Raw genomic sequence first — 72089 nt, forward strand, 5'->3', positions numbered from 1 at the left:
CCTAGTTTGTGCCACATTTATGTTTTTGTGTAATTTACTTTCGCTCTTTGTATATATTTTCGGAGAGTGCTTCTGATATGTTTTAGGCTTCCACCTCTAATTGATAGAACTTGCAGGCTCTCGGTTTTAACACTGCAGTTAAAAATAGGAGCAGCTCGGTTTTTTTATCTCTTCCTTCCAATAGTATGTTGTCATAACCGATATCAATCAATCACTGGTTTATCATTTGCGTTTTCAATTGTGTTAAAATCTGATAATTTTTCTAGGTGAATTTTCTATTGGCAAAAGGTGATCCAGCTAAACGTAGGTAAGCATCCCATAGGTAAAAATTCCATCCTGATAAATATCAGAGGCAAACATACACTTGGTTTGCTCAATGGTTGTTAAATCATAATGAAAAAAAAAATTCCCCAAACTTTTCGAAACATCCCAAAAAGGGCTTCAAAAGATCACCATGCGCAAAGCATAGACATTGATTTTGAAATGTTATTATATTTAGACCAATTTAGGTTGATTCAAATGCAGTTTAAACCCAGAATTGGATTCCTTGACCCCTTTAGTGGGATATATTTATTTACACTTAATAAAGTAACCAGAATTACATGTATAAACAAAAACGTCTGTTTGGTCACTTTGCTTCAGCATAAAATCACCATCTAGTGGTGAATATTTGAAACTGTTTTATCTTCTGTATTTTTGCTTTTATAAATATAATGAAATGACTTCCCAGATAAAATTTCTCTAGTAAATATTTCCCTTAGCAACAAAAACTATTTAGTGAGGTATATTCACCATGTTCTTGGATTTGTTTGGTACAAACAAAAACATGATTTGTCACCATGTTTTTGTTAGGTAGATGTTTTTGGATGGATTTTGAAAGTTGATAATCAATTCATCAAGCCTCTACAAGTATGCAAAACTGCCAAAATAGGAGCAGCTCGGTTTTTTTATCTCTTCCTTCCAATAGTATGTTGTCATAACCGATATCAATCAATCACTGGTTTATCATTTGCGTTTTCAATTGTGTTAAAATCTGATAATTTTTCTAGGTGAATTTTCTATTGGCAAAAGGTGATCCAGCTAAACGTAGGTAAGCATCCCATAGGTAAAAATTCCATCCTGATAAATATCAGAGGCAGCAAGAAGCTTTCCCAGTCCGAGGATAAATATAATCAAACATGTTTAAGATTGATATTTTTTATGTTTAGAAAAAGTATTTTCTAGTTTGTAGACTTATTGATAAGCTTATGAAGAAAATATTTTCTTCCTTTTTTTTTACAGAGTTAGGAATTGAAGTGCACAATTAGCCGACACTGTTCTATTTGCATGTTTTTACTAAAGAATTGTGTTAATTTTTGAAGATGACCAATATTAAAGTTGGAATTATTGGTGGTACTGGTATGAACAATATTGAATTGTTTACTGTCAGTGAGATCAAAGAAGTAATGACTCCATTTGGAAAGCCTTCGAGTTCATTGATTTGTGGAAAACTTAAAGGCGTCAGTTGTGTATTGTTATCACGCCACGGTGCTGGTCATGGCGTTGCGCCGACTGATGTGAACTATCGGGCAAACATGCTTGCACTAAAATTAGAGGGATGCACGCATGTTATAGCCACTACTGCCTGTGGTTCGTTGAAAGAAGATGTCAAACCAGGAGAATTTGTTATTATTGATCAATTTATTGACCGAACAACCAAGAGGACTTCTACGTTTTATGATAGAACTGCAAAAGGTTTTGAAGGAATATGTCATATTCCAATGAAAACTCCTTTTAATAGTAAACTAAGAACAATATTGAAAAGTGCTTGCAAACAAAGTGATGTCACTTGCCACAATGAGGGTACCACCATCACTATAGAAGGTCCAAGATTTTCATCTTTTGCTGAAAGCAATTTGTTTCGTTCATGGGGTGCAACTGTAGTCAACATGACAACGGTTCCAGAAGTGGTTCTTGCAAGTGAACTTGGTCTTCTCTATGCTTCTTTTGCCATGGTTACCGATTACGACTGCTGGAAGAATAGTGAGAGTGTGGATGTACAAAGTGTTATGAAAGTAATGAAACAGAATGCAGAAGCGGCATTGAGTGTAATTACCAGGTCTATTAGTTTAATTGCAGATGCTGTATGGGAATCTGAAATCTCTAATGCTCGAGATATTGCAGCTGGTTCAATAATTTTATAAGGCATGAACACTGAACAGCATTGCAAAATCACTAGTTTGTAATCTTTCAATCACTGCATTAGGTCATTAATTGGAGGTGCTAGTTTGCTCCCTGTCAGTAATTTATTTTTTCTGATTGTTTTGTACCAAAAATACCAATAATCTTATATCATATTGACGACTTTTATCGTCACACTAATATATACTTCAGAGATTGCTTACCCAAGTTGCAACAAGTATATTAGCCAACGCCAGTCTGTTAGATTAATCTTTTAAATCCTCGTGAGTAAATCAACAATAACATATCATGCCCAATCATGTATTCCTGAATCAGCATTTTTTATTTTTGTGTCATAATTATCTTCAGATTCGCAATTAAGTAATATTTTTAGCAATATGAATTTTTCTAATGTTAAATTTGGTGATTTATTAACTACATGTAATTTTTTAGTCAATCTCGTACAACAGCCATATTGCATAAACTGCAGTTTTGTTGTCACGAAGTGCCAAAGTAATTTGAATCAGACTGACGTTTTGCTACAGTGGATCTTTGGCATTGTTGGCAGCTCCGTTTCTTCCCAACCGTTCATCAAAACATCGTTGTTTCTCTCTGGGCGCTACTGTTTCGCAATCATTTTCAAAAATAATTGTTTGAAAGAGAAAAAATCAGTTCACTAAATACCGTGTACGTATAAAAACTGCGTCACCAGTTTGTGCTGTTGAAATAAAATATGCAAATGGACCGTTCTTACCAATCCTAATAAAACAGGGCAAGATTTGTACAAGTTAGCACAAGCACCGTAGCCTACAGTAATTTGGATAGACAACTTTATGCCGCAGTTCGAATGACGTGATCCATAGGCCGCAAGACACGAATGACGCGAGATTTGATTATTTGGTACTGAAACTAATTGTTCTTTTGAATACGGCAGTAATTTCATTCGACGCGGTAGCAATTTTCATTTTTTATACAAACAAAAATATAAAAATTGGTTTTTGTTAGCTATTTTTTACTAAAACCTTTTTTTTTTATACGGTAGTAGTTTCATCGGCATAGTAGAAGTAGTAAATAGTAGTAGCGGTAGAACTATGGCTTTCTCGCATTTGAATTTTTTTTATCAGCGCCAATGTTTTAACTGTTTCTGAATCAATTTTTTTGGTTGAATTAAAAAATGTAATCAGTCTTTTTTAATCAGGTAAGTTGTTTCTCCATAACATTTTTAATTATGCTACCTTTGATCGTCATGGTGCACAATGTTGTTGTGATGTCATCAAAACTTAATTCAACTGCTGAATTGTTTTTATGACGTCACAATTTTCAATCGCCTTGAAGTAGTCAAAAAGTTTAAATGCAACTTGCCAAAAGTCTAGACCTGATGCAAGAAAGCGGATAACATTTTTGGATTCAACATTGAAAAAAACACCAGAAACCGTCTACAGTTTAGCAACCTTAACATTTACGCAGCACAGCGTTATTTTTGGTAACTTCGTGCATGACTGGAAACTGTTTTATGTCTATCGGAAACTTTGATTCTGGCAAATGCCGTCCGTCTTGGTCAAAAAATGTTGGTAAAACAGTGCTTGTTGGTTAATAGTGTCATTTCCATCCCGATAGCTCACTTAGTTCTTGACTCTGTGCACGAAAAAAACTCAAGATCAAGCAGCGCTGGTTCGACTCTCGGGGTGTGCGCTTGAGCAACGCATTTCAAAAACAGTTCTCCATTCAGCGGCACCTGGCAGATGGAATAGATCACACACACCTTTAACTATCGTAAACTTCACTCTGTCAATCTGGGTAACAGGGCCTGCGTCAGTGGTATCAAGCCTCTTCAAGCAAGCTTATACGAAACTGCCAAGAGTAACCTACCAGAGGCCCTTTCGGTCTGGGAATAAAGTTTTAAAACCAATCTAACCTCATTATCATCTAGCCTAGCCAAACTTTATTGGTAAAGTTCAGCTTCCACGATTTCTGTATACGCGCTTACGAATGTCTCATAGCAAAGTGATAGCCTGGCAGAAAGTAACCAAGCGTCTGTGTACATTCGTTATAGTATTAAGCTGACGCAGTGCAGGCCAGTGGCGTAGCTAGGGGGGGGCGGACCGCCCCGGGCGGCACGTCTGGGGGGCGGCACTTTCAGACAGGACTTTTTATTTTTTTGTTGATAATGCAAAAGTACACGGAAAATAAAAGCAAACAGAATGGCAACGTTCAAAACAGTGGCGTAGCCAAGGGGAAGGAGGGGTTTGGGGGTTACAACCCACCCCTTTGGCACGCATGTGACGTCACAATATTGAGAATGATGCTTTCAGTCTCTATGCCTCTAAAACAAAGTTTGCCTAATTTTAAACGAAACTCCATTAAAAGAGCGAGTTTTGCCAATACCAAACATTCAAATATCTCAGCCAGGAATTAGCAACAAGAAAACATAGAGACTTAGCTTTATTAAGTTACCGAAAAATTCCCAAGAAAACATGATCTTATCCTTTTGCTATGCCACCGGACAGCACCATTTTACAGGAATATTTATACTAGGGGATTTATACCCACATTTTTGTTGAAAATGCTCTCAGAATGCACCAAATCCAAAGTAATTTTTCAAAATTTTCTGGGGGAGGCCCCCCAGACCCCCCGCCGCTGGGTGTCGTCTTTGGCGAGGACGCCGTCGGGCTTCGCCTGTCGGCCCTTAAAACCCCCCCTTTCAAAATTACTGACTACGCTACTGGTTCAAAACATACAATAATTCCACTTTTAGTCAATTAAAAAAAACGCATTTCATTTTCACATGCTTTTTCTTGAAGGGGCGGCAAATTCTGAATCCGCCCCGGGCGGCACATTCCCTAGCTACGCCACTGGTGCAGGCTATCCACAAATTGAATTTGTGCGGGAATTCACTGAGTCTCGCATAGGCTACATAATAGCCTAAACCAAATTCGTTCTTTGTGAAGTAGGCCTACTTTTTGTTTCGGCAGCCTATCTGTTTTATCACGGAATTTTAACACAGTAGGTGTGCCAAATTGTTTATCTTGTTATCCTAATTCGTTTCTAACCACGTCAACACTTCCGTTTCGTCGCTTCTACTCTTTCTAGACCACTGCTATGCTGTCATGCACGGGTATTGTTTTAGATCTTTATAAAATTAAAATCAGTAAAACAAAACATTAAAAATCTTGGGACTTCTAATTAAGTCCCAAAACCAAACTACACTCAATAGTAGGCTCAGCGGCATGTAGGTTACAAAAATGAAAGCAACGTCCGATGATTTCAAATCAATTTAAATTACATATTAAAAATATTGATACCGTACATCCTGTAGGTTACATCATCATATTAGACCCTGTACACCATCTATTTTTGTCTTTAGCATTTGTCTGTTGGACAAACAAACGGCCACTTCCCACTTGCACTTCAGGTTACACAGCGCAGGATGTTTTGAAAGTCCAATAATAACATTGTCTCCGTGACGCAAATGGCCCTGTCGTACACATTTGGCTACCCAGCATATTCAGGACAAAAGATGAATGAAAAGGCTCAACATGCAGTAACAACGTACCGCATGAAAGAACGCATTTAGGCCCAAATGTCAACTTAAAGGTAGAAAACTAATTTCGTAAGAATTACCAATTGCGAATCTTCCTATTTCAATTTTAGGCCGAATATTTAGTATTTTTTCCGATATCATCCACATATGTTGGAGGTACATAGATATTTCATGGGAATCCGGGAGACCAACCGATATTGCCCGATCCCTAGATGCAGATTCGCTACTTTCAATCAGGTATCTACAATAAACCTTGTGATTAGCATACAATAAAAATGAATAAAAATATAACTAATTCTAACAACGAAAATAGTTTAAGCTAGGTTAGTTAGGCTACAGTTTGTTTTAAGCTAGTTAGAATAGTCTTAGTTAGTAGGCTACAGTATAGTGCATCACAAAAAAAATGAAGATGACCAGATGAGTTAGAAACCCACTGATGTAATATAATTTCCCACAAACGTTTAGAATGATTTTGATTTGAACGCTATTACCTAGGGGTCGGCAAACTTTTGGTAAGTAGGCTATGTGTCAGCTTGAAAACTTTCAAGCGTTCAGTGTGGCAACAGCAGTTGGGCTAAGCAGCCAAACTCGACGAAGCCCTCGAGGTGCTTAACTGAGTCTGTGCCCTAAAGCGGGGATCCCCAACCGCCGGATCGTGACAATACTCATCCAAAATGGTGGTGAAATGTTTGAGTTGGTTGAAAGTACAGTATGTTCTTAGCCATAAAATAAATTCATTAGGCCTACTATGAAAGCAAATGCAATCACGCACTTAATACGTAGGAACCTCACCGATAACTTGCTGCATATCTATCAAAGCAGTGACGGATCCAAGGAGGGGACACTTTGTCACATAATTACAACCCAAAAAAACACGTAAATTTTCTACATTTATGCAAGATTTTCTCGCTCGCTCCTTATCATGTTGTCCATCTCTCGAGTAGCATTGCGAACGCACGGTTTCAGAAAACAGATTGAATAGGCTACTACTGTATGTTGGTATCAAATGATGTTGGTCTGGCGTTATTACTGTAAAATCGCTCAATCCAAACAAACGAACCACATAAAACAACGACACACTGACTTCAACATCAACAGCACAAGACTAGGAAAATGTGTTCCAAACGATAGAGCAAGCCGCTATTACTAATAGGAAAACCTGACTTGGCGATTTTTCACGTTCTTTGAGTTTAACATGCTACTATAAAACGATTTTCAATATAATTTTGCCCCATTGCGGTCTGATTACCATTCCGCGCGTGCTTTTGTCAGAGCTTTCAAAACGGGAATGGGCGTGAGCAGTGAAGCGTGCGATTGTACAGTCTACGTCACTATAGACTAGCAATCAGCTCATCGAGCAATAGTTGTTACTGCGGGCGACTTAACTGCAGGCCAGCGTTTCTCAAAGTGGGTAAAATTGCCCCCCTGGGGGCGATTTTGAGCGCCAGAGGGGCGAAAAAATCAAAGGGGGCGATCGGGGGGCTAAAACACTCGAAGGGGGCGAGTTTATCAAACCACCAATAACAGTCCAACGCGCTAACAACAGTCCAACGCGCTAACAACAGTCCAACGCGCAAACCATTTAGCCTACTGCAAATAGATGATTCCACCTTGACCAACAATGCATCGCTGCTGCTTGGATATGTGCGTTTTGTTCATAATATGAGAACAAGAAGAAATGATTTTTGCGCTCAGTCTTCCTACAGATATTCGGGCATCAAGCATTTTTAGTGCAGTGAAAAATTTCTACGAAGAGAAGGGGATTCCACTGAATAATATTCTACAATGCGCAACTGATGGTGCTCCGGGAATGGTTGGAAAGCATCGAGGGTTCATTGCACCGATGAAAAGAGCAATTCCTGGACTTATTGCAATACATTGTGTAATTCACCGTCAGCATTTAGTTGCCCGTAAGCTCAGTGCTGAACTGCATGAATCACTGAATATTGTGATAAAATGCATCAACAAGATAAAAGCGCAGGTCAAAATGTCTTAACTCAGTTTCCCAATTTGAGCGAGAATGTTATTACAGAAGAACAACAGCAAAAATACTGCTCACATTTAGACATGCTTCATAAAGACATGAAACTTCCCTTTCCAGATCTCATGGACCTCCATGTTCCAAACTGGGTGGTACAACCATTTTCTACCGAACCTACGGACATACTGTAGAAGTGGAACTTCAGGAGCAGTTCATTGATATGCAAACAGATGATGAGTCAAGAGTGAAATTCAGAAATGATCGATACGATTTATTTTGGTGCCAGGTTGCTGCTGGGTTGCTGGCAAATATCAGCTTCTCTGGAAAGAAGCTAGAATGTGGATTTTGTCGTTTCCTCATATATAGTTGAAAAGGGCTTTTCGGCTGTGACATCGATGCTTTCAAAGCAAAGAAATTGCTTGCTAGTTCATAAACGGGATGATCTTCGACTCTATCTTACAAAGATGTCGCCAAACATTTCAAAACTTTGTGAAAGTCGCCAAGCTCATCCATCCCATTGAACATTATCATGTATTCATGTTACTGTCAATTTTGTTGATTAAATTCCCAAAACTAAATTTGTCTATCACTCTATTACACTGGTCAACACAACTTTTCTTGCATGAAGTTTTTCAATGGTTTTAGGGTAACTTTGAGGTGCTGAATCCGAATCTGATCTCAGATTTATCCTATCACATCAGGTTTGTGAGATTTGATAACAGCAAATTGTTACTTTTGTCAAAAGTGGAAGATTTGACGTTGCGTTTATTGCACATACACATTGTGCTATATCCAGAAATCCAGGCCATGTAGTACATAAGTAGCTGAAATACACCTACCAACTATAATTTTGATATCAATTTGTTTTCTAAGCAACATTATTAACCATGCAGTAGTAACAAGCTAAAAGGGAAGCTAAAAGTATAACTGACCCCCACCCCCGTCAATGTTTTGCATGAAACCACAAAGATTTAAAAAGGCCTATGGCAATGCTTGTTCAATAACCTTATTTAAGCTGTTTTGGCCTGTCTAACACTAACCTTTCGTTATAGCACTGCATATGTTGGTGGTAAACGCAACGCCAAATCTTCCACTTTTGGCAAAAGTAGCAATTTGCTGTTGTCCTATCTCACAAACCTGACGTGATAGGATAAATCTGAGGTCAGATTCGGATTCAGCACCCCAAAGTTACCCTAAATCAGTTCTCAAAGCCCATGCAAGTAAAAAAAAAATTTTTTTTTGTTGACCAGCGTTATCAATGTTTATTTTACTTGACAGAATTAGGAGGGCGAAATTTTATTTCAATAACGACAAGGGGGCGATGGACTAAAAAAGTTTGAGAAACACTGCTGTAGGCTATGTAATGTATGTATGTATGTACATCAAAACATCAGATCTGATGTTAAAACATGAGATGTGGTAACGTGGCTTTTGTTATTGCTGTCGATAGTGACGTATTCTCGAGCAGTGTTTCCACTTTTTGGTCATTTTGAAAAAAATAAAAATAAATGAAACATTGGACTTTGGGCCTTGCCAGTGCCATTGAAAACATTTTTTTTTTCGGTAATTTTTTTTTAAATGTATTCTTGAATGTTCAGTTTACGCATTTTAATGCTTAATTCCCGTTTGAAAATTTCATTTGGTATGCTTTTAAAAGCAAAACTCAATATATTAATATTCTGTGTTGGTTGTATCACACCCTTTTGAAAAAAAACATCCTACGATTTGACTTTTTCTTGGGCATTAGGCTACAGGGTCCAGCAAGAAACTGTTTATTCGCCGAAGTTTTTACAATTAACATGACTCTTGCCTTATATGTTCTTAGTCACTTTATGAACGAAGTAAATGCAAGGTCAAGCGGCGCAGGTTCGACTCCCGGGGTGTGTACTTGAGCAACGCATTCAAGGACACCGCTCCATTTAGCTGCACCAAGTGGATAAAATAGATCACAGAAAACATTTCAACAATCGAAAACTTCACTGTTAAACTCGTTGACAGGGCCTGTGTCAGTGGTTTAAAGTCTCTACGTCTACAAGTAGGTTGTGTGTAACTGTCAGGATTAGCTCTCAAAGAAGCTTTCTCAGTCTCATGATACAGCCTGCCATGGATGCTGATTTTACATCAGCCTTATTATAAATTAGTGATAGAGCTTTGATATAAATTAGTGATTTAATAAAACAAAACAACAGATCTGGGTTTAATGTGGACACGTACTTTGGAATAGAATCAGCGATCACTTCGCAAGGAACAGCAGGATAAACCTTGAGGTCTTTCAAAGAAAATGTCTTCCAGTTGGGTGAAGGTTGATAGAGAATGAACCGAAGAGCACTCACAGACGATACATCGTAAAAAAAGTCTTTTGGAAACAACGAAAAGTAACTCTGGATAGTTACAAAGACATGTGAAGATAAGGCAAACAAGTATGATCATCGTGATTACTTGACACAAGCAACCAAACAAACAGTCTTTATTATACAGTAGATATCTACTTCCATGTTCGAATCATACGAAACAATGTAGCCTATTCGATTCTTCAATGCTTATTTGCTTTTCGTTACGAGAACAGTGGTCGACAACCAACACGGCTACTTTGCGATTAGCTTCTCGTGAAAAAGCGCCAAGGAAAATATAAAAATCTTCATATTCTCTAACTGTTTTCGAACTATCCTTTGACTGCGCGAAAGAACGTTCCGTCAGAGGGCTACCAAGAGCAGAACAACGAAAAGTCGAAATTTGCCACGTGCAAGCTACACAAAAAGACTTTCCTCTGCAAGAATGAGCAGATGGGCAAACTTTTCGATGTTTTGTTTTTCGGTTTTAACTTTAATGCTATCTCATACAGCTTAGGTTATTTTGCATCCACTGTTTTCAAATCTTGCATCAAAAATGCATCACCTGACTTTCATAATCACAGTGGGGCTTCGGCATGAGGGTAAACCCACGCACTCCTATCCTCCAAGCTGATTTGTGGCAACCAGTCGGTGCTTTTTCGTGAACCTAAAACAGAATTAAGTTTTAACTGGATTGTATCAAGGTTTTGTGGTTTTATTTTTTGACTATTTTTTTTAAAAAGGAAGGAATTTTAGTATGAAACTGTTGGTGCAATCTTTTATTTTGGATCAGAGCCTTGCATCTTTTCGTTTGGTTTTCGTGTTATTTCGAGTTGCGATTAGGCCTACTTAATTCTGCTTTTTCACGCCTAACTTTACGCAATCTTTCTATCGTCTCTTTGCTTTATTTTTATGGTACGAGTCATAGGCTACCAAAACCAATGAAATGTTCGGCCGATGGTATCAAATCAATTGAGTAACATGGCTTAACAGGAAGATGAAGCACATTTTTGAAAAAAAAATCCTTTAACAAACCTCACTTGTACTGAACGAGAGTCACTACAATATGAGTTGACATTCTGCAATAAGTTTAAATAGTTTAACAACCGTTATTGGAACAATTTCTTACCTTTATGTTGACAGAAATACGAGCTGTATAATTGTTAACAAATGACACCTTTCCGATATCAACTGAGTCATCATCAGGAAAATGAACTTCCATAACAGCACAGCCGTTGCGAAACCAGGAGCTTCCAACAGTGATGGGCTGAAGAGAGCTCACGGAACAATTGAGCGGTGTTACGATCAACTTGTTGGCCATATGCACCACAAGATATCAAATCAAACACACGATATTTCCCACAAAAGAGAATATCTTTCCTATTGGATTTGTGGAACTGGTGTTGGATGCGAATTCAATTTAATTCTTATGCAGCAGCAAACTATTTCGTTGCACTCGGGTTTTTCACAATCAACCTCAGGACAACCAGGACATTCAGGAAGCTGAAATTTAGAAAGAAGTTATTGATCTTAGGCTCCTACTGACAAGTAGAAGGCCGAACAAATATGCTGATCGAGCTTACATACCAATCGAAGAGCACTTAGGCCAGCTTTAGCAAGAAAAATAAAACAGTATGTATATCGTAACAGTGAAAAGCAAACTTCGGAACCCTTGTAAAAAACTTAATGGGAGAGGCAACTTTACAAAGCATTTTGCTAAACAACAGTATTAAAATTATGTGGTTAAATACTGTAACCATAGCTAACCTCAAAGAAATCCTTTTTACAGCATTCATCTGGCATGTAATCCGCAATGTTGAACTTCTGTAAGTAAGCATAATATCTATTAGCCTATTCATTTATTGTAGGCTACGTTACCGCAGTGGGATTTTAGATCAAAGAGATGCCAAACTACATTCGCTTTTGACTTATCTGCAACACTAAGAGAGTTACGTTTTTTTTCTGATTTACAACATAATGTGCTTTATATGAGTTATATAACCTATAGTGAAAATGTTTTTAAGTAATTTAAGAGTTTTTGTTGAAAGTCAGCTAATAGCAAGAAGCGTAAAAAAGAGTCCAGCCTTATGGGCGAACTACGTGTCTATCGCTGTCAATTGTTACAACACTCGACTTCCGGTGCCGAGGAACATAAAAATATATAAGTCGATGTTTCTGCTTCTCCTAGATGCGAAATGATATTCGTTGCCTACTAAACTGTGTATGATAGCCAACGCAGCCTTTGGTGACATAGATATTGATTTTTTTATGGGTTATAAAAAAATCAGTTTTAATAATGGAGAATGAGGTTTTATGTTCAATTAACAACTAGGCTATACTTTTTTTTCTTTGGTTACTTTACATAAAAAAAACATTTGAGTGGTCAAACAAGTATGAAAGTTAAGAATAATATGGTAAAAAATCATTGAAACGTCAATCTCTGAACAAGAACAATGCGTCAAAAATGATTTTATGCAACAATCTTACTCGTCTTGGACCGCAGATAGTGTCACAGCAGGCTTGAAAGTCAGGAATGGGGCAATCACAAGCCTCGGCGCACCGAAATAAACAGTCACGACAATCTTCACTCCACGTCGCGCAGCAATTGCACTCAGCACAAAAGCCGCGCTCCTGCGCACATTTACACAATGCGTAACAATAGATAAGTCTTTCATTTTCATTAACGTTTGTGCAGCAATTCGAAATTTATTCAACCATGTTATCTTCAAGTAGTGGCATTGCCAGTAATATTATGGCATGTAAATACTATTACCATACGCGCCGACTTCCGGGGGGGCCGGCGCCCCCCGTAAATTTATGGTTGAGGGGCAACAAAAATGGTTATTACAAGTGGTGTTTCAAAGATAAACCACTTCGTGAAAGACATTTTGATCATTTAAACGGACTTAAAGAATGCCGAAAGCGAAAAATAGCCTACGTTGCTCCTCTTGCCCGCAAAACAGCAGTTGATCGCTGTTATGTATTTTAGTTTATTTGCATTGAAACGATGTACTTTGTTTTCGTTTCCCTCAGGTCTTCTCTTTTGCTTAATATTCATCCGCCTGCTTTTGTTAATTGGCACTTCTCGTTTTGGGCTTACTTTGCAGGTTTCACACTATATCTTGGTTGTGCAATTTTATAATAAAACAGAATTCCAGTATGACTCTGATTGAATGAGCTAAGAACACAACAGAGTTATTTGGCGACGAGGATGGGATGCTGAACGTCTGAACGAGAAACTTACAGTGGTACGCAGAAGTGTTCAGTTTTAGTCCCTACGAGTTTTACTTTCTACAACTTTTAATTTTTACAATATGGACAAGGTGGTGGAATTAATGCAGTCGCAGCTAGAACATATGCGACAACAAATGCAGCAACAAGAAGAACAGGCGCGACAACAAAGGCAACAGCAAGAAGAACAGGCACGACAACAAATGCAACAGCAAGAACGTCATCATGAAGAACAACTGAAGGAGTTAATTTCAGCCCTCAAAATTCCATGCGAATCAGAAAACCAAAATCGATTATCTCAAGCCATTCCTAAATTTTGTGAGTTTGATTATTGGTCACGTTTTTGTACATTTGTAAAAGCACAGTCCGTTCCTGATGATAAGAAGGCTCAAGTTTTCCTCACTAACCAGTCAGCCAGCATCTACAAGATGATCCTCAATCTGGCCGCACAAGAGTCTACAGCAAAGCCAATCAATGAACTTACAATGGAGGAAATTTCTAATTACATGAAGGCACAGTTCGACCCTAAGCGCTTCGTTATTTGTGAACGATTTCGCTTCTGGAGCAACTTGAAGCGGAAACCAGGTGAGACTGTTCCAGAATTGGGTGCACGAATAAGGCAAGCCGCTGCCACGTGCGACTTTTCTTCTATTACTAATCCTTTAGATGAAGCTTTGCGTACTTGTTTTATGTGCTCGATAGGAAACGAAGCAGTTCTTAAAGCTCTCTTTAAAATTAAACCTGACGATCTTACTTTTTCACATGCTCTTGAAATAGCCATAGAAACTGAAGACGCAGCAAAAGTGGCTAAGGAGACGGTGTTTGGCACTGAACCGTCGGTGGTACATAAAGTTAAAGGCACCGATAGACGATATTCTTTCAAGAAAGCTACAGTGGCCAGTGCTAATGCGAACAAGCAAAGTAAGTGCTATCGATGTGGTAACTCTAATCACCTTGCTAACAACTGCAGATTTAAAAATGCGGTCTGTCATTTCTGTAAACTTACAGGGCATGTACAATCCGCATGTCGTAAAAAAACCGCACAAGTTCATTCTTCTAAGGTCAACTGCATACAGGAGGTAAATACTGTTCATAATTCGTCGAGTAAAGTTCCTAAACTCGAGGTTCGAATTTTTATTAAGTCTTTTCCTGTCTTAATGGAACTTGATACAGCTACAGGGGGAAATTTCATCTCTTCTGAAGTTTGGTCGCAGCTAGGCAAACCTATCTTGCAGACTCCGCAGCTACGTTTTCAGTCGGCAAGTAAGCACTCGATGCCTATTATTGGATCTTTCACTGCCGAAGCGAGCTGCAACAAATCGGGAAAGACAACCACAGTTCAATTTATGGTATGTGAAATCCCTAACCTTAACTTATTAGGGCGTGATGCTATTCAAGCACTAGATATTTCGGTAGATAAGTTCTTTTCTTCATCTTTACATGCTATTCATCGTCACAACGACATAGATTTTAACTTGCAAAAATCATGTTCCGAGTTATGTGATCAATACGAAGACTTATTTAAACCTGAGTTAGGTTGTCTTCAGGATTACGAATTAGAGATTGAGTTTAACTCTGATTGTAAACCAGTGTTTTCAAAGCCCAGACCAGTGCCTTTCGCCATTCAAGAAGACTTAGCTCTTGCCTATGACGCCGGCATAGAAAAAGGTATCTGGACACCTGTACAATTTTGCGACTGGGGAACTCCTGTAGTACCAGTTCGCAAGGCTTCTACCGAAGGTAAGAAATCCAAATTAAGAGTTTGTGGTGACTATTCTTCGACGGTTAATCCACAACTTAAAACTCACAGGCACCCTTTGCCTCTTCCAGAGGATTTAATGCGTAAACTAGGGGGTGGCCACGGATTCACTAAGATTGACCTGGCAGATGCTTATAACCAGATTAGGTTAGGTCCAAAGAGTCGAAAAATATTGGCATTAAGTACCCATAGAGGGGTTTTATTGCAAAATGTTATGCCGTTTGGCATCTCTTCTGCCCCAGGCCATTTCCAAAAGATAATGGATGATTTAACTAGTGACCTTCCAGGTGTAGCAGTCTACCTGGATGACATTTTGATAAGTGGAGCTACAGCGGAAGAGCATTTCCAGAACCTTAAACGACTACTCGATCGTTTATCTTCGAAAGGTCTTAGATGTAGGAAGGAAAAATGTAGATTTGCCCAGGCAAATGTCGAGTACTTAGGTCATGTTCTTTCTAAACAGGGGATTTCAAAACGTCCTAAAGTCGATGCAGTACTGAACATGCCTGCTCCTTCCAATGCTGGTACCTTACGTTCTTTTCTGGGGTCGGTTCAATTTTATTCTAAGTTTATGCCCCCAGAATTTTCTACGGTAGCGCAACCGTTATATCATTTAACCAAGAGTGGTGTTCCTTGGAGCTGGGAACACAAAGAAAAATGCGCTTTTGCAAAATTAAAAACGTTTCTTTCCGCAGACGATGTTCTCGTACACTTTAACCCGTTGCTTCCTTTAGGAATTGCATGCGACGCTTCAAGCGTGGGCATTGGCGCCACACTGTTTCACCGCTCCCCGGACGGAAGCGAGAGGCCAATAGCCAATGTGTCGAAAATCTTGACAAAGGCCCAAAGAAACTACAGCCAAATCCAAAAGGAGGCTTTATCCATCATCTTCGCTTTGAAGAAATTTTACCAATACCTCTACGGTAGGAATTTTATTTTGGTAACGGACCATAAGCCTTTACTTTCACTTTTTGGTCCAGATAAACCTACCCCTTCGCTGGCGGCTAACCGGTTAGCACGCTGGGCGTTGTTTTTGAGTCAATTTAGTTATACTATAGAGTATCGCAAAACAACGCATCACCAAAATGCTGACGCCTTAAGCCGTCTTCCGTCCAACGATGACACAATTTTTGATGGGGAGGAAAGTGCAGATGATGTTGATATTGTCTGCGCAATTGATACGTTGGATTCGCAGGTTAGTCATTCCGATTCTTCTACTTTGCGCAAGGAAACTTCCAAGGATCCAGTCTTGTCTAAAATCATTCGCTTTACACAAGAAGGATGGCCCGCGAAATCAAACTCTAACGATCCAATCGAACAGTTTAGAAGAGTTGCTGATTCTCTAACAACATGTTATGGTTGTTTATTATATGGTTCTAGAGTAGTTATTCCTTTTAAACTCCGCAATGATATTCTTTCTCTTTTACACGAAGGTCATTTCGGCATGCAGCGAATGAAACAGCTGGCCAGGACAGCAGTCTACTGGCCCAATATCGATGCGGACATTGTCGACCTCTGCCGAACATGTACTACATGTGGTGAGCATCAAGCTGCACCAAGCAAGGCTCCTATCCACCCATGGATAGCTCCAGAGAAGCCTTGGAGTCGAATTCATGTCGATCACGCTATTAATTTTTTAGGTTCCAATTGGCTTATTGTTACCGATGCTTATAGTAAGTATCCTTCTATTCACCCAACTTCTTCCGTATCGACGTCTGCTACTATTGATCTTTTAGAACAGGATTTTGCCCATTTTGGATACCCCCACTCCATTGTCTCAGACAATGCGACTACGTTTTCTTCAGAAGACTTCAAGAATTATTGTAAAGCTAGGGGTATAGTCCACGTCACTGGAGCACCATACCATCCAGCTACGAATGGTGCTGCCGAGCGTTTGGTGCGCACTTTCAAGCAGGCGTTGAGAAAATCGTCGTTACCGCCTAAAAGTGCCACCACTCAATTCTTGATGCAGTTTCGCCGTACGCCTAATGCCAGTGGTTACTCTCCCAGTGAGTTATTAAACCACCGACAACTACGTACTAAATTAGATATTTTACTTCCTTCCTCAGCTCAGATCACGAAACCATCGACGAGTCCTTCGCCTCGGAAACAAAACCGGAAAACAATTAACTTCGATGTTGGTGATCCTTGTTATGCTTTATACTTTGGTTCCAGGCAAAGCCGAAGCCCTCGGTGGGTTCCTGCCGTCGCATAGCTTTCTCATACGGTATCATTTATGGAAATTTCAAAATAGCTGGTAGAGTAACTTACACTGCTGGAATAGGCACGTAACTCTTCACTGCAATATTAAGTAAACCAGCTAAATTAGACGGGCTATTTTCAACGAGGTCTTCCCGCTGTGAGATCAATTATGATTCAACAGAACGTAATAGTCAATTTGTAAATACAATGTAATAGTCTATTACATTGTATTTACAAATTAAAAACCTTCTTTCCTACAGCTTATCAACTTAACTATAACATATATTGTCCAGTGCCTACTGTTTTTTCACCTCGGCACTTGGTTTATACGTATTTTGTGTTTGAAAACATAAATACGAGTACTAAGTACAGCCTGATGGAATAGGAAAATCGATACCCAAGCTTCACTGAAAAGTCAACAAAACTACGATGTTTGGCAAAAAATACAAAAATAATAAAAATTTATTTCAAATTAAAATTTTGCATCAAACTATTTAATTTTACATAATACAGTATGAAACTTATAGGACTTACCACAAAACACTGCCTAACAAAGATGACAATGAAGACAACAAGTAAATATAATAGTACACCACCAAGAACCCAGGCAGGAGCCAATGCAGGCACAATATTACTTTCAGGAGTAGTTGGCAATTCAATTGGCTAAAAATAATGAGTTTTTATGATATAAAAGTCAGTAATTCTACTTATAGAAATACAATACAAACATAATGTGATTGATTGTGAAGAATTTTATCCCAGGATTGAGAAGGCTTCTTTCAGAGCTTATTCCTGGCAGTTTCGCATACTTGTAAAGACTTTGAATCACTGAAGTACGCCCGGAGTATTCACGAAATGAGTGATGTCTATACACTTGCTATTAAAGTGTTTTCCATGCATTGTTCTATCCATATACGATTATACGTGCCACTGAATGGAAAGCTGTCCAAAGTGTCCACAAAATGCATTGCTCAAGCGCACACCCCGAGAATCAAACCAGTACCGTTTGATCTTGCAGTTTCTTCATTCATGAAGTCAAGTGCTTCACCAACTGAGCTATCGAGGTGGACAAAGCATTCCTATCTGAAAAATTACAGCTATCAAAACAGTGTTTTTTACATTAATTTGTAGCTCTGTAAACAGCTGCGGAAAGTAAATCAATGCAAAAAGGACATGTACTCTCTGGGAAAAATATTTTTCAATGATGTAGTGTCAACCAGTGGCGTAGCATGACTCATTTGATGGGGGGGCACTCCAGAGGCACAAAAATTCAGCTACAGGCAATTGTTGGTCTATATCATTCCTAATTTCACCCATTATCGATTCAATGCATTTGTAATAAAACCTGGCCATTTTTCCTTTTCTAAGTTAGCCTATTTGTAATAACATTGAGCTATATGCAATTGCAATTTTGCAGTAACAGAAGATATATAAAACACGAAAAAGAGTTATATATAGCAGACAAACATGAAGACATGCAACACTAGGCCAGGGTTTTTTGATTTTGCAAACACGTTTCAAAATATTAATCATTTTGAAATTAGACTACAGTTTCTGCAGCACAAGTGAGCATTCCACTCGTCAGTATGTTTAGGCTACGTAGGCTTTGCCAGGAATCTTGAAAAAAATCAATCAGTTAAATTTAAATTAATCTGATTAATTTTTTTAAGTTACATTAATCATGAAAAATTTAAGATAAATTAATCATGATAGTTAATGGTATTTAGTCTACTTGTACTCTGAGCCAAAATAAAGTACAGTAGCCTATAGTTTAATGGTGATACTAACTTTAGTAAATATTTTACAGTCTTATACCATTGTTGGAATGTTGGTGCATCGCTTCGACCGTTCATGTCATATTGATAACCCTAGCATTATAAAATAAACTTTTCAACAATTACAAATTGAGCGTCAGTAATTGAACCAACATCGTCATTGGCTCGCAAACAAGCCAACAAATCACCATGGACAAAATTAATTTGGGCCGCACTGATCTACAATTTTACAAAAGGTCTAGTTTGTTGAAGACGAAATTTGATTGCTTTTGCTGAGACGTGATAAAATCGCAATAAACTAGAGGTGTTTGAAGCAAATCGGGCAAAGGCCTGTTACATATTTGCAGTTGTATTTAAAACGCACTGCTTTCCAAGTAGGTGAAGAGCTAGTCTTCGAGTAAGTATATTTTGACAGCCAGACTTGTAGCGCTAGACTTTGCCTTGTTTGTAAAAAAAGATTACAAATGCAAGAGAAATGAAAAAAGTTTAACGTTCAAATGCAAGTGGACAAAAAGTTTGAAGTACGAATGAAGTGGAGAAATGTTGGCTTGTGGAACCCGCTGACCAAACATGGCCTACCGGCACTGGCGCAGTATTTTCGAAGGTCATTTTACAACTTTTTGGTAACCATGGCAGTCGGGACTTAGAGGTCTGTTTTCATATTCACATATTAGTGCTTTAATATGTTGTTAACTGTAAAAAAGTGACATACACAAAGACAGCAGTAGTTCATATTGATCCAACCTATAGGTTACTTGGTTACTTACAACTTGTGCATGCTATAAGATATTATCTATTTTTTTTTATTTTGAGGACATTTTTTTATCTCGCTTAGCCTGCTAGAAGAGATTGATTTCAGAGAAAATTTTCATTTTTATTTTAATTTTCTCTCTGGACGGTTTTTCAGTTTGGTGGTTTTCTCAGAGAGCAAAAGATAATGTTGTCAATAGCTGAAATAAGAATTGCTGAAAGTTTTGCATATATAAACGACACCTGTCTTTTTGTCACCAGTCAAAATGCGTATATGACATCCGTCTTATTACAAAAGTTTTCTTGCACGTATATAAACATCATCTGTCCACAAGGTTAAAGTGTTAGCCTACTCTTTGTCAGAAAATGTCAAATTGAATCGAATCCCCCCCTCCCCTTCTCCATTACAAAATCCTGCATGAGCCACTGACTGGGGCCATCAGTTTTAGCTGATAAAAGCTTTCAAAAATATAGACACTGGCAATACGACTATAATGATCCCATGCTTAAATATAAATATATATACAAGATATGGTGCATGTAGGCTATATTGCAAAATGTTCAGCTGGTTTTAATTTAAGCGTTAATTAAATAAAGAGCCCACCCAGGAATCACAAATATCATCTTGTGAACAAGACTAAAGTTGTGACTATAAATCTGTTTTGTTGAATTTTCCATTGCATCATATAATACAATTTTTTAAAACTACACTTTTTAAAATAAAGGTTGTCATTAATATTTAGTTGTATGAGAACATAGCCTAGACCACAAGCTAAGTTTCTATAAATCTATAAACTAACATGGTAGTTGGTATTGTGCATTGCAAAGACTGGAGAAATAAGACTTTTTGATATAAAGTTCAAAGGTGGTTGGGTAATACTAATAACTTACTACACGCAAACTGAAATAGGAACAGGCATAATACAAAATAGTTAGCTCATATGATGAACAAGTTTACTCACTGCCATAAGCTATAGTAAGGAAATCAGAACACCAACATTGTGGGATAGCCTGGACATTTAGTAAAACATTAACAAGACATAAATCTACTGTAATGCTGTTCCCTAGTAAAGCAAGATAAATAAAGTGGGCTATTAAAAAACTTTTAATATAAATAAAATTGAATTGCTTCAAAATCAAATGCTAGGATCAAGAGGAAAACCTCAGTAACAACACACTTTCATGAACTTTGTTGCACTGCATGATGGCATACTTCAAAGCAATCCAAACAGGCTACACAGGCCTTGCCAACATGCAAACTGGAAGCTAATGTAATTTCGATTTTGAACTCTAAGCTAAATTCACTTTATACCCCTTTGAAATGATAGTTTTAAGAATCCAAACTGTGATCACTGAATCTTAAATCCTAATCAGGACTTCTATAATTTTGAGTTTCATTTCCTCATCATCAAGTAATTATTTCCTCATTTCAGAAACTAGCTTCCTCCCAAATTTCCTCACACATCATATAGGCGGTTGACCAAAGAAAGGGGCTATTTTTCGACAAAACTTTCAAAATACTGAATATACAAATGTAAGCTGTAGATGCCAAGTTCTAACATAAAACAATAGGCATGCACATTCTACAGAAAAGTGATGAACTGCACAAGAAAATTTTGTCAAAAAAACAAGAATGGTCACTGAAGTGGTGGTATGGCTATACTGGCTGGTAGGCTATGCTACAGCTACAGTGTTGCATCCTCGACTAGTCCGTTCCAGTTGTTAAACATACTAGATCTGTGTTAAACTATTCTAAAAAAGCTGCTTAGCACTGGTAACCGGCCCTGCGTTAAAAGCCTAGTACAAGTATGTGAAACTACCAGGAATAACCTATCAAGGCTTTGTCAGTCTGAAGATAAATATTCAAAGCAAACAAATTCAAATTTCATCATTTTTTAATGCTCCCTACATTTCGAAATAGCAAAAACAAGTTTTCTGTAAATTTAAAATGATTTGCTAATTATAGGCTATCCAAAATTATAAGGAGGCTACAAAGCACACAAGTGCAAAGTCAATTTATTTCAAACAGTTTGTTTTGAAAAACAAAAACTTTAAATAACTGAGGTGAAGTAAAGTCTTGATTTAGGCTATACCGGTAACAGTTAAGATATAGGTATAAGTCCAAGAGTTCTGCACTCAACAGCTAAAAAAACATTCTTATGGGTAACGTAAAGTTTCTTATCTTGCCAAGATTATATCAATAATTTTTTGTTTTGTTTTAGCCTACTTTATTTCTGCATAATATAGGTAGCCTACAAGCTAACATTTCAATCCATCTCAGTAGCAAATTATCCTAGTCTAAAAAGCTATGACTTTGGAGGCAGTCTTGCTTGTATTGACAGGCACATCTACAAAATTCTTTTATCGTAGATTAAGCAGGAATGCGAAATATAAAGCTTTTCATTCAGAAATACTTCGTTAAACTCAACTTTTAACTGCAATGATCTTGAAATTGTTTAAATATTCAACAAATTGAGAGCACTTTTTATCTGGCAACCTGATCAAACTTTGCTGTCTGCAACAGTGTTGCCGAGTATCCCCATAGAAAGATAGATGATAGATCTCAGAAGTTTTTGAGGAGCGTACGAGTCACGAAATCTGGATCAAAAGCAATAACCAGGGAAGGGATATCTAACGAAGGGGTTACGAAGGCTCACAGCGATTGCTTTATTTTTAGAACCCTAGAAGGGCTGTACTTGTTACCGCGTTAAACATACGGTTATTTTTTAAATTATAGAAAGTTTTGCAGTGCTGCTAGAGTGCTGGTACAGTCAGCTACAGAAGACACTTAGCAAATGTTATGCAGAGCATCTTCAAAGAATACTTGTGTAGACTAGAAAGACAATTGAAAAGTTACTAGAAACCTTTTCTTAACATAGCGTTTGCAGTAGGCTTCGTCGTCGTCGGCTTCAGCTCGTGTCCGAACATTGGTTTGTCTTCAAATCGAATTTGGCCTTGGATGGTGATGTCGTGGCTTTGGAGGCCCAGTCTATTGTGGAAAAAACGTGGGTAAAAAGCACATTGTATGGAGGGTGGGGGGCGTGGTAGTAGCAGTTGGGCGGTTGTAACAGTTGGGTGTTGCAGTAGGCTAGGTGTAAAGTAGGCAAGTACGGTATACGAGTAGTAACAAGTAATTATGAGCATTTAGTGAATATCCATGTCTGATGGTAATAGCGCAATGCAGGTTGTCATAACAAGGTTTATTAAATTACTATGGCATCATTTTCTTTGGATACCCCTGGCAACAACGTGGCAAACTACCATAGAATTTAAGCTCAACGAGATCAAAATTCACTGTTTTTCTTTCAAAGCTAGACCCAAACTTGAACTGAGAAAGCTCGCCGAAACTGATTTTGAGCAAGATTTTTTACTTTCATCATCAACATACGTAGCCTACAGTCAATTTTGGCTCGGTCGGTCAGAAATAAAAACAACTGAACTGAAGCTCAACAACTGTGAAGGCGGATGAAGGCTGCAGCATGTCACCAGCTCCAATCGCCTTGACTTGCCATTGGAGAAAGCTGATGGCCTTGTCAAGTTAATGTGTGCTTGTTGAATTGTTGAGTGTGCGCCATCAGGTCCACGCTCTTCGTCGTCTTCGTCGTATGAGCTGTTCTTCCGGACTATATGTTTGGGCATGATGTCATCAGCCACTCGACAGTCTCGTCATCCAGGGCCTTCAGTCCAAGCGTTCCATGTGGTGGTTGATGGATTGGGCAGTTGTGGACGACATGATCTACTGTCTGGTCTGTGGCGCCACACTCGCATCCCGGTGAGGGAGCCAGGCCCCATCTGCACATGTCTGAACGAAAGCGACCGACGCCGGTTCGTAGGCGGTTAAGCCGGACCCACGCAAGTCTTGCGAGGGACATTCCCGGAGGGTGGGGATCGACGTCGGGTAGGAAATCACGGAGTCGGGAGGTGTTGTTTTGCCACTCCATGTTCCATGTGTAGTTCCTCCAGTGTGCTGCACTTATTCCAAGATCTTCAACGTTGTTCAGAAGCTGTCGTGCGGCGAGCACAAATGGGCGTCTTGATTTCAGTCGCTGCTGTCTTCCAGGTAGGCGCTGGAGTGTACTGTGGAGGAGATGGTCGGGGTCCAGTGCGCGACGAGCAAGGGAAATCATGGCTCTTTTACGGCGAAGCTCAGCAGGTTGGATGCCTGCAAGGATGGGAAGGCAGTCCGTTGGAGTGGGACGCAGGCATCCAGTCACAGTGCGTAGTGCGTCATTGATGGCGGTGTCAATGTGGCGGGTGTGAGAGCTGCGGCACCACACCGGTGCGCAGTAGGCCTACTCAGCGGTAGAATGGACGAGGGCCAAGGTAGCTGTGCGAAGGGTTTTCGCATCAGCTCCCCAGCCGGAAGCATATTTACAAAAGGTTCCCTATTTTGTGCCTATCTCGAAAACTGACCAATCAGAAGCCGTATCGCTTTCTTACGTCATTGCGTCATTTACGTTTTCTTTCTTTGGTCTTCTGCTAGTTGTCTTAATGTCTGGTACAGGAGCAGGCTGGTAGGTTAAAGTTCGCAAGTTAGTCAGTTAATTGAAATGAATGAAAGCGCGCATAAAATAATTATGAATGGAAAGTGAGTTAGTGTAATTTTCTTGGCACTCGATGTAGCAGTTATAGCAAGTTAGTCAGTTAACTGTAGCCTAGGTAGCCTACTGGTGAGGCATTCCATTATAATTCAACAAATCCAAATAACCACTAAGTCTTCAATTTTGATGACTAAAACATATGTCATAGTATGTGAAAAATGCATCTCGGCAAAAAAAAATTTTGAAAATCGGACAAGCGGTTTTCGAGATATCGCGTTCTAAAGTTTTGTGCCTGTCACTAGGTGGCGCTGTTGATGTTCCCAATGTTTTTTGATTTTAGGGTTATATTTGAAGTAGAAAGTCGGTTGAAGTGTCTATTCCACCATTTTTCATGAGGCAGAATTCAAAAATGATGTCAATTTTAGTCTACAAGAATTAGCTAAGGAGTTGTGTGGCATTTAAAAAAAATTGGGGGACCAAATGCCAATCCCCAAATTGTCATGTGGGTAACAAGATATCCCAAAATTTTTTTTTGTTCTTTAAAGTTTCTTGCGTATACTTCATGATAATATACTGTTTATTTATGAGACTTTTGTCCTTTTTGCACAATGCAATCTTTTATCAAAGACTTGCATGAGAAGTTATATGATCTATTAATGCAATATTTGAATAATGCATGCTTATGATGTCACAATAACAAATTACAGATTTTCCAAAAAAAGGAAAACCAGCCCTTGTTTCAAAATTGCAGTCAAATTTTGTTTTCCCGAGCAATTTTCGCAATGAAAAAAAGTTTTTTAGGGAAATCTGTAATTTTTTATTGTGACGTCATAAGCAAGCATCATTCAAATATTGCATTAATAGATCTTTGATATAAGGTTGCATTGTGCAAAAAGGACAAAAGTCTCATAAAAAAATATTATACTATCACGAAGTATATGCAAGAAACTTTCAAGAACAGAATTTTTTTTCGGGATATCTCGTTACCCACATGACAATTTGAGGGTTGGCATTTGGTCCCCCAAATATTTTTAAATGCCCCATAACTCCTTAGATAATGCTTTTAGACTAAAATTGAGACCATTTTTGAATTCTGCATTATGAAAAATGGTGGAATAGACACTTCAACCAACTTTTTACCCCAAGTATAACCCTAAAATCAAAAAGCATTGGGAACATTAACAGCGCCACCAGGTTAGATATGAATAAGACACAACAGGGCTGAGCATTATAACAATATATTTTACATATTTACATATAGTTTTAACAGTCGAACGTTTTCGGTTTAACTTAAGTCCTCATCAGAAATCTGAAACTATTTGTAAAAATGCAATAAATTTCAACTTCTTGAAGGTAAAATTATATTAGGAAAAGGCAACTACATAAATAACTACAAAAAATTATGCACCACAGGGAAGTGATACATCAAGTCTTAAATGTTGAAGAGAATGGACACGCCTCCAGCAAATAATTGTTTGTTTAAATTTGAGTTGTAGCGTTTGATTAACAGTGCTTCCTATCATAACAGTAAATTTTGGTGTCAAATAGGGATTTGCTTTTGCGTAAAATTTTATATGAGTCAGCAGAGAATTTTCGACCAGTGCAAAAAAAAAACTCCATGATATGGTCTTTGATGGGACTTTTCTACTCCCTACAGTTCAGATGCTCCCGTACTTGCGTAGTCAAATGTCTGGTGTAGGCTACATACCGATGTATCGTACGTCAATGCAGAATCACACGGACCTGTAAAACTGTATACGAGCTGCGATTTTCAGCCACCAAACAGTAAAATAAGAACTTAGTATAATATAGTTATAGCCTAGTGATTTCCCTAACCACGAATATTTCCCTAACCACGAATATTGCCCGAAACGCGAATTTCAAAATAAACAGGCTAATGTTTGTTCAAACTCAAAAACTGAAATGGCACAGGTAAGAAAATTGCTGTCCCTATTTCTGCGCTAAAAATTAGACCAAACCGCTTTTCAGATTGCAGCAATGAGCAAATGTTTGACCTAGGCCCAAACACCTTTCCCAAATCAAATTGAAAACTTTTTGACTGTCTGCACTAACTTTGCTGTAAATTCTCTTCTGGTGAGCCTAGAATGACCTGTGAAACATCAATGGAATCGAGAAGTAATACTCTAGCGCCATGTGACAAATAAAAGGTCAAAAAAGCAACCGCTAGATAGAGATAGTAAGTTTTGCGGTTCAAGAAATTTTAAGATTGCGCAAGATTTGTTAAATGACCATGCTTAAACGACATCAATAAAAGTTTGCATACAACCTTTATATTCATAACATTGTCGATCAAGGGGGCCCGAAAATAAATTGGTACCGGGCCCGAGAAATCCCGTCAACGGCCCTGTGGCTTATAAAATCGTAGCTTTACTTCACAGCATACTTCACAATTAGCAGTCAAATGTCGAACGTCTTCAGCTGAATACGGTAAATTTTTCATACGAACAAAATGAAACATTCTTGTCACACCTGGGTGACATAATTTGTCGTGAATTTCATACAGTGTAGTGTCTGCTGTGCTGGCACAATATGCTCTTGAAATGGCATCTGGTGCTACATTCAAGGTCTCAGGCCTATAGGTAATGTCGTAAGAAAATTGTAAAAGTTCAACTCTCCATCGGAGAATTTTGTCGTTTTTAATTTTGCCATGGTTTTTGTTGTCAAACACAAACTTTACAGAATTTTGATCGGTGACGAGGTTAAAACGGCGGCCGTGGAGAAAATGTGACCATTTTCTAACAGCTTCCACTATTGCTGCAGCCTCTTTCTCAACACTTGCATGATGCTTCTCATTGCGATATAAAGTGCGAGAGAAAAATGCAACGGTTTACCGTTTTGTTGAAGTATTGCTGACAGTGCTATGTCCGACGCATCGGTTTCAACACAAAAAGGCAAATTTTCGTCAATAGCTTGCAACGTCGCGTCCGCCAACACTTGCTTTAAGTTTTTAAACGCGTTTTCAACATCTTGAGTCAATGGAAATGATGCTGTTTCCGTTAGAGGCTTTATTTTGTTCGAATACTTCGGTATCCAACGTGCATAGTACGCAAATAACCCGACAATTCGGCGTAGAGCCTTTGCACTCTGGGGCACAGGCATTTGAAGGAGGGGCCTTACTCTTTCTGGATCTGGGATCATAGTTCCATTGCAAGAATGGCAGCTGCTAACACTTGCTGTGAAGTTACTTTTGTTAATTGACTTGGCTAAAAAATGTCATTCCGTGGGAAAGGAAGAGGTCAAGGAAGATCTGGTGGCGGAGGAGATAATAGTTCAAGATACTCTGAGCACGATGATCGTGGAAAAGTCTCCAATCGAGATTATGAAAATCGCAGCTCCTATCAAAGCAAGATGAGAGGAAACAGCTATCAAGGAAGAAGAAGTGGGAACAGCAACTACCGTGGCAACTACAGTAATAACCAAAAAAGTAACTACCGGTACCGCGGTAATCGAGGTAGACGACCAAATTATAGAGGAGGATATTCAAGAGGAAGATCAAATTACTCCCAAGATCAGAGAGTGGATGCTAGTCCTCTTGAAGATGAAGATGGAGATGTCAATATGGATGGGGAAACACAACACAGCCAAAGATGAAACCCATACGATCAGCCAAGAACGAACAGAAATGAAAGGCCCAATCAAAGACCTAATCCCAGGTCCAGGCCCCCAACGGAAAAGACATGGTATCAAATTACGATAATTGATGGAAGTATGTACGATGAAGAATGGTTGAGAGAGGAAATTCAAAATACTGCTTTCGTTCAATTTCTTCCAATTCAGTATCATTTGGATGGACAAAGATCTACTTTCTTTCTGGAAGATCGCATCACGGCAGAGGCGATCAGAGATTGCAGTAAGAAAATATCCGGTCCTGACGGCAACAAGCTTGTCATTCTGATAAGGACCAGTCGCTCACCACCATTCACTGAAAAACAAATCAATCATAACGTCACGCACGCGAATCAGAAAAATGCAATTTCATTACATCAAAAACATGCTGTGACAAGGATATGCCTTTGTCTGAAGCGACCTGTCAGGAAATGGATTTTAGAGACTATTTTGGTGCTGTGGCAAACATGCCACAATGTCGTTGAGCATGCAATTTCAAAATTGCGGTTGTTCGCAACCTCTACCAAGTAGGCTGAGCATTGTGAGCAATCAATGAGCCTACGTAACAAAGTCTAGTTCCCAATGATGTCAACTGCAAGCGATTTGATTTTGAAGTAGCCTACAGTGAAAACGCCTAACTCGACGCTTTTTCCCTGATCCCGGCAAAACGTCACTTGTTTCGTACATAGCCAGGGTTGGCTAATTCGACACCGATACCTCGACGTTCTACCTTCGACACCGATACCTCGACACCTTGTTCACGGTCCCCGCAAAAGGAAGTTCGCATAGGTCAACGATATCGATGCGTCACACTGAATGTATTGCTTGAATTGCGGATTTCTGGCTTTCATCTGAATGTTTTGTTGTGAATAGATTTGCGGCTAAGCACCACGCTACACAGTTTGACTCTTTATTTGAACTTTTCCAAGCTGCAGGCCTACAATTACAAGTTTCAATTTCTTATTTGTAAAAAAAACAGTTTACGTTCATTGAACACAGGTTGAACAAATACGGTTGCTGCGAGTTACAATTTTGGAGAATGTCAGAAAGATTTATCAAACAAAAATGCTTCTTAAGTGAATAAAAAGTAACAGTAACCATCAAGTAGGCTACATGGAGCTCCAGACAATGTGAAATTTGTATGACTTGTTTTATTTCTTTAATGTATGTAGGCTATATGCATATCAGTTTGTAACTCTGTCGATTCTTCCCTTGCGTCATGGGCCAATCCTATAGGCTAGAACGTTAGATGTTTGCTGGTAGGCAAGTCGTATTCCACTGCACCAAAGCAGTAACGTAATCATGCGGGTTACAGTTCTTTTTATGGTAGCAACGTATTCTCATCCTAAACTCGTTCATCTTGCGCAGATGGATAGCGGCTATACTTCAGTAATACGCGAAAATACGAAGGGTTTGCCTTATTTGGGTGGAAAATTCATGTTCTACTTTACTCGACGGCTTTTTCGATTTCTACTGTACTAATACCTGCAAGTAATTGTATGAGCTTTTTTGCAACCGCTAAGTTTGTTATGAGAACTAATTTTCTGATGTTGTCCTGGTAAGCCACATAGCAGGATGCGGTGGCAACACCAACAAGCAGCTGGTTGGAACTCATCGTCCTGGGTCCAAAAATACCCACTGCATTCCTTTCTTGCAAAAAAAATCATTTTTAGAGCAGACCTAATGTAAGAATACCCTTAAACTGACTACAGTCGCAACCACGTCAATTTAGTGTAAAGCTAATTTGACTTTATATTTGTAAGTCAATCATCTTACGCGTCAGTTCTATTGTTTCCATTGCAGACGCGCTTTCTACAAAATTTTTCTCTTAGTCGATAGCGCCCCTTTTATCAGTGCGATAACACCATTAAACGTCATCTGACATTCTTTAGAATCTTACAAGATACTGCACGACGTACGTTCCTCAGGCGGTGTCCAACAGATTTTGTAAGGAAGACATCCTCAAAACACTCGAACACACAAACAAGCATTGAATTTCGCAAGTACCGACAAGTTGTTGTCAACAAACGAATGCACGTTTTTGAAAAGAGAAAACACAGAAGATACAATGGTAGGATTCGATCTATAAATATTGAAACAAAAAAGAAAACAAAGTCATATTGTTTTACAGTATGGGGCTTACATAACATAGCTTGCTGCAAGCTATGCAGGTGACCCGAAGACCTTCACTACAATGCAGAAAAGTCACTTTTCAAATCAAAGGAACGCATGCAGCTTTGATAGGTTGCAGGCAGTGTCGGGGGGGGACACCTCTGTCATAGCTTGGCGGCAACATAACGCGTTCCGGCGTCAGCTAAAACTTGGTTGAATTGAAAATAATAATTTGTACTGGAGAATGGTGTAACAAAAAATGGAGTAAAAAATATTCGCACGAGTCTTTGTGTACGTCACGTCGGCTGGCCAACAACCTCGACGGGAGTGAGAACGTCAACGTCAGGATTGGCGGGGTCCAGATGAGGCGTGGAATCCTCCTTGGGCGTGGCGTCTTTTGCTCGCCTATAAACAATACGAATGCAATAAATCAATACATCCAACCTGAGAACATGCCTCCACAACACGCTGTCGGTGCAGCCGAACAAACAACTCACCTGCAGGGTTCGCACACGTATTCGCAATCGCGCGCTTCCGACGCGCTTACATTGACACAGACACAGTGAAACCATTCCTCGCAGCCCCCGTCACATTGCAGCCAGTTCACCTCGTCACCGACAGGTTGTTGACATCGCTGTCGTCCTCCGGTGCCGAGTTCGACGGAACAAAACGCATACTGATCATCGTCTGTGGAGGTAATTGTCTGCAAATACACCAAAACGTGTTTAAATAATTTCTTTCAAAGCATTGTTTGTAGAACAGACCTCGACTTTTTGGGAGTCGCCATTTGCTTGCATTAAATTTCATAACTTCTTTTCAGAAAATAACCACATGATCAAGCAAATTTAAAACTGAAGAATAACGGATGAAAGCAATTTAATTTTTTCAAAATTGAGTGGTTAGGCACTCAGGCAGCCATTTTTAAACAAACCAAATGTCCATTGGTACTCGATCTACTTCATCAATAAATATAATCTGGTCTACCTTGACGTCGTTCTTCTTTCGTTTTGCTTCCGGTTTGTTTTTTTTCTTCTCATCAGTCTGAAACATAACGTCGATTTTAGAACAGCAGTCAGCCAACAACGCTTGATTTGTCCGCAACAACTGAACACAAGCAGCATGCAATTGGTGACGTTAAAAATGATCAAATTCCAAGGTGTGTGGAACCTTCATTACCCAGTTGTGAATTAGAATTCAAAGAACAAACGTGATATCAAGTCAAAAATTTTGATTTAAAAACATGCATTTAATTAATCCAGTTGAACTCGCGATGCAACCCACGTTTGACTTTAGCTTCTTCTTTTTCTCTCCAAGAGAGTCTTGCTTCCTCCTTTTCCTATCGCTACTTCCTTCTGAATTCTCCATCTCTTTTTTCTCGGCTTCCAGTAAAGAGATGAAACTGAAACACAAGAAAGTCCAATATACAATCGGAATTGATTTAATTATTGCAGTAATGTCGTTCAAAATTTGCAGGGGCGTTGCGCAATATTGTCATGGAGCAACTAAAATGAAAAGTTGATTTAATTCAGTGTAATTTGTGTAACTGACGGTAATGAAAAGATGAAGTTGTCATGTTCAATGGCATTACTCACAAAATTACCGATGTAAATACAATCGTCACACTACCCACCTTCTTCTTTATGATGTCACACGACATAAGGCTGGTGATGTACGGGCACGGCTCGTTACAAAATCATTGTTGGTACGTCACAAAACCAATTACATTTTTGTGAGTCCGTCGCATTGAAAAAAGTTATAAAACCACTAAGTTATTGTAAAATTAAAGTCAAACCTTTGTGAAAATGGCAACTTCAACTCCACAAAGAACAAGAGAGTCAATAATCATTAAAAACTGAAGAAAACTGTGCCTGCTTGTAATGAAATAGAAAATTAAGTTCTCACTTTTCGTCGTTACGAGGATGAGCAGCCTGCAGAATCTTCCAGATTAACTGTGTCTCTGGAAGAGTCACCTCCAGCAAGTCTCCTTCTAACATTGTCTCTTCTAATAATGTCTTCATGGAAGGACTTAACATAACTCCGTCCTCCTAATATCGAAAGTAAAAAGTTAGCGATGAATACAAAAGTATGTCAAAAATAGTAGTCACAGAACCCCTCAAGAAGCACTAGTGATGGCTACATAGAAAACATAACTTTTCGTGCAAGATAGAAATTATGACGTTTAAGATGTGAACATAACGTTGCAGTCAGACTCTCCATTCATTCTTTATTGATCTGCTTTCATGGAACAGTTTCTTTGACATTGTAAAGCCACACCATTAAAACAACAATCCACAAACCTTTTCGCTTTCTTCTTGAGCAGTTTCCATTTTCTCGTCACCTGAGGAAAAGCAAAAGAGCCACTCAATGCAAGAAGCTCATTAACTCAACAGAAATCTAAACTATCAAGTTATATTGAAGCAAACACACACAACATGGCAAGCTTATATGAAGCTCGCAGTCAACCATCTGCATAGTCAGAGTTGAGAAATCATCAGACAGTCAATAACCTCACACCTGGTTGTCGGGTGTCGGCGTTAGCATCACATGGTGTCACAGTGGCAGAAGGCGTCGAGGGGCCGTGGGAGGGCGCCAGGGGCTCTATAGATGACGTCATCGTGTCATCGCTGTTTGATTCTGGGGTTGGTAATTGTGCTGTGGTGTTAGTGGTTGAGCAACGAGAAATCATTGCCAGGGTTTCGGCAGCTGCTATTGTGTCGTCTTCATGTTGCGGATTGCAATTTTCGGTGTGGTTGGCAGCAGAGAGCAACGACTCCACACTTCCTGAACACTTAATGGCGTCTTCTTCAGCCTGCTTGGCTGAGAGTTGAATCACGGCATCGATTGCTTCATCTACCGAATTCCTGCCCTCGTGTGTTGCTGGGAATAAAAACATTCATAAACTATAAAGTTCAAATTACGAATCAATTCTTCAACGTGATATAAGATTTCATACATTAATACATAAACCTCTATATAACCATAAACCTCTACCAAAGATACAAGGTAATCAAACACGGCTGAGAACAAACCTGTTGCACTAGCAGTTAGGTTTGATGACTCGCTCTTGATCGTACACACAGGACTCTTTCCCGTCTCGGGCCCCGCTTGTTGGGACGGCTCCACTGGCGTGCCACCCCTGTCACGCACATGGCTGTTATGGTCAGGAAGTGTGCTACTGCACATAGACAGTGCTGTTACAAATTTCTAGTAACTAAATAATCCCGTGATTTCCCTAAAATACAATTACAAAAAGCAATATGTATGATTCCGCATTTCAACACAACCACTACCTGGTTCTGCCACAAAACATACCCAGAATATTTTAAGGCTTTTGAAAACAGGTTCTTGTGCTCTTCGCTGGAGAGAAGTTTTTTCGCTTTATCTTGCCAAGCCATGGCACGTTCGGTGAGACACTGAAGCGCCTCTCCCTCCTGGATACGAACAGGGAGCTTTTGAAGTTGCAGGAGGAGGGAGAGGATGGAGGAGAGATGCGGCCGTCGTGTGCGATGACACAACGGACACAAGAACTTCAATTCGTAAACTTGTTCAACCTAACCGAACAAAGTACGTAAGTTACGATCGATCGCAATTTATAGAGCAATAAACATAAATAAAATATGAATGTAAACATTTTCTTGCATCATTACGTTTTAAGGTTAACCAAATTAATCTAAATTTGATTCAATTATATAATTAAGTGAAAAAGGAATTACGTTCACACAAGGCAGGCGAAGATATTAGATTACTAGAGCCACGCGATCGTGATGGAAAGTAGGATATTAATGACCAAACACTCCAAACCTTGCTTTTGTTGCTGTTCAGCTTGGGAAGAGAAACACAAGTTGTGTGGAACCAATCGTGGCATACTTCGCATTGAAACATCAGACCTGAGTAAAGCAATGAAGCTATCACAACTATCCAGCCAATCATCAACGCAGTTGAGCTCAGAGTTTCCCGCTCAGACATTAAATTAAACGTAATTCCGACGTACTTACCACTTGAAGGTTTTCTGCATATGCAGTATAGCACTGATTCGCCGACATCAGGGGTTTTCTGTAGACACAATAGGAAACGTCAGAAACACCAATTGCCGAAATAAAATAGATGGGGCTCTGGAGGGTTACTACCTTTCCATAGGTGAATGCACCTCTCCCTGTAAACCCGCCCTCTTACCCCAGGCTTCAGTTAGCAGCAAGGCAATTTAAGAACTTACTCGTGGTAAGCCTGTCACGTTAATCTAGAACAGCGCCAGAAAGGCATCCGGTTATAAAATCAATGCTTCATTTTATATGCATTGACTCGGGATGATGTCTAGGCCCTTGCAGGCAAAAATGATATTGATGACTGCATGGGACATTTGTTGACAACTCACTCACTTTTAACCAGTTCGATACTTTTGAGAAGGGAAAATGACCAACCGCAACCGTATAGGCACAAAATTGAATCAATTGTGATGCGACCGACGTTGCATAAAGTCGTGCAAATTCATGATTGAGAAGAACTTACACCATCGGATGGTTGAGAAGATGGAAATCCGGAGATTTTTCCATCGTTTTCTTTCCTGATGGTTTGAATCAGTTCCACTTCTTTCTTCTCTGCTTCCTTAAAATGCGCCACAACGTCCACAGGATCGCTAGGATTATTGACGTCCAACCTAAATGATGATAATGAAGGATCATAAAAAGGCGTATCGATGAAAAACAAACCTACAGTGTCCATAGAAGTGAATGGGACATAGGGATAATCACGAGATGTAGCAATCTGACATGTCACTGCAAATATAGTGAGTGTAGGCTGAGCACTGAGCAGTGAGCAATGAACAACATGTAAAATTGTTGAAAGCCAATAAAAAACTATGGATATTTGTATATTGCCCATTCCGTGAATCCAGACGAGACGTTATTACTTACTTGACAGGACTCTCTTTGTTATATTCATCGGTGGAAGTCTCTCGCGTTCTCTTGCGTCGAAATTTGAGGATGTTCGCTGCGTTGACTTCAGAACGAGGCCACAAAACCTGAAACATAATCATTTCAACAAGCGCATGGCACAGAACATAGTTGATATGTCAGTCAGAGCAAAACCTGTTGTTTTCAAACGGAACAAAGGCACATTTAATCCAAGTGGTGCAAGAGACTTACATTATGACAATTACAGTGCGATAAAAATATACCTGGACAAGATTTAAACTTGAGTTCTTCTTTAGAAAGATCTTTGCGGTTCGCTCCTTCCAGTTTTTGGCGTTTTCCACTTGAGACTCAATTGAAGAAGCTTGATCGAGCTTCACGGTCAAAGACCGCGCCTGCGCCGCCAGTGACTCTAGGACCTCAACGTAAGGATAATAATCTTGTTTTTGCACCTTTTCAACCTGGAAGATTTTGTACAACTTTTCGGTTAGATAACAATAACCACTATATTTTGTGTCCATTGTGACAACACACAGCAATACACTGCGAAATATAGATGAGGCACAACAGACATTTGAGTCAGCAGCTCTCATTTTTGACATGTCCTGTGCCCTGACACCGCAGAGTACTCTAGGTATCAAATCAACGCCTTGTCGAGTGTCCTACAGGCGTTCTAACTACTTCGCTCGCAGCCGTTCAAAGGCAACAACTAAAAATGATACCGAGTATTACAATGCATCAGACGTAGTTGCGACATTGCGTACATACTCGATTCGAACTCAAAAAATACAGCTTCATGAAGACGTCAGGCTAAATCCTTTACTGTGAAAAATGACACAGGCGACGGCCGCCATACAAACGGCCACAATAGTTTACCTTTAGCAACCAAGTTTGTGCTTTCTTGACAACGTCGTCAAGTTTGAGGCATCGCGGAAGACAAACTGGAATTTGTCGAGCTTTCTCAGTCACCAGCATCGCTGTGGTGAGCGCAACTGGAGGCCTGTGGTGGGAGAGTGAATGAAAATCAGCACTGACTACATATGAACAGCGAAATTGTTTCCATTAACTTTGAAAACCACCATAGGGCAACGGAGAAACACGACAAAGACTTGATTCACAAAGCAAGTTTATTGGATTGGAAACTAAACCAGTTGATGAGTAGTGAACAGAGGCCACCCAAAATAAAAACTATAGTAAATGATATCAAGCAAATAAAACGCTTTCATATAAACTCACCTTTAAGAACACCACACCTCTACGGTGACTTCAAAGCCTCTTCAACACGATCAGTTGGCTAGTTGCTAACATAAACAACTCAAAAACACAGCCAAGTGGCAACTCTCCGCAATACCTTGAAGTTAAGCACACTTGAGCTTTTTCTTCCCAACCTTCCGCGAGAGTAAGCAGTTCCTGAAGCTCGGCCATTGCTCTTTGCACCGACCTTCGCGGAGGAATAGACACGCCGGAATCGATCAGCTTCCGTAACTGATCAAGCGTGACTGTTGTGTGGTCAGCCATAACATCATCATCTAACAGCAAACGCTGACGAACTTCTTCCAGCCATTTTGCTTGACGACGTGCCTAACAATATTTATAAATATTACACCTTAAAACTTCACACCAATATTTTTTGACATGCAGTTCATTTGTGTAAAGAAAAAAAATACTGCATGTAGTAACAACAAACTAGAGTGACTACCTGATGAAGTAGAGGTATTTGAGGAAGATCAAGATCAAATTCTGTTGAGTCTTCCAGCAACTGAAGGATTTCTTCACTAGATGGTTCTTCTTTCTTGAGCCCTTCCTCGGAAACTTTAATAAACTCTTCGATTTTCTTGGTGTACTCGGTTACCTATGAAGTTATAGCAAGGATAAAAATCGACGAAATAACTCTCGAAGATCACCCGCGAAAGTTATGGCGATGTTAGACCTCAATTTTGTTGGTCATCGGGCGAACCAGGCAGAGTACACGAATCAGATGCCAAACAATCCAACTTCCAAGTCAACCAAAATCATCTCAAAACGACTAGATTTATCAACCAACTTAAACCTAATCTTTCAGAACAATGGTTTTTCATCGTGATGTGCGTTAAACATAACCGCTGCACGGCTGCAGTCAATGTGCAAACAAATCGACACCGTCGTTGTCAAAGATCAAACCAGCCACTAGTGTCATCAACACCACACACCTAACTAGAGGTCTACTTTATGTCAAACAATGCTTTAAGTTCACAATGTGCTATATTGTGCTAACCTGCTCAACACATGGTATGGCACAAGGCAGACTTTTCAGTTGCTTGCAGAATGCCTGTATCTCTTCCAAGGTCAGCGTGCATTTGTTTCGTGTGAAAATACTGTCAGGATCTTTGATCCTGCAAATCAAGGCAGAATCATTCAAGATACCTCGTGACGTTAGCACACGTCAAAATGATAAATATATACGTCACCAAGTTCACGAAGAAACACTTCTAACATCGACATCCTATAAAATGACTAACACAGTTGCTTGTTCCTCTTGCAACAACACTGCATCCAGCATATGTTCAATTTACAAGAGGCAGTGTGTGTAACAAAGAGCGGGCGCAAGATTATTATCTGTCTGCTGAAACCAGGCACGTTGCTGTAAACACAACAAAACGATGTATCTGCACAAGCAAGCACCTCGTCCTGTGCTTTCTGGTGTTGACTAATTGCTGGGCGACTTTTAAGCATATTTCGGCTTCATGGATGACCGACTTCAACCGCTGCAGAAGATCGTTTTCCGGAAACTTTCCGCTTTCGGATTCGCTCAGAAGTGTCTGAAACAACAAAATATTGATGTCCACAACAAACTTGTGGCCTTAATGATCACACAACACTAATCATCATCATCGGCGTTATCATTATCATCAACAAAAAAACATGTTACACGGACACAAAGACTATCCCATTTATCTGTTAACTCAAGTCGTCAAATGAAGAACTGATTTTTAAATGTCATTCCAGGTTACAACAGATACGTAATCAATGGCAACTAAAAAGTCACGAATCAACGACAACAAACCCACGAGATGTTACTTAAAATAGACTTACTTTTCCTCTAATAAGCACATTCATTCAAAGATTTCCAATGCATTTTTGCAAAATAACTTGTCAGTTAATAACCTTAATTTCTTGTAAAGAGAGCTTGTTTTCTTTTCTGGAGAGAGCGCTTCTCACTTTATCACCCCAGGAGTCGAATGCTTCCGCCCGCAACTTCAGCTTGTGCAGTATAGGGGGGAGCTCATCGAGACTGTATCGATATCTGCGAGGTAGATGGAAACGTCATAAAAAATGTCACTAGATCGTCTTGTTTTAAGTGATATTGTGCTTCTGCAGATGCAAGTATGGCAATAGTTGCACTTCAATCACAGTTTAGAGACATACCTGAGCACAAACTCTGAAGGTGGACAGTTCTTGCACAATTCTTGAACGTGACGAAGGCAAGCTAAATTATCGGGAGAACAAGGACACGTTATCGCCGAGAGGAAGCATGTTGTGCGGCATTGGAGACATTGACGCTCGTCGTCTGGAAGCAACTCGAATGCTTCGCGTTCGGCTTTTGTAATCCCCTATGACAAATGGTGATGACCCAAAAATGACTCAAGAGGAAACAAAGAACGCAAACATTCAATCAGGATAACGTACCTCGAAAAGGAAACTACAAAAGGTAATGAAAACGGCTAATATTTGAACCCCAATTTCGTTTCGGGTGAATAAATTGTCTTGCCAATGCAGCCAACAACTACCAGTTAGTTTAGAAATACATCTTCTAGTACGCGTTGAACCCACAATTTTGTTTACAAAAGTGACCCTCCTACGTGTTCTGCGATAAAATGGACCAAATTCGCTCAACCACTGAATCGTCACTTGCTTTAGGTGACATGCTTTACTATACAGGGTGAACAGAAAGTCCTTGGACCAACTCATCAACGATTTATTAATAGAAAATAAATAAAATTCCATCAAAAAGAGATCACAATGACAGCTTACAATACAGTACTAGGAATAAATTTCTTTATTTTCAATGTGGCCTTCACTTGGATAACTCTCTCAACTCTTTGTCGGAAGTTTTTGATAGAATTTAAATATATTCTATTTGAATAAGAACCTTCTGATGATCCCTCTTTTATGGTGAAATAAACTGTAATCATTAGAAGGTCCTTATTCTAATAAAATTCTATTTGAATAACGACCTTCTGATGATCCTCCTTTTTAAAGTGAAACAGACTGTAGAGGTTTTAGAAAGTAGTAACTATATTTGATGTAAATGACATTCAATATGTTTAATCATAAAATGAAAGTCGAAGGACTTCCTGTTTATCCTGCATAGTATCAGTTTAATAAAGAAACGACGTGGCGTCACAATAATATTACATGGTCGAACGTCCAGGCATGTGTACCTGTACATAATTGTCTGTTATTAGCAAAAAAAAATGCAGCTCACCAAAGCAATTAGACTTTTTCTCAGGTCCTTCTCTTCCTGTAGCATCATGAGCATGTCTTTGTAGATGACAGTGGCCACCTGAACGTCCAACCTGTCCGGGTTGTTTGCAACCTGAATATATTTTATATGTAACAACACAGCAACACAATGTTCGGTGATTCATTGGATCTGATAGTCACCTTGCAGATGATCTCCTCGTGGGAGAAGACGCAAGACTTTTTCAACTTCCTGTAATGTGCCACGCACTGTCTCCCAACGGGAACCTGCAGTAACAAGTCAATGTTAGTGACAAGGCAGCCTAACCTGGATTGTTGGTGCTGGCGCAAGTAACAAGTTTTTACTCTTACATTAGCCAGTTGGTTACTTGAAAAGGGCTAATACGAGTATGGCGGAAAACGTTCGTAATTTTTAGTCTATTTTCATGTTATTGTATTATGTTAAATGCCGTATGGTTGTTAGATTTTATTTGTCTATGGTTTAAGAAGTCTGACATTAAATCATCAACGGAAGTAATATTCAATTTTGAACAGAGAAATATTACAATGTTGGCGTTGAAAGGTTGATTGAAAAGCCATCACAACCCGCGATATCTTAGATAACGAACTGTGCGTTTCCAGTTTTTACTCTTACACATGATGTACTGAACAATAAATACTATTAATACTACAAAAAGTGCTCAATGGCAAGCAAAAGGCCAAGCAGAGCAAATTACATCAAATATAGTTACTGCTCTCTAAAACCTCTACGTCTACAGCCTGTTTCACGCTAAAAGGGGGCTTATCACAATTCACAAGGTCCTTATTCAAATAGAATTCAATTCAAATAGATTCTATTTGAATAAGGATCTTCTGATGGGTGAAACAGGCTGTAGAGGTTTTAGAGAGTAGTAACTATATTTGATGTGATGTATATTGTATATATCTGATGCTTTTTCTTGGCCAGATCTGTGTCAAGAATCGAAATCAACATACAACTAGCGCATTTACAAGCAATCTACCAACCCAATCGGCAGGGCAGAAGTTGACGGCTTCGGCAAAGTTGTAGCCTTGGTTGAAACCAGCGTGGTAGGCGCGCGGGAAGGTGATCATGAACTCGCCGGCGCACTGGTTGGTTCGGACCACACGGACCCCATGCTTCATCAGAGTGGCCGGGTTCATAGTGGTCACTAGGTGATGCAAGAGATCCGGATGGTTTTTGAATAACTCGGGGGCAGACTCCTGCATGACTGATTCCAACTTGCCGGCGTCTTCACGGGGCACACCATACCTAGTAATATTTTTCATCGGTTTGACTGTTTTTTTATTTTGTATTCAACTTTAAACTAACAAGCGATATAAGCGACCAAGGAAGTGTAACAGAATTGTCTACTTGCACTATCAGGATTGCTTTTTATAACACAAGCAGCTAGGGTGATAATACGATCATACCATGTCTTTGGTTCCCCCCAATGCATGTAGTTGATGGAGTAAGTCCAATGATCTTCAATGTGCCAACAAAAGGCAGAGAAGCACATTCCAACATAAACCCACGGGATCTGTGGAAGCAAGAACAGAAACAGTCAAAACCTGATACGATCACAACTTGTAGGGAAACGAAACTAAGAAACACCGTTGATTGTGTTTGCTTGTGATGCAACAAAGTAGCCTCTCAAGCATTCAAGATAAAGCACGCCGTGATGTTAAGATAGCACAAAACATCCTCCCTGATGAAACCCAAACCTGTCTTTTTACACAAGATCGTCCATCAATCATAACTTGTATTGTTACTGGTTAAGTAGTGCTGCGTTATTCCAGCATTAAATACTAACACAATACAATTTCATGTTATCAATACTTTGTAGAAGAAAACTACAAGATTTGAAATCCTGTATTCTATTGCCGTCCATCAATAACAAACTTGTATTGTTACTGGTAAAGCAGTGCTGTGTTACTCCAGCATTAAATACTAACACGATACAATTTCATGTTATCAATACTTTGTAGAAGAAAACTATGATTTGAAATCCTGGATTAGATTGTCGTATTTTAAAATAATAATCTTTATTGAATAATCATTTCTAATTTAAAACGAGAGACCACAATTTCGTGACATGTCATGATGTCTAATCTGCAATATTCTGTACAGAAAAACAGATCAGATACATCCAATGAACCTAAGCAATAAGCATGGTATTACCTTCATCCCAGATATATCTCCAGATATGGATCGAAGCAAAGATTGTTCTTGAACCGGTAGATTATTGAGGTTCCACTTGCTCTGGGCATATTCCTGTCAAAATGTGTTTGAAGGATGAAGCGAAAAAACTAACTGATCGTCACTGCACCTGACTACTGAATTTTCACTAAACGCAAGATTCTGTACGCCTTCCATTTTGAAAGTAAAATCTTGCCAACGACAAAACCTATTATTGTTCTTCAGCACAAAGGATAAGGAAAAAATATGACATTCTTTTAAATCTTTCAAACAAAACCGAAGCTTGAATGCACCATTCAAAATGATAAGAATATAAACATTAAACAAGTAGATACAACAGCTATAAAACATAGTTCATCTTGAAAGTGTTATTGATAAGATGCTTTTTGTTTAGGTCACCAACACTACAATACACAACACTACCGTCTACCAAGGAGGCTTTCTCAACTGTATACACTATACCTACAGCCTTGTGCTAAGAACCCTAGATCACGTACACACCACACGAATAATACATACAATGGTGCCCCAAGTGAGGAAACAAAATCAACAAAAATACATATTATGTAGGTGTTTACTGTGTATACCTCTTCTTCAGGAGTTAATTCCCGCATTTCTTTGTCACACATCCGAGGGAAGCCACTGCCGTTATCTATGACGTGAATGTCTGCTCCATACTCCACAGCTAAATCTTCTTCAAGTGAACCCACTAGTCTCCAAAACTCCTGCTCCACAACTTCAGTGGGAACCATGTGAACCTATAACAATTTTGAAGATTACCTTCAAAGTCGGTTGAGCTTGAAATATATAAGCAGTAACCACAGCTCAAAACGTATTTAAAATATTGGCTAATACAAGCTTATCTCACATTTCCGCTCACACATTTGGTAGTGGAGTTACGGATCGTCCATCAGCATAATGTTTTCTAAAATTCTGTTAGATATCACAGCTTGGAAAGTTGAAATCTAATACAGTATTTTCACATTGATGCGACGTCTGAATCAAAATAGTCAACGCCAGCCACTGCAAGATGAGACCAATTGTAAGTAGCCTACATATCAAACTAGTAAAAGTAGCTGGTTCATATGAATTAGGAAGGTATGCTGACCGGTTTAGTGAAGTATTCAGACTTGAAAGTATCGGCCATCTCTCCAAAGCTTTGCAGAGTGTACTCCTTGCGTGCCTGTTCGAAGCCGTATGCCTGAGTCTTCTTGTTGCATTCCTGCACAAAAGCAATGACTTTATTGTCTCATAACAAACCAAACTGATGTACTAGTTGATAATGGCAAACCCTCATCATGGTGAACCGAATAAGCAAACTAGTGTTCTCAAACTACGCGTCATGCCGCCCTGGAAGGTAGCTTGGCATTTCTAAATTCACGCAATAATTTGCTTTTGCAATTTCGGTACTAAACTAAAAAACTAAAAGAAAAAAAAGAAAACTGCTCCACTGAATATCATTAACTTCAAAGACAATAACAAAAGACAAACATTACGTCGTTCTTTTCTCTAGTATTTAGGTGTTTTTTTTTTCAAGAGTGATGCAATTACATGCTTTGGAGACGGCCTTTTTCATTGCCAAATTATCTTCTGAAAACGGCACTGTAAAATCTTTTAGTTAGTGAATTTTTGTTTAAAGTAACGTAATAAATAGCATTCGATATTTAAACTTACAGAGAGGTTCGAATTATACTTTAATCTTACATCATTGTCTGTTAATCGAACTATTACAGCTTTTACTTATCCGTTTAGGGTTAGGCCTGCCATCATGCTTTTCATATTCACATATCTAATAATTCAATCCAAAAGTACAGTGACATACGCGAAGACCGTGAGAATTTATACGTCACTGCTACCTTCAACCTTGGCTAGACCATAAAGTAGCATTAGGCTAGTCTTGATAAAAAAAATGTCAAGTTATATCAAAACAAAATCTTGCGTACGCCTCTGAATGTACCGTCAATACGCGTGGTCCATTGGGTCGAGTTAGCTCACTACGTCGTCTACGTAAAACATTATATGCGATGTCAAACATGGTATATCACATTTTTTTGTTTTCAATACAAAATCTATCCAATTAAATAAACTAGTTGGTGCGGCCACGGTTGGTGCAAGCTAAAAAATTATCGTCAATGCAAGCTGACTATGGTAGGCTAATCTTACACAATTTGACTTGCTGGTTATTATTGGCAAATGGGTGTTTTTCAATTCGTTTCCGTTTCAATTTGAAAAAAATTTGAATGCCCCCCCCCCCCCCCCTTCCTTGAGAAAATCCTGCGTGTCGCCACTGTTTGTGAATGTATGTAATCATCGATTAATTGTCTGAGTGTCGCATGACATGAAATTTTTCCTTAATGCATAGCACGCAAATAAACGTCTGTGACCCATTGCGCCAAAGCATTCAAATTCATCGAGACAATAAAAAGTCTCAATCAACGATTTGCTTAGCCGTGGTGGTGCGCTCTTACAGCAACTCACAATAATTTGACCGGGAGAGAAAAACGTGTATGATATTGCAGTTTCATTTTGGTCAGCTTCGTTTTGAAATAAATATTGTTGAATACAATCGACGTGTAAATAGTAAAGTTACAGGAAGTTAATCCACTTTAGAAATGGTGTGAAAGAACATCAGAAAATCACTACGGCAGGTACAAGTCCTTTTTTAGTAATTTACAAATAAAACAAAACTCAAAAGTATATATTTACTTTGGCAATGCACTTTGGGCATCTCCAGTCGCCAGTAGGAACGTTTGAAAGTGGAGGAATGAGACAGTAGGTGTGGTAGCTGTCATCGCAACCGTCGCATAGCAATAGAAGTGAGTCGTTGGTGTCCTTCCCGCACAACTTGCAGTTATCGATGGAATCGATCTGAAAGTGTGGTACATTTACAAACCACTGTTTTATCAAACCTTTGAATTTTTATACCAGAAAAAGCCTCTTAGGAAGCTTAATTCTGGCAGTTTCCAGGGTTGTCGGTATTTTACCCAACCCAAAAAACCCACTTAAAAAAAAACCCAAAAAAACATAAAAAACCCAGAGCATCATATTTGTCCAATTTTTATCAGAAAATTGAAAAAATGAGCCAAAGTACTACAATGTACTTAAAACAAACTTCAAATTAGGACTTAAGGATGTGATTGTGAAGGAAATTTCCAAGGATAAATTGAAAACACAGTGGATATTTCTGTACACAAAAATCAAGTAATGCCACTTTGTACTACACTAAAACTCATTTATGCAAGAAGGCCTCATAGTTTGACCGCCCTCCTGAAACAGCCCTAGTGCATTATTTTATTGAGTTATGCCAGCATGTACTGTGAGTGAGAGGCACTTCATTGGTAAAAAGTAGTATTTGAGGTGAAATAAGCATGAATCTTGTGCTAACTTGTGCTATATTTGAACGCGCCACGTGGGGTTTGCAGTAATACTGTTCACTTCTTACAGTAAGGTTGATGACAGCTATCCAAATGCGACGGTTACAACTCACAAAAAGACAATCTTATTAATTTGCGAAGAAAAAATTTTCAAAATTGATCAGAAATTGTTGAAGAAAAAGCGATTTGAAGAAATGTTAAAAATTTGCTGAAACAACAAGTGGATAAAGACATGAAGTGGGCTTACAAATGGAAATTGACTCTTGTAAAAAGCAAACTGTTCTAGACAAATTTGCAATTCATTATGATTAAAATAGAACTTTAAATTATACTAAATTTTTATTATTAAAACAGTGCTCAATGCATGTTAAACACTTAGCATTCTAGTCATAATGTAACTTGACTGCACTAAAACTGTTTGAGTGACTTTGTCAAAACACGAATTGCTGTACTCACTATGGAATAGGGGATTTGATCCGACGGTCTGTTTCTCGTTTGAATTCGCTTCGTTTCAGTTTTGACTTGAACTGTCGCTGGTTCACCACTTTCTTGCTTCACTTCAGACTGCACGTGGCAAGATTTAAAAATCACGGTAAATCATGTGAGAATGAGACAACACGTTGCTGTATTATTGTCAACACTTCTTCAAAATACGCTTTTAATCTATTGAAGTAATCTTTTGTATTCAAGGTAAAAATACTTTGAAGACATTTGGGTCATTCCATGCCAAATGAGCAAATTTTTTGGAAAAATTACACCACATGTCATAGATTTTATTGAAATTTGGCATACTTGTAGATGTCGAAGAAATATAAGGAATGCAAAAAAAATTTTTGAAAAATTTTAAACATTGGTGGAGTTATGGGCATTGGAAAAATCAACATTTTTGCCTGTTCCACTTCAGTGATTTTGTCCAATTTCTTGTCATATTTTAATTTCTTATCCTACGATCATACAATATGGCTGAAAATTGCTGAACAGACATTTTAAGATCCAAGGAATCCAAAAATGTAAACTAAAAAGTTGACAGAGAACTTCTTGATATGATTATAAAGGTTTCAACTTGCTACATGCATTTTTCGGAGGCCAAACTTTGGGGGCCTATAAAAAAAATGGGTATAAAAATTAAGAACTGAAATTCACATGTTTTATACTTATACCAATACACTTTCATGTCAAATAAAAAAATTGAATTAATTTTGATAACTACTATGATAAAAGTTAGATTTTCTGACTTGCAAATTTTGACCTTTTTTACACTCATTGTTTAAGATTTTTGTCTATGACATCACAATTTACATTATTGCTTGTTGATGACATCACAATTTACATATTGTTTGTCATGACAAGTGTTATGTAGCTCATGAATGAATTGAATACTGGTAATACACTAAGGTTTAGTGCAGTAGGCCATGCACCATAGTAGTGGTAACTTGTAGAGTTATTGAGTTAATTACTCTTTTAACTGTGATTTCAATTTTAGGTTGTCCTATTAGCAATGTATTATTCCTAACATGCTCCACAGATCTTGCAACCAGAAAAGATACTTTTCCCACTGTTCAAGTGTTCAAAGCCCGTCTACCTGCTTGAAGCAGAGAAATGTCAAGGTTCATAATAAACATGTTCATCTGTTTCTGCAAGTCCACCAATGTCCAAAAACCCAATGCTTCTAGCAAAGTGAATTTTTATGGTACAATACCTTATTTTTTTCCAATGTCATAATGCTGTGATGAATCCATAACAATTGTGTTATTGTAAAACTAATGTAGTACTAATAATATGATAACTACTATAGCGCATGGCCTACAACGTTAAACCTTAGTGTATTACCAGTATTCAATTCATTCATGAGCTGCATTATGACAAACAATATGTACATTGTGATGTCATCCACAAGCAATAATGTAAATTGTGATGTCATAGACAAAAATCTTGAACAATGAGTGTAAAAAAGGTCAAAATTTGCAAGTCAGAAAATCTAGCTTTTATCATAGTAGTTATCAAAATTAATTCAATTTTTTTATTTGACATGAAAGAGTATTGGTATAAGTCCAATACATGTGAATTTCAGTTCTTAATTTTTATACCCATTTTTTTTATAGGCCCTCAAAGTTTGGCCTCCGAAAAATGCATGTAGCAAGTTGAAACCTTTATAATCATATCAAGAAGTTCTCTGTCAACTTTTTAATTTACATTTTTGGTTTCCTTGGATCTTAAAATGTCTGTCTAGCAATTTTCAGCCATTTTGTTTGATCATAGGTTAAGAAATTAGAAATACTATAGGAAATTGGACAACATCACTGAAGCGGAACAGGCAAAAATGGTGATTTTACTAATGACCATAACTCTGCTAATATTTAAACTTTTTCAAAATTTATTTTTGTATTCTTCATATTTCTTTGACATCTACAAGTATGCCAAATTTCAAAAAAATCTATGACATGTGGTGTAACCCATTTGCTCATTTGGCATGGAATGACCCATTTTGGAGATGAAGCACAACATTGCATTAAGAATTTACAAGCTTATAATGAAATCCTCGAAAAACGAATAGCATTTAGTTCACACATATTACGGTCAGTATGGTCACTGACACCTTTTCTACTGTGCCACCTTTCAAATATCTTTAATTTTCAGCTATAGTATTTAGTTGCCAAGAAGGTAATTAATCTCACCGCGGTCTCTTCCGAGCCACTGTTGAGTGACACCTTAATCCCGGGTTCCAGCTTGATGCCTTCAGGCTTCCGGTCAGCAGTTACCCCGAGACCCATCATCTTCGGTCCGGCACCTAAGAAAATTACTGTCAGTTGAATCACAGAGTGCGTAAGGTACTTCTGATGGGCCACATGGATGGTTTGGGCCACATGGATGGTGTCACAATCAATGTGCGAGGTCTCGCGACGGGCTGCTTTGTATCTTGACCAAACGTGCTGTTTTGATTGTAAAATTCTTATGCGATATGTTATTATGGGTTACTGAGTACTGACCTGTAGTAACCTTTGATTACAAAATCTTTATTATGTAACGTACTTCCAGATCATTCTGTAACATGTAAATATGGAATATTGTTTTGTTTTTCACAATTGCCAAATGTCGTTTGTCATGACGTCATGAGGATGTTACCAGTAGATCTGTGATTGCAAAATCTTTATTATGTAACGTATTTTCTAGGACCTTGTACCCTACGTGACAATCTGGAAGCTTCTTTAAACTTGCTTGTTTACGTTTAGTGCAACGTGACAGAACAATGAGTCCTTATGAAGCAACATTACGTAACCTTCTCGAAGTTACTAGATCGAACAATCTTCTATAAATAGTGGTGTAACTTGATGAATTATTATTATGAGTTTATTATGAGAGTTGTGTTATGAGTTGTGGATTGGTAATAGGTGCAGAGATTATTGTTGATTAAGAGTTAAAGTAATTGAATACAAGTAGATGAGAATTGGTGCTGATATAAATTGTGTTCGAAATTAGAGTTATTTGAGAAGCCGTTCGTTAAAGTCCTTCAAGAATTTTCATTATCATTTCACCAGTAGAAATATTCGACATTTAATTGACTGCCTTTCGGTAATATCCCATTAAACTACGTCATTGAACCTTTCCAAGTCTCTTTCCTGGTAAGAGATAGAAAGAAACCGTGACAGATGGTTTGAAGACTCAATGGGATCAGTAAGTGTCTTACAAGTTGTATACGTGTCACAAGAAGTTTTTATAAGTTTTCCATAAAATTCACAAGTTTCAATTACTGTACATTAGCACAAGATCTTCGTTGCATTTAAAACAGCTTAGAGGTTATGGCATGACCAACAGAGGGCATGCTATGATTGCTATGGCATTCTGTACAATCCCAATTAACAACCCACTTTTTACATATCTATCTCTTTTTGCAGTGCAGTTATTTTAGTTCTCATGTCACACTTAACTTATTTCAGAATAAAACCTCAGCAAAAAAACACGAAACATACTACCATAAAGCTGAAGTTTTGCCAGTTCTTTGTTGTTAGAAACATCAACCACCAATGGTTCTTCAACAGGTTTTCGCTTATTTCTTTGGTTTGTAGCTAACTTAACAGCTTGAGATGCTTGGAACAGGTCTAAATCTTCCAGGGATACTGCAGAGCCCTGCAGAAACAATAATGTTACAACACTACTGACAATAAGTTTTGAAAGCATTTAAGCCAGCGTTTATTAACCTACATGAAACAAAAACAAGCAATCAACTGCTAGTAGACTATGTCGCAGCTATTCTGCCTTAGGTTAATAGCTGACATGAAAGCAACTTATAAAACAAAAACTTTAAACTTTAAAACCAATAACAATCTTAGTAAATACTCATTACTCAGCCAAGGTTTTGATTGAAATGATTACTGTTACTGAATGTATGAAGCAGGCCTCTAAGCTCCCGGGGACCATGGCCGCCCAGAAGTCGTTAAATGGCCTCCGATAGGTCATGTTTGGTCGCCGGGTTCCACAAGTTAACCTTATACAAATTTTTAACGGATTTTTTATTTTGGCTGCCGTGCGCGAAAATTTGGCCGCCAGGAAAAAGCTCTGGAAAGCCATGCTTGGTCGGTGGAAAAATAATGGAGCTTAGAGGCCTGTAAAGTCAAGCTACCGAGACTATATTCTGGTTTATAAACCTTTGTTGGCATTCAGAAATCGTAATAGCTGATCATAAATGAACTTTGAATTATCTATATTCTATAACTCTGGCCTAATCAACAAATTTAAGTAGGCTACAAGCAGTACATACACTACAATGCATGTACACTTGTACAGTACACCTGTAAAAAAAAAACGAAATAAAAATTTATGACATGAAACTATTACACAAACCACTTTAATAATATACACGCCAGCACCACATTAATATATGGCAGTGGCACCAATGCACAAGTTCTAAAGAAAAAATTGCCAAGTGTGAGTCAGGGATGGTGTGAGTTACTGTAACAGTGTAAAACTTTATTAACGATAAACTTGAAAACAAATCAAACATTAACTTTGATATCACAGAGATATCACTTTGATATTTCATGACAATTGTTTCATCTTAGAAATTGACCTCTTCAAAGTGTTATCAAACCCTATTGCTATTAATTTCTGATAACAAAATATACAATACACTCACAGTATACTACACTCACAGTTGTTGATACGATCTTGTATAAACACAAATAGTTCAATCAGCATTAGGGGCACACCTCCTTAGAAAAATCTTTCTCGTGGAGCTCACATTTGACATTCTTACTCATGCATCATACATTTATACCCACACTAAGTATATATATAGTTATATATATAGTTTATATACTGTATATATTTTTGGAAAGGTTGTGAAATTTGCAAAGTGTCTACAGTCATTAATTTGCACTAAAGGCATTTATTCAAAGCTGATTCAAAAATGAACACATGATTTCTGCAGATTGCAAAAAAACAATTTACAAGCTCCAATTCCTTTCAAAATATTATTTTGTAAATGTCTGTGGAAATAATATGGCCATATATAAGTAACTTATTATGTTATTATTTTTTTACGTTGCTAAGCTGGTACAGTAGAAGGAAGATTGGTACTACAACAGCATTTAAATTGTTAACGGAAAGCTTCAGGTCAGCTTAAAATTATTTCAAACCTAGACTCTGTTTACATTTAATTTAAATTATCATTTATTTATGGTTCAAATGTTACCTTTTGAAGTGTTACCTACCTTGTACTTTATAATTTTTTACATATTCTTTTTTAATGCTTTTTATTTGTGCTTTGATAGAGTACTGATGAAGCCGCCTTTACGGCGGCGAAAGCTCTGTCTCTACCAATAAATTTTTGTAGTTACCAAACCTGGTTGATTTTTTATTGATTATAATTATTATACGTTTGGTTGAATCCTCTTACATGGATCCTACAATTATTTATGATTAGCAATTCCCATAACACCGAGAAGCCAGAACTGAGGTTAAGAGTCTGCACTGCAGAAACCTTTTATTACTATAAGTAACTTAATGGAGGTTTTTTGAAAAGTAATGTTTCTGTAGTGAAGTGTAATATTTTTGGTAAACACACTTTGAATTTTGAAAGTTTACCTCAATTTTAGCCCTACTAGCCTTTAATACACAAAATTTTTCATAAACGCTCCACAAGTGATGGCTCATACTTTAACAAGCACTGCTGTAAAATTTCAGAAAAATTGGATAAATGGTTTTTAAAAGCAGAGTTGCAATTTTGGTATTGAAAAACATGGGTCTGCTACTATTCGGTGAGTCCGATTCGGTGAGTTCCTAACCTCTAACCCCTAACCCTAAAACGGCAATGATAATTAGGCTACGGTAAACAATAATTTAAAAAAAAAATTGAAAAAATTCCCCGTTAAGGGATCGGACTCACCGAAACGGGCCATTCCGGAAAAACATGAAGTCGAGAAAATCAGCATTAAACATAAAATATTCTAAAACAGCAAAAAACTTCCTATCTCCAAACGAACTGGCTCTCATAATCACAGACTCACACTAGCACTTCATTGTGAGCAAAAGATCTTAAAACAATTAAACAATAAAGTATGTTTAACTTGAAACACCAGTTGGGTAGTGGCATATAAGCAAGTAGTGTAAACTAAGATATGTAGCCTTCTATACCACTGTATGTGCAACAAAGACTTCTGAAGATCAATGTAGGTACGTATATAGAACTAAAGCACAACGTGCAAGTCTACCTGGTACATAGTCTTCTTTTTCTTGGATTTAAATTGAAGAAGATTAAGCGTAGATGCAGCGCTGTCACGCTTATCAGTAGATTCCAAAGCCTTTAAAAAAATTGAAAACTGAACGAGACATACAACGTATTCTTTCTATTAAAAAATGCAAGTATATATATATAATGTAGTAATGTAGTATTTACACAACTACAAAATCAAATAAAAAAAATATTTAAAATGATATAGCCTACTGTACAATAGGGTGATTCATAAATTGAAATTTTTTTTAATTCAATGGGGCACCCTCTTGTATCGTGTCAATACCTGAAAAAATAATCCTGTCAAATTTTTAGGGCAATCGAAAGCATTTTTAAGGTTGTTACCGACTTTGAAAGCTGCATATAATACACAAATGGGTCATTCCATATCAACTCAACGTCAACGAGGTGTGCAAGCTCGACCGTCTTAGATTTTCTTGAAATTCACACTAAAGTTTCATATTGATGTATAATGAATACAAAAAAAATTTCAGCTCATTATTTCAAGACGTTTAGACCTTAAAGCCCTTCAAAGTCACCAAGGTCCCTCAAAATGGGTTTGCATGTACATTTTCCTCCATGTTTGGGTCTTCATAACTTTTAATCTAAAGCATTTACAAAGCTGAAATTTGGTATTCTGATTAAGAAGCAGCCCTAGTTTTCATATCTACCACCAAAGTTGCTAATTTCAAATTAGTTTTAGATATAGAACCTTTCAAAAATTGAAATTTTTTACATTTGAAATTTTTTTATCAATTTTTGATGTCCGCTATCTCCCGAACCATCTTTACACCCTCCAAACTTCAATAATTTCACATTTGTTTAGTGTCAGTCTCATGGGGGTTAATTACCAACTAGTATATGTAATATAGATTAATGATACGCGAAATGGAGTTTTGTGACTATTGGTTTGGGAGATAGCGGACATCAAAAATTGATAAATTTTTTTCAAATGCAAAAAATTTCAATTTTTGAAAGGTTCTATATCTAAAACTAATTTAAAATTAGCAATTTTGGTGGTAGATATGAAAACTAGGACTGCTTCTTACTCAGAATACCAAATTTCAGCTTTGTAAATGCTTTAGATTAAAAGTTATGAAGACCCAAACATGGAGGAAAACGTACATGCAAACCCATTTTGAGGGACCTTGGTGACTATGAAGGGCTGTAATTTCTAAACGTCTTGAGATGATGAGCTGAAATTTTTTTTGTGTTCATTATACATCAATATGAAACTTTAGTGTGAATTTCAAGAAAATCTAAGACGGTCGAGCTTGCACACCCCGTTGACGTTGAGTTGATATGGAATGACCCAATTTGTGTATTATGTGCAGCTTTCAAAGTCGGTAGCAACCTTAAAAATGCTTTCGATTGCTCTAAAAATTTGACAGGATTATTTTTTCAGGTATTGACACGATACAAGAGGGTGCCCCATTGAATTTAAAAAAATTTCAATTTATGAATCACCCTACTGTACAATGAGTGTACAACTGTACATATATATATATGTTAATTGCTCTGATTATATTGTTACAATACATTATTATACTGTATATACAACACGTAAGTCAAACATCAGTGAAACATTAAAACAATTTACATTTCTGCTTTTACTTTGGTTTGTCAAATGAAAATTGCAACCACTTTTTAAGTAAATAATTCTGAATGATCAAACATTTCGGCGTACATACATTTACTAAAAATATGTCACCTCAACAAGAATTCCAGATTTCATTATATCAAATGGATATAAAATTCTTTCATAATGCTGTCGAACAACAGTACTGAAGTTCTTCAAAAGACGTAGCTTTAAAAAAAAAAGGTGTGCTCAACAACAACAGTACAACATGCATATTGAAATTAATATAAGAAAACGATATTGTCAATACTGTGATGTTATTTGCAAATCGAACAGCATTAAATGAATGGATAGTAACTGCTAATAAGAATAAAAGTTTGGAACATAAATATCACACAGAACCACATCCTGCATACAAATGCTCTATTTAGAGGTGATATTTGATAGCAAAGCAAAACTTCAGCATTTACTATAGTTTGCAACTGCACAAACACTATTCAGAAGTGGTCATTAGTCATTAGATATACAATTGCTGCAATTGGCAAAATATAAACGTCATTGTGTTTACTGTTGATCATGTTGACATGAACCATTGAAAATCTTGATTTGTAAAATTCTTTAGCAATCAAGTACATATAAAACACATTAGGCTATACAATACATTTTAGTGTTTTTTTCAGAAAAAAAATTTATTGTACCCCAGATCTAAACATAAAAACAAATGAAACATGAATATATAAAACGTTTTGGTTTATTGAACAAAAACAAGTATCATGATTTTGATCAATTCTTACTTTGTTGCAAACAGTATTCCACTGTTTATTTTTGCATGCTTCTTGAAATCCACCAAGACTCTTGACAATTTGATGCAAACCATACAAATCTAACGCTTTACCTCCAACATGAGGAAGCTTGAAAGGATGACCTTGTAGGCTCCAAAACTTTGCAATGCTTTCAATAAACTGAAGTCGTATACGGGTGTGAATCTGCAACAATTAAAAACTTGAGTATCGTACCTTTGTCCTTCACATTGCCAAAATAGTAAGATAGGCTACCTACATGATTTTAACCAACCAAAAGTTAAGTTGTGAGCTACCAATTCAATTTAAATTGCTTGTTTAAAATTATAAGTTATTGAAAAATTATAACTGCAATGGCCAGAAGTTTACCAAATGGCAGCATTTATTAACTGTTAAACTCATCTACTGTATTAGTGAGTATTAAAGCAAATTTATTGCCACTAAAGTACATTATTCTTCTACCAGGTTATGGCTGTCACTTTTAAAGTATTGGTCAAGTAACCTAGTAAACATACATTTATGACTGAATCAAGCTTTTAAAAGTGTTGAGTGTTTGAAATGTATCAAAATCTTTCTGGTGTTAACAGACTTTTTCAAGTTATAGTTCATAACGAATAAGAATACTATGTTACTTAAAAGGTTACTTCTAAGAAAATAAGGTATTTGTTGTCAGATACAGAATTTTTAAGGATACCAGTAGGTAAAACTTTTGGTCTGATTGTAAAACAAAGCTAACTATTGCAAAAACCTACTATACATTCAACAGAAAAATGGCTTCCAATCACATGCTTTGAAATTGAACACTTGGCAAACAAATGTTATGTTTAACTTTCAAAAATTTTTGCATGAATTTGTGAAGGTAATCTAGTCTATTGACAAAATGTAAATAAATACATGATCATACAAATGTATTTGTATGAGAAATAGAGGAATATTAACATTGACTACTGGTACTGGTTTATAGCCATTTACTTACTCCAAGCTCATTAATTCGCTGGACTCTTGGAGTAAATGTGAAGTTTTCAACATCAATTGCAAATGGAGGTTGCCAATGCTGCAAAATTACAAAAGCGTAAGTCTAATTAGTAGGATTTAAAAATTTTCAAGTACCGGTACAAAAAATATGTAGAAACATACTAATTTTCTCACAAAGTTAACAAGAAATATTTATATCTGAGCTTCAAGTCAAAAAAATTATAACAGGTGACAAATAACTTTTATACTGTTTCTACATCTTCAATAATATGAGCACAGTAATTGCAGTCTTTTATTATATACCTAGTATTCTACATAGGGTTGTCAGTATTTCACCCAACCCCAAAAAAAACCCGGGTGGGTTTTTTTAAAAAACCCACTTAAAAAAAACAAAAAAAAACATACAAAACCCAGAGCATCATGTTTGTCCAATTTTTATAAGAAAATTGAAAAATGAACCAAAGTACCACAAGGTACTTAAAACAAACTTCAAATTAGGACTTAAGGATGTGATTGTAAAGAAAATTTCCAAAGATAAATTGAAAATACAGTGGATATTTCTGTACACAAAAATCAAGTACTGCCACTTTGTACTACACTAAAACTCATTTATGCAAGAAGGCCTCATAGTTAAACAGCCCTAGTGCATTATTTTATTGAGTTATGCCAGCATGTACTGTGAGTGAGAGGCACTTCATTGGTAAAAAGTAGTAGCCTATTTGAGGTGAAATAAGCATGAATCTACCTTTTTGAATCTTTTTTAAATAAAACCCAAAAAACCCGGGTTTTTCTCAACCCTGATTCTACAACCATACACAAAGATAATGCACCACATGTTTTATAATTCTACAACAGCAGCAGAATCCAGCAGTTGAATAAGAGCCAAATCACATATCAAGAGCCAAGTTTATTAGAATATAAAAAATACCCAAACCCACTAGCCTAATTGTACTAGATTTGGTCATCTCAGGTCGGAAAAAGTAGTTGCTAAGCCCAAATAAATGAGGGGGCTAGCAGCAGAAATGGCATCTACCTACTGAAGGCAAACTTAATGATAACCAGATAGTCATGTTTTATAAAAAAAAAGTATGGAAACACAAAAAAAAATGTACAAGACTCAGTGAAATGATACCTATGACAAAATGCTACAATAATATTGCAAATTCCACATGTAAAAACTCTCATTTATATCATACATGTTTAATGTCAACATTTTTTGTTGTTTTGAAGTCAGTTTTTAAAATGTTGGCCTCCTAGTCATCAGTGCACATATATACATGAAATGCTGCAGTTCATGTGGAGATTACAAAAAAGAAAACAACTTTTCATATTGAAAGATAAAAGTAAGTAGAGTTTGAGCCAAAAAAGAGAAGTTACTTTTGTTGTATAGACATTTATACAGCATCAAAACCAAAGTTATAAATATGAAATCAGATCAAACTAGGGATGTTTGCTCAGCCCCCCCAAAAAGTGAAGCCATTCTAAACTAAAACAAGTATTGTAACCTGTTGAGAACATGATGTGTAAGCTCTCTCCATGACAGCTTTTGTGTAGCCAAAAACAGAAAAGAAACCAAAAAACAAAGCAAGAATTTGAAATATAGCACATGCTTGAAACAGGCCAATGGGTTACATTTTCTTTAATCCACAGTTCATAAATTTACTTTTAACAAAAAAGATTTTCATGTGCTTTCTATAATTACTTATTTATCAAATAAGACCATGTTTCAATGCAGTGTTGGCTATACTGCTGGAGAAAAACATAAACCAATGACATCATCACAAGTTTTGCAAAATTGAGTTTGAAGGAATTTCAATTCAAGAGTAAACTATGCAATGCTTTGCAAAATTGAGTTTTACATTAAGCTCTAATGAGTTTGAGATGCCATATCAAATCAAACATGTAAAGAAGGCATCTGGAATGCCATTCAAAATACACTAGGCTACCACAGCAAAAAACACCCAGTAGAAGGTAGTTTCATTACTATGAAATAAATTGTTCCAAACAAGATGTAACACTTCATGCTTTTGTGTGTTTTACCAAGTTTAATAATGGCGATAAAGTCAATGGGATTATGTTGGCACATCTTTTCAGTATTTCAAATAGCTAATGACAAAAAAAGTTAACAAACCCAGTGTATATGACAAAGGCTGAAACAACTCATACATGTAAGTAGCCTACTTTGCTGAAAAAAACTGCTTTGAATCCTACCAATAACACACAAAAATATTCAAGTTATTCCATACCGGGGGCGGTCGAATTTTGCATATTCCTGCTTTTTCGGCTATCGGTCTAATTTTGTTGATATATCCCAGCGGGTCAGAAAACTCGTCTTCATTGGGCTCAAACACTGGACACTCAGGGGGTGGAAAAAATTCATCGTCAACCATGCTGCGCAAAACTGTTTATTCCAACACTCAAATTTCAAAGTGTCTAAAAAAGCTTCAATTTATTGAACATTTCTACGAACGTCCATTACTCCATTTTCAGATATTCACCAACATCGCATAAAGTCGCAAATCACCCAAACAGCGAGGCTGGTGATTGGTCGATTTACGTTTCTTTCTTTATTTATCATATTTTTCCACTTATAAGTGTACTTCCGCCAATTATATTAAACCAAGTGTGAGGTCACCAAATGCTGTATTTAGTCGCAACAAAAAGCTGTAGGCTACAATGCAAAATATTTCACCAAATGCAAATACAAATATTTCTTTTTAATACCATTTCAACTTTTGCTGTCGTGCCTTTTTCTTTAACAGCGGATGAATATGTATTAGAACTTTTGCCTACCAGTCCAGTGAGTGACTGAGTGACGCCACCTTTCCTGCGACTGCCATTGCTTCTCTGTGAGTTTGCACGTTATGGTTTATGAAAAATGTGAACAGTCTGTTATTTCTCATACCAAATGTTCAATTACTTGTTTTATTTTCTTGGACTTTGAATTTTATTCGTGTAAATGTCTTATTTCTAATGTCGACTCATCAGTGTGAGTAAAAAATCAAGAAAATGTTCATTTCTTGAACTGCCATTTCACTGTGCGTGAGTTGAGACCTACACATCGACAAAAAGGTCTGCACTCTCCCAAGTTTCAGTCCAAGTCGCAACCAGGGCTAATTTTTTACCAGTTACAGTACGATATCTTTGATGTATTTTGCAATTCAGAAATTTTGAAAATTCACCAAGGCAAATGACGACTCTGCTTCAGACTCAGTTGCCGGCTTATGCCATGGTAGCTTACGATACTGCCATGCTCTTCATCAATTGTTCAATACTGCAGTAGTCTATCTCAGTTGAGTTCATTTTTTTAAGTCAGTGGTTATGGTAGAGCAGTGGGCTGAACGTGTGTTGCTCTGCGGCTCTGCGCAACCAACGAGATTTTACCGTATTTCTTAGGAAGTTAGTCAAAGTTAAAAGTCGGTCTGCGCGTTGTCGAGTTGTGAGAACGTGGGCACGACGTTCAAAAGAATGTGGGTTCAATGCCGCTCTGGAGCACGCGGCTGTGTCTCGGCATTCGGCAAAGAGTGTCGAAGACACTTAATGGCATGCCAGAATAAGGGAGCAGCTAAGTCAAAGATTAATATGTCCCTTCGCTGCTTCAAGCTACGCTGGTTCGACTCTCAGGGTGTGCGCTTGAGCAATGCACGTTAAGGATTGCTCTCCATTCAGCGGCATCTAAAATGGATGGAATAATTCCCCGGCAACAAGACTTCAACAATCGGAAATTTCACTCTGTCAATTTCGGTGACCGGGCCTGCGTCAGATATTTAAAGCCTCTACAAGTATGCGGAACTGCCAGGATTAAGCTCTTCAAGAAGCTTTTCCAGTCCGAGGATAAAGATTCAAGCAATCAAGTCGGCTAACCAGACCTAATAGCCTACTTAAAATAGGCATACTAACAATTTTTTTTGTGAGTAGGCCTACCTTACTTCGGTCGAAGTACAATTTGAAAGACAATTAGGCTACCAATGCTGTAGGCTAAATTCTAAATGTGGAATTTCAAGAAGCTATAGCCTACGCTAAATAGGCCTAGGTAGACTCGCATATAGCCTAGCCCTAAGCCTACACTGCAACACTAGGGAACGTTCAAGTATTACGTAACGCCTTCGAAGGGGAGAGGGGGGGTTATGCAAAGCGTTACGTTAGCGTCACATCGGGGGGGAGGGGGTTCAAGCAAAACGTTACGTAACGCTTTCGAGTACGGAATGGTAGTTTTTTGTGCTGAATTCGTAGTGAAAAAGCGTTACATGGGGGAGGGGGGATTGAAAAAAGCGTTACGTTGGCGTTACATGGGAGAGGGGGGTCAAAAATTCGTTACGCAATATTTGAACGTTCCCTTAACCCAGGGGTGTGCAACGTGTGGCCCGCGAAGAAAAATTATGTGGCCCGCGAAGATGTGCCAATTTTGAATTGTGTGCGGCCGCGAAACGTGTTTATAATTCAGTTTAGTCTGGTACGTGTGAACAATTCATTGTGGAGTGGATTATTGTAGATTTCGCACCTTCTGTTAACCATTTTAGAAGTCTCCCACCAGCCACCGCTAATCCATTGTATTTAATTGTTTGGAACGTAAAAATGTATGGTCACATAAAAGGCATTATGAACAAAGTACGACTTTGGAAAGCTCACGTACAGACAGGAAATTTTTTCCACTTTCCAACTTTAAGAGACTATGGAAATGCATCCTGAGAAGAAAACTGAATTTGCTGACCAACTTGAAAAATTGTTGTATGAATTTTGGCTCATTTCAAGGACTTCAAATCTCATGAACATTTGTTTGGTATATTCGCTTCGCCATTCAACACAGACATTAACAAAGCACCAGAAGATATAACTTGAACTGATTGATCTTCAAGAGAAAACGGATTCGAAAGCAAACTATTTAGAAATGAATCTTGGCGATTTTTACCGAAAACATTTCAACTAAGATGACTTTCCACATTTGAAAAATCCAACGTATTTGTGCGAACATTTTTTTCTAAAACCGGCGTCATGAAATCTCCCTATTGATCGGTTCTGACAGACGAACACTTGGAAAATAGACTTCGAATTGCGATCACTTCCATTAAAGTAAATTCGGAAAAAGCCGTCGGAAAAAGAAGCCAGCTTCAAACGTCTCACTGAGCTCGTTTAAAGACTGTGTGACAATAAATTTGAATAGCAGTTTTCTTCAGAAATTTATGCGTCCTAACTTATTATTTCTGGAAGGAGATAACCCCTAATATAAGAATAATATGAATCACAAAAACTACTCTTTTGTGCCTGCAACTACTAGAAATCATATGTTAAATAAACGTGCGGCCCGCGGTTTCACCCAGTTATTCATATCTGGCCCTCCTGTAACAAAAGTTGCACACCCCTGCCCTAACCGATATAGCTGTTCAAAATAAGTTAATGTTTCGACCGAAACGAAATTGTTAAAAGGAAATTTATTTTGAAAAAATATCAAGACAATTTTGCCTCGAAACCACTCATTTAATTTGAGACATTAGGCTACCGAATATTATTTCAAAAAGATTTCGACTGAAAGCAACTCAGTCGATTGAACCAACGGGTTCGGTGAAGTGCAATTAAAACCATGAAACCAACCAATAAGCGAAAGTCGGTTTTTAAGCGCTTTATCTCTGACCTCAACTTGAAAAAACATTTTTGCAAAAGTTTGTTGTCAACTCTGGATGGCGTTTTTCCATTGTTTTTTCTAATCTTAGTTTCGGGTATGTTCAGTCGGAAACTTGATTAATCTCTGCTTGCTTCTTAATTTTTTTTGTGTTTAGGCCTACGTTATTTTTTTATTTTTATTTTTTGGTGCGTATGTTGAAGCGCGGGAACGTTTTAATGTTTTATTCTATTTTTCTCTTGTAGGCCTAAGCGTATTTTAAATGGCAAAATCGTCATTTCCATAGGGTGGCAATTGACTAGTAAGCTTAGACCTAGGCTTAGACCGTATGGTCGTCTCGTTGTCTCCCTGTCGGTATGGAAACTTCTGTAACTTTTGCATTGTGTATATTAATTGCATATTTCAAACATGTAGCCTACCTATGTTTCTGTTACTGCCAAATAAAACATTGATTGATTGATTAGTTTGTGGTGTCACTTTCAGAGATAGGCTACGTTCGAAAAATGTTTCTGCAAAATAAGGAAAAGCGAGACCCAAATTGAGAAGTGAAACGTCATTGCTTGATCTTGGCTTTCAAATATAGGCCTATACAGCCACTAATCATTCGATCCAGCTTTCAAATATAGGGCCATTAATCAGTCCAGGGGCTTTAGTGAAAAATTAGAACTAGTTGGGAAACATTATTATCAAAATGGACTCCAAAAACAGTAGGCTGTATAGCGAAAATGTCATGGGTAGCGTGGACTACCTATTAGTTCAAGGCCTTGGTAGCCTACGTTTTAGCTGCAGCCGTGTAGCGTAGGGGAGACCGGGGCTAAAAGTAACAGGGGTAAGTTGTAACACTATCATTTTCTCCCCAACTAAACAGAAAAATGTATTTCTCTATTGCGCCCTCTATCAAGTGTATTGTAGCTAAGTTACAGAGAAATCCTCGTTTCAATATCTTTCCGTACAGTTGAGTTATAACGAAAAGCATTTTTTGCCTACTGAAAGTAAAATTTTAGAAAAATAAACTTGTAGTTACTACGACAAGAAAAAGTAAGCTAGTGGGCTGGTCTTTTTTATTTGATATAACCATTTACTTAGGTATTTAAAAAATTAAAGGTGACCAAAAATATGTGGCATTTTATTGGTGAAATATCGAACAGTTTATGGCTTACTGCTATTGGGGCAAGATGTAACAAGACCTGTGTTATGTTCTTTGGCAGTAAATGAGCTAGATTACTTGGTAACTGTTACAATTATGCGTAATTATAAAAGAAAAAGTGAACGTGAGAATATTCCACCTGCATCACTGGAAATGAGTCTATTCGAAAAATTGCCAAAGATTACAACATATGCCATGTGACTTTGTACAGACTGGTTAAGAAAGTTGAAGGTAAATTTAACTAGCCTACCAGAGATAGCCTACTGATTGTAAGAAAAAACATTGAACACCTGTAGGCCTATGTCTTTCGAGCGTATTCGAACAGTTGTAGACCGGGGGAAAACTGGGTCAGGTGTGAAAAGTGCCATGGTTGGTCGCATTCTCAATGTACCGAGGGATTGCCAAAGTATTATTGTCACCTTTGTGAGGAGTAGGCTAAAGGAAAAATGTGAATTTTTGAAATGCCTATTATATTGAGTGCAGTTTTGCTTTAGTGTGTACCTTCTGGTGAACATTTTCTGACCTTGAAGAGTGAATAAACCTTTCTTGAGCAAAAGTGAATGTTTAGTAAAGTGTTTGCTATTTATTAGCAGCAAGAATACTCTGTTACAACTTGCCTCTGCCTGTATTACAACTTGCCCCAGATCCGGGGCAAGTTGTAACGCTCGATTGAAGTTTTTCTAGGCCAATTTTCTTAAAATCCTTAATACATATCACATGGCTTTAGGTGGAATAATATGCGCAAATAGTCTACCTATACAACTAATCTCCAAAAAATTTACTCAGACTTGTTTTTACAGACATATAATAAATAATTCAAAAAATGTTACAACTAGCCCCGGTCTCCCCTATGTTGTTTCAATAAAAATAACAGGAAAGAATTCGAAAACAATGCGCGATATTGTCTTCGTACCTAGACCTGCTGGAAAGATTTCGGGTACAGTAGCAGATCTAGGAGGGGCACTTAGTTGAAGTTTTATATTAGCCTACCTCACGACACTGGCGGTAGCCACTTTAACTTAACAACTTTTGTAAACGCCTGTAAAGCATCAACCAATCAGAAGCTGCGTTGTCTGTGACGTCATTACATAAATGGAAATTAGAGGTAAAACAGAAAAATCGCAAACAGTTCTGATAGAAAGTAAATTAAAGTGAACGTTCCGCTATAGCCAGCTCCTAGGACCTAGACTAGAGGGTTAGGGAATACATTCCGATGATTTGGGTTCGATTCCCACCCCTGTAATAATTCTTTTTTCTTTTGTGATTATAGGCTACCCAGCAACGTTCAAAGCACTGGTCAATTATCTGGCTGACCTGAGTGCTAAAAGAGTCAAAATTGGACGGTAGCCAAACATCTTCTGATTGGTTCATGCTTTACAAGCTCTTACAAATGTTGTTACGTTAAAGTGGCAACCAATTCAATTTCAATTCAATTTATTTTTCTTTGTCGGAAAACAACAGTAATGATAAAGTTACAAATAGTGAACGGGAACAAAACCAACAAAAGGAAAAGGTGGCAAAACTACAAAAGTTTAAAACGTGCATGCGATGCAAATTTAAAGGTTACGTACACGAAAGTAAATTAAGCACGGCCACCAAACCTAACAGTTTAAAGTAGATGAATTAGTTGGAAGAACCAGTTGGCTCCACATACCTAAAGCAACTGGAGGTGTGCCAGTTGGCAACAGGATAAAACCAAGTGCATTTGTTTTGTTGCAAAAGTTTGTTTATCTTGAGTGTCCGTTTTGTCCAAAGTCTGCTCTTACAAACGATGTTTTGTAGCAAGGGCTTCCAGGGCCTATGAGAAGGGGGTACGGAGGGTACGGCGTACCTTGAGGGCCCAGGCTTGTGTTTGTTGGGGGGCCCGAAATTGTGGTTTTATAGTTTAAGCCATTATAGACACCTTAAATAGAAGGACTAGTAGCCTATCTGCTATGCTCGGTGTTAGGAACTTGGATCCCAAATCCAAACTTGGGTCCATCTAAAATGTGGTATAAAGTATTCATAAAACTTTGCTTTTGATGTCTGTTACAGGGTTTTGAGGGGCAAGGATTCCATTTTTCACACTTAATTTGTTCTAAAATATCAATGAAAAGTCTTTTGAAGCTTATTAGTCGCAAAAATATTACAATAAATAAACATTCAGTATAGGCTAAGTTTAAAACGTATAAAATTTAAAACTGCAAACTGGTTCGAGGTACATCAATGACATCCGCCTAGGCCAGTGTTTTCAACCTAATTGGTGGAACGGAACTCAATAAAACATCCCACAAGCTCGAGGAACCCCTGTTCCATAATTTAATTGCCTTATGCAAAAAACATCGTTTAATTAATAAAATAAAAATACTCATGTTCAGATTTATTTATGTACAATAAAAATACAAACTGTAAAAAATTACATTTCTTATCATAAAAAATTTAATGAGAAACTTGAGCCTGGTGTTTCTTGCACAAGTCTTTAATATTGGGTCGTGTGTTTAACAGACACACACGAAGTTCATCTTCCACAGACAGCAATTGTGCTCGCCTCTTGTGCTTGATGGTTGTCAGAGCTGAAAATCCAAACTCACACAAGTAGGAGGTTGAAAACAGCATAAGTTGCAGCGCTTTCTGAGCAATTGTAGGATAGCCTATTACTTTTTAACCAACAAGCAGAATGCATCCATATAATAATAAAATAGACTCTCGGATTTGATTGTAAACTTGCGGAACCCTTAGACTTACTGGCGGAACCTTAGGTTTCCGCGGAACCCTGGTTGAAAACCACTGGCCTAGGTTATATCAGAGCAGATGAGTAGCCAATATTCAATACAGTTATTCGTCAGCTGTGAGCTAATTCAATGCCATATTTGTTTTAAAAACAGTGTAACTGCATATTACTGGCCTACTTAGGCTAAGTAGAAAGTTTTTCTCTCCTGCACAAGCAAGTCGCTTTTGTCCAGAACAAATCCTTTCAAAAGAATATTGGACATACGTCATGCAAGCTGCTTTAATTCTAGCCATTGGGCTATTGATAGGCTATGTGCTAAAATTTGGCTTACGTGAATTCGACAGCAATGAAAGTTCTACTTCTCAAACATGTGATGTACGGTACTGAATAAAACAAAATGAACTGTTGAAAGTTTGTGTATCATCAGTCCACCCGGTTCAAATTCTGAAGAAGTGGTGAATCAATTGCATCATTGTAGAAATTTTCATTTTCAATTCCCGACAAATAAGATCGAATTTTGTGTTCTAAATATTCAACCAGAAAAACAATCTTGTGTTTGATAGAGCCATTATAAGCAATGAGCTCTTCAGTGTCAGCAATATCCAGAAAATCATCGTCAATATGAATGTTAGAATCGCATTTAACATCACCCAGACAGTTGTGGGGTAGAATCATTCAAAAGAGCAAGAAGGTTCTTGGTTTTAGCAGCTGCCTTGATGTCTACAGTATTAATATAGAAATTACCGCCACCGCCACTACGTTATCTGGCTTAGCCAAAGAACTTTTCAAGCGCTTCATCAGCAAACACACCAGGTAGGACATGACTGGAATTATACTCCCTCAGCTATAACTGTGCAACCTGAATGTTGGTTCTTGTTGACACAACAAATGTATCTGCAGTTGTTTTCGTGTCTTTTCATTCGATCATGACCACCTGTACAGGCTCAAGGGGACACCACGTCAAAATTTTTACAAAGCTTCTTGAAACTAGTGTAGTTCTTTATCCACGGCTGACGACACTCGTCCTGCATGTTCATAGCAGAATAGCTATCCTTGACATTTATCATGTAGGATGAGCTTCACAAAAATGATAGTGCCATCACTACAAAATCGAGTAGCTTTTTCAAAGTGAAAAAGGAAGCCACAGTCTTTTCGTGAAAAATCTGTCAAACAAAAGGAACACTTTATTTCGCAAAGGCTTGGGGTAGGCCTATTATACACAGTAGGGTGTTTTTAGCGCAATACGCAAAATTCTAACCATTGTTAATATTAATGTACAGAGTGGTGTTCATTTCCTTTCAGTAAAAAAATCCTTTTGGCAAATTTTTGTTGAAATCCGTCGACATTTACTACTTGCGCAAGGAAGCTAAAGTTTAGGTTGTTTAGCCTATAATCTAGCAGCGGAATATAAGCAATTACCGGTACTTGTAGGCTACGTTACTTCACAGAACAAATAAAGCATTGTTACGTCACAATTGCAACACCTCGTAAAACTACAAAAATTACACTGTCATGTCTGTTGTGCTGTTGCATTTATTTCAGTTTACTAACAATTTGCGGTTGTACAATGGCTGTGACAAGGTCTAAAGATAAAATTTGCCTGGTAAGTAGCAGTTCAGGTCATTTCCTTGAAAATTTCCTTGGAGATTGTCCTTGAAAAAGTTTTCTCTCTGGTAGATGCTGTTTCTAAGTCCCCAGTCATCGACTTATTCGCTCGGTAACCGCGACTTCTGGCCAAATATAGATCAAGCAAACTTCAGCACATCTCTAGACGATCCTGCTGTTTCTGATCAGTTACAACCTGTCCGCGCAGAAATCCTGAAGTTAGCGGCGACAAGCTAGATCTCAATCATCCTCGGGACGATTACGCTGAATTATTAGAACTCAGTATCATATTTCTTGGAGGAGTGCCGAAGAGAGGTGTTAAATTCCGTCACTCTGGTGCACTTTATCGAGCCAGATGGATGGCACGAGCGATATATTCCCTTAAAATATGGCTGTTCACGAAGCAATTCCAACTGGACCTTCGTACCACTGGCCGAAGACAGACGCAGCCCAAAACGTCCAGTCAATTGCTACGCATGTGCTTATTTATTGTGAGTGTTTACATAGGCCACTGGTACAGCTGTGATTCAGCCATACAGGCACCTCTCAACGACCTGAATTTTATGAAGAACTTAACAACGTATGCTGATGGAGAAGTATCTCAATTAGCCTTCAAGGCTTACTCCAGACACCTGTGGTACGGTACTTGTCGGAAGGTCTCATTGCCTTTGCACTGTTTGACAGCAGAGTCACTGACATTGATAAGAGGGAAATGGTTCGCAGTATGGCAACCAGTCATGCATCCGAAGATCCGCCAAACCCGGCCGTGGTACCTACCGATATTGCTGAGAGAAAACTGTCTGATTTCTGCACTACTGCAACTGAACGATTATTCACAATACTTGGTCTAGACAAAAGCTTCTTAACCCTTGATCCTAAATACTGGGCTGAAAATGAGGCCTACCAAAGTGCCAAGGAAACAGTTTCTGCCCTGAGGATGACAAACGATTTAGCAGAACGAGGAGTGGCGCTTATGACAGAGTTCTATTCGACATTGACCAGAGATGAGGAGCAGAAACAGTACGTTCTGCAGGTAGTGGAGCATCATCGAAGAAAATTTCCCTTAGCCAAAAAAAATTAAAAGCCATGTTTGAATGGTCTAGCTCAGATGTATTTAAACAAGGATATTGTACTCGAGTATGATGCAGTCATTGACATATTTACCAAGCGCAAACTCTAAGTTTAATGCGATGGCTGTCATTGCGAATCGTCGAGAATATTCAAAAGTATTCGAGATCGGAAGGACTAACTTATTGTTTATGTTCCATTATTGTTTATGTTTTGAAGTGTTTGATATCTTTTGTTGGTTCATTGATTGGAACAGTAACTTACTTCTGCGGAATCGCTCATGATTTAAAGTATGGGGCCGTTCAAATATCATATGACGGTATTTTGGCGATTCTGGACCGCTACACGGCTGACTGACACAATGTATTGCTCCACCCCCTAATAAGCTTTCTAAATACGCCACTGCTTCTGATCATCTCGGTTATGGGTGAAACACGGTGTAAAGGTTGTTAGAGGAATAGTTGCTTTGTTGCTATTTTTGCTTTGTTATCCTATAAACGTGCCTGAAATGCGTGCATATTAAAAGTACTGAATAAAGCTGGTTATTTGGTTGCGTGTTGTAAAGTTGCTTGTTTTCTTGATTTTGCAAATTTTTCAACCTCCTTGCGCAAGTTGTAAATGTTGAAATAATTTCTTGAAATTTGAAAGACATTGTTTTCTTACCAATTGTAACAACCTGGTGCCCTGTACAAATCAAACTTACGATATGAGAAAATTAAAAACACCCTAATACACAGCTGTGTATGTGACCTTTGTTAAACGGATGCTGATTTACGATCTTCATTGTAGAGTGCTTCAATATCACGCCAGTGTGCAACATGCAATTTCGCCTCTTTATTCATACCATCGCTCATCACCTCTGAAAACCCATTCAACCCAGTCCCAAGCAAACCTGTGAAGAGGTGGAATTTTCGCAAGGCAAACTGGACCAAGCCTCTTTCATGAAAGAGAGTTCTTTATTGTGCTCAGTTGCAATTTGTGAAAAGCGTTGCAATTGGTTGGAATTCACATTTCTTTGTCATGCTTTCGACTGTTTCAAACTTCGTTACGCTGCTGACCAACTTCTTAATTCAACTGTTTCATCACAAACCATTTATTTGTGCTGCAATACATTGGCAAACATTGCTTGCTCGTTAACTGCAATTGTTGTGGATATTTTCAATAGATTTAGCAACAGTTAGCCATAGTAGCCTACAGTCAGTCATAGTCATGTATGCGCAATTTGCGTAAATTACGCATAATAGTCTTAAGATTTTGAGACCCAAGTTTAAAAACTCGAGATTGCGAGTTACGAGTCCTTCTATTTAAGGTGTCCATGGTTTAAGCGCAAAAATGTTTGGTTAAAACCATTTAAACGACTGATTTCAAGCATAAAAATTGTTATTCTTTACTCCTGGGGGGCCCGTAATCTAGCAAAAGGGCCCAGAAAGGTAATCGATCGAGTGCCTTTTGAGGAAGTTAAGGGCCCAAAGTGGTAATATAATGCTTTACGTGCAAAAATGTTCTGTTAAAAGCACCCTAAATTAAATCATAAAAGTAGCAATAAAAGCAGGTTTAAGAAAAACCCGGGCAAAAAGCCCGGGTGTTTTTGTTTTTTTGTGTTTTTTAAAAACTATAAGACAGAAGTAGTTTCACGCTTATTTCACTTCAAAACGAATTCGGAGTTAGAGCAGGAGCCGGAGAATACTTTCAAAGCAGGACCGGAGTCGGAGTCAAAAAAAATGTCTTCTCTCGTTCACCTCTGCTAGTGCTGGGCATGTGGTGAATACAAAAGTTAATGAAGAAAGGTTAGGATTGGTCAGATGATTAACTTGATTATGTGTTAACAAGATGTTATGTTTGAGCCTTGGTAGAGAGCTTGACTTGTACCAGATGCATATAACACTCAGTAACGTTAATGGATTTAACATTAAACACACAAAAAAACATGAAAAAAATACTAAATCCAACGTTTTCGACATGACATACCGGTAGTGCATGTCCTCTTCAGAAATAATTATAAGCTACATCTAAGAGAAATAAAAAATGAATTTAAACATTTTACATTAAAGATGTACAACAAGCGACACCTCTCAACAGCAGTACAGCACCATCAGTAACTGACACACGAATTCAATGCAGGATACACAAATTGGCGAGAGTCAGATCACATGATACGCACAACACAAATTAATAGTTTTATTGCAGCCTGATACTATTATTGGTTATTGCGCACAGATGTCCAATTCTGCAGTAAAATGTTGTGTGGTATGCAATACGCCTAAGCAAACATCACATTTTTTCCCAAGACAAAGGGTGCTCGGAATGACTCTTCGTACCCCAAGTAAAAATTTCTCTCAGAGTGTTACGGCCAATCTCTATACAAATCAAACGTCATATAAAAACCGTTCAGGTCTACTGAATCTTACGTCATGGAATTTTTCCTAAAAATGAGCCAAAATTGCACCATCGTTCGTAAGACTTGTGTCAAACCTGTTTAAACATGAAATATTGCATCATCACCTTTGAACACCTGTTTGAATTGCGTGACAATGTCTTTCACTATTACGTCACAGTACTGCATACGTGAGTTTGAGATATTGATATCTATTCTGGTCATTCATTTTAAAATTTGTTGCTTGAAGAGGTTGGTCGCATGTTTAACTGTTTTGCTTAGTGCTTGTCAGCTGGACGAAAATTTCCGTCTTTTATCCAAGTAATCTGTTCTGTAGTGACAAGTTTTAGTGGTGTACGGCGTTGCATCCCATTTTCGACAGCCAGGTGGCTAATTTTACAAAAATACAATTTGAATAGACGTTTCAAAGGAGTGTTTCTTTTTCGGTCATTACATGCAGACGAACGGATTCGGGAATCTTATGTTACAATTTTCCCACGAAGAGATTATGGTTTACCGCTGTGACCACAGAGGCCCTGAGGGCTTCCCACTTCTTTTACTCATAGCGAGCGTACCTCCATGTCATGCCTTGACTACTAGATAAACAAGAGTTTCTCAGCATCTTTGGTTGCCAGACTTGTGTACATACTACACAGCGAAGGGCCAAAGCGTTGCCATTTTATTTAACTTAGCCTACTGCAAATCTCGCAAGCTTGCGGGGGAGGGTCCTCACACCAGTTGGTCCTCATTGGTCGACGTTGCCTTACATGCGAGCTCCCGATGTTGGGGTGCTCAGCGAAGGCAAGTCGACCCTTGTGTTCTATCAGAAACAACTTAGGTTTGTAGTAGCCTACGTAACGAAGTAAAGCAAAATCCCGAAAACGGATTTAGCTGCTTCGTGCCACAAGCTAATGTTGACTGATATTTCCAATAGCCTTTCTCTCCAATGAAAATAAATGTCCGCCCCGTTAGCTCAGTGCACCCGACTCAAGATCAAGCGACGCTGATTCGGCTCTAGGGATGTGCACTTGAGCAAAGCATTTCAACAACTTACTGTTCTTCATTCAACCGCATGGAATAATTTCCAGGCAACTACACTTCAACAATAGGAAACTTCACTTTGTCAATCTCGGTAATCTTCCTTGCGTCAAAAGAACGATTCGCCGTCGCCAGCGTTGCCTAGTAGACTAGAGGGTTAGGAAATAAGCACTTCGATGGCGTGAGTTCGATTCCTACCCCTGTCATTACCATTAACCAAACAAAGCAAGAATCAAATGTCTGATTGCTAGAAGGGTTACAAGGACTGTAATCAGCTGGTTTATAGAAAAAATTGACCTATGTTTAAAGCGTCTACCGGTCAACACTCCAAGGTACAGTACTGCATTAACCTGCAGATTACAAATAGGTAGGCCTACCATATTTTCATCGCCTAAAAAGAGGACAAGTTTTGCCAACGGATAAAATACAAGCAGAATGTTTCGTATGAAAACTTTTTGACATCTTTTTGGATAATTATAAACCTATGCAGCAAAAAAACAGACACCAAAAAAACAGGCAAGTTTGTTTGTTTCTCGAAAGCCGATTTGTTAGATTTGTGCGACAAAATAAAAATGTGATGTAGGGCTGTAGGCCTAATAATGTCATAAAAATGTGACAAATCAAGCAGTATCTGCAGGTAGCCATGCCTTAACTTTTTTATAAAAAAAGATCAGCTTTAACGAAATCATAAAATGACTTGCACGAAATATAATTGCAATTGTAGGCCTACACGGCCGTTAATGAGATGCTAAGAGCAGACTCAACTAAAAGGCTATTTCTTTCCTTGTGCCATTGTGGTGCTTCATAGATTAAAGTCATTTTACATTTGCACCCACATAAGTTGTAAGTATCCATGCCACGATTTATTTTGAAATAGGCTGTATGCAGTGCCGGTGTAACGGTCCAGGAGTTACTGCGGTCTGAAAGTTACCGTAACTTCTGGACCGCGTATACGCGGTCTGAAAGTTACTGCCAGTCCAGAAGTTACTAAAACAGGGTTTTCAGATTTGACGCTTGCAGCAGATTTGTATAAATGATTTCAACATTGGAAACATGTTGAACTTGAAGACTTCCACCATTGCATCTTAACAACCTGATTTACAGCAGAAACGTAATTGGGAATGAAGCGAAAATAAGATGAAAGTTAAAAGATGAGTTTTGTACCAGAAAATGTTGCTGTTTTGGAATGAAATTTGAATTTGTAACCTAACAATTTACGTAGGCTATCATTTTAACCTGATTTGTTTGTATTATACCATTTGAAGTTGTGTCCGTGCCTTACGTGCGTTGGCAAATAAATTTGCATGGGGAGGTGATTGACTAGATGACCACTTAGCCTATAGTCTTCTGCTGTCATCCTGATTGTGCTATAATGCAACCTACGATTCACAATGTAGTGTTATGAGTGTTTTATTGACTCATTGTAGGCTATATGGCTCTGTTGAAACAAATAATTTAATTGATCATCGCTCCAAACATTTCAAAGTTTAAATTGGGTTAT

General features: G+C 38.0%; 4 protein-coding genes across 6 annotated transcripts; 1 reads left to right on the forward strand and 3 right to left on the reverse strand.

Moving 5' to 3' along the window:
- Nucleotides 1-1290: 1290 nt before the first annotated feature.
- Nucleotides 1291-2901, forward strand: LOC145772013 (S-methyl-5'-thioadenosine phosphorylase-like). Its single transcript, XM_082583816.1, has one exon. It carries the CDS (start codon nucleotides 1362-1364, stop codon nucleotides 2181-2183), a length of 822 nt encoding a protein of 273 aa, XP_082439942.1. The 5' UTR covers nucleotides 1291-1361; the 3' UTR covers nucleotides 2184-2901.
- A 2375-nt stretch (nucleotides 2902-5276) lies between these two features.
- Nucleotides 5277-11333, reverse strand: LOC145772612 (nicolin-1-like). Of its 2 annotated transcripts, XM_082584473.1 has the most exons (5): nucleotides 11142-11333; nucleotides 10578-10679; nucleotides 9897-10063; nucleotides 7761-7867; nucleotides 5813-5942 (listed from the first exon to the last, which is right to left on the reverse strand). In XM_082584473.1, the coding sequence occupies exons 1-4, from the start codon at nucleotides 11331-11333 to the stop codon at nucleotides 7774-7776; spliced, it is 555 nt and encodes a 184-aa protein (XP_082440599.1). In that variant the 3' UTR covers nucleotides 5813-5942; nucleotides 7761-7773. The 2 variants fall into 2 exon arrangements, with proteins under 2 accessions (XP_082440598.1, XP_082440599.1); XM_082584472.1 differs by lacking the exon at nucleotides 7761-7867 and having other exon boundaries at nucleotides 5277-5942.
- A 43-nt stretch (nucleotides 11334-11376) lies between these two features.
- LOC145772613 (uncharacterized) lies at nucleotides 11377-20798 on the reverse strand. Of its 2 annotated transcripts, XM_082584474.1 has the most exons (6): nucleotides 20692-20789; nucleotides 18208-18287; nucleotides 17739-17867; nucleotides 12500-12643; nucleotides 11780-11836; nucleotides 11377-11515 (listed from the first exon to the last, which is right to left on the reverse strand). In XM_082584474.1, the coding sequence occupies exons 2-6, from the start codon at nucleotides 18229-18231 to the stop codon at nucleotides 11393-11395; spliced, it is 477 nt and encodes a 158-aa protein (XP_082440600.1). In that variant the 5' UTR covers nucleotides 18232-18287; nucleotides 20692-20789; the 3' UTR covers nucleotides 11377-11392. The 2 variants fall into 2 exon arrangements, with proteins under 2 accessions (XP_082440600.1, XP_082440601.1); XM_082584475.1 differs by lacking the exon at nucleotides 18208-18287 and having other exon boundaries at nucleotides 20692-20798.
- Nucleotides 20799-29831: 9033 nt separating this feature from the next.
- LOC145772741 (lysine-specific demethylase 5A-like) lies at nucleotides 29832-57559 on the reverse strand. The gene is made up of 37 exons (XM_082584617.1): nucleotides 57276-57559; nucleotides 55031-55108; nucleotides 54049-54240; nucleotides 53387-53482; nucleotides 51656-51745; nucleotides 48917-49073; nucleotides 47624-47736; nucleotides 45405-45512; nucleotides 44281-44442; nucleotides 42683-42796; nucleotides 42162-42332; nucleotides 41557-41649; nucleotides 40809-40915; nucleotides 40383-40647; nucleotides 39561-39644; nucleotides 39382-39492; nucleotides 38322-38506; nucleotides 38061-38199; nucleotides 37578-37714; nucleotides 37171-37288; nucleotides 36616-36768; nucleotides 36268-36497; nucleotides 35793-35916; nucleotides 35183-35377; nucleotides 34920-35026; nucleotides 34516-34663; nucleotides 34005-34062; nucleotides 33811-33896; nucleotides 33322-33560; nucleotides 33039-33145; nucleotides 32524-32886; nucleotides 32307-32347; nucleotides 31912-32054; nucleotides 31291-31408; nucleotides 30994-31050; nucleotides 30507-30712; nucleotides 29832-30414 (listed from the first exon to the last, which is right to left on the reverse strand). The coding sequence occupies exons 1-37, from the start codon at nucleotides 57417-57419 to the stop codon at nucleotides 30306-30308; spliced, it is 5148 nt and encodes a 1715-aa protein (XP_082440743.1). The 5' UTR covers nucleotides 57420-57559; the 3' UTR covers nucleotides 29832-30305.
- Nucleotides 57560-72089: the final 14530 nt, after the last annotated feature.

Source organism: Aplidium turbinatum, chromosome 6 (genome assembly GCF_918807975.1).
Source record: "Aplidium turbinatum chromosome 6, kaAplTurb1.1, whole genome shotgun sequence".
Classification (NCBI taxonomy): domain Eukaryota; kingdom Metazoa; phylum Chordata; class Ascidiacea; order Aplousobranchia; family Polyclinidae; genus Aplidium; species Aplidium turbinatum.

Coding starts and splice junctions, on each gene's coding strand:
- LOC145772741 (XM_082584617.1), bottom strand. CDS start 57,419: ATGGTTGACGATGAATTTTTTCCACCCCCTGAGTGTCCAGTGTTTGAG. Junction 39,645..40,382: donor ACTTCTGCCCTGCCGATTGG/GTTGGTAGATTG, acceptor TTGTTACTGCAG/GTTCCCGTTGGGAGACAGTG. Junction 38,200..38,321: donor CCTTCAGAGTTTGTGCTCAG/GTATGTCTCTAA, acceptor TCTACCTCGCAG/ATATCGATACAGTCTCGATG.
- LOC145772612 (XM_082584472.1), bottom strand. CDS start 11,333: ATGGCCAACAAGTTGATCGTAACACCGCTCAATTGTTCCGTGAGCTCT. Junction 10,064..10,577: donor ACTGTGATTATGAAAGTCAG/GTGATGCATTTT, acceptor GTAACTATCCAG/AGTTACTTTTCGTTGTTTCC. Junction 5,943..9,896: donor ATCGCTGATTCTATTCCAAA/GTACGTGTCCAC, acceptor GGTTTATTGTAG/ATACCTGATTGAAAGTAGCG.
- LOC145772613 (XM_082584474.1), bottom strand. CDS start 18,231: ATGAAGAAACTGCAAGATCAAACG. Junction 12,644..17,738: donor TTGTTAGGCAGTGTTTTGTG/GTAAGTCCTATA, acceptor AAATGTGCGCAG/GAGCGCGGCTTTTGTGCTGA. Junction 11,516..11,779: donor GTAAAAAGGATTTCTTTGAG/GTTAGCTATGGT, acceptor TCTAAATTTCAG/CTTCCTGAATGTCCTGGTTG.
- LOC145772013 (XM_082583816.1), top strand. CDS start 1,362: ATGACCAATATTAAAGTTGGAATTATTGGTGGTACTGGTATGAACAAT.